The sequence below is a fragment of the Nicotiana tomentosiformis genome, chromosome 6 (genome assembly GCF_000390325.3).
Source record: "Nicotiana tomentosiformis chromosome 6, ASM39032v3, whole genome shotgun sequence".
Lineage (NCBI taxonomy): Eukaryota > Viridiplantae > Streptophyta > Magnoliopsida > Solanales > Solanaceae > Nicotiana > Nicotiana tomentosiformis.
The window spans coordinates 84,647,814-84,719,902 of NC_090817.1; the positions used below are offsets into that span (position 1 = coordinate 84,647,814).

The following is a 72,089-nucleotide window of genomic DNA, read 5'->3' on the forward strand; positions in this document are numbered from 1 at the left end:
CAAACACATGGAGTGTGGCTCTTGGTTCAAACTTGTCTTTGCGAGTCTTTAGTGTACGAGGGTAACACGAGCAACCAAAACTCTTAAGTTGTGAATATTTGGGCTTTTTGTTATACAGGAGTTCAAAAGGGATTTTGTTGAATAGTGGATGAGAGTCTCTTTATCAGATAGGTGGTTGTTAGAATGCACTCCCTCAGTACCTGATAGGTAGTTTGGACTGGTAAAGTAAGGCCCTTGCTGTTTCAAGTAGGTATTTGTGTTTTCTTTCCACCACACCATTTTGTTGTGGTGTGTATGGACAAATTTTCTGATGTACTATGCCTTTTTCTTGGAAGTATGTCATGGTTTCATTGTTGACAAATTCTAGACCATTATCAGATCTAATGGTCTTAACTGAGGTACCAAACTGATTTTCAATCATAGACAGAAAATCTTTAATGGCATGAAATGTGTTGCTTTTGCAGCTTAAGAGGTGAGTCCAGGTTGACCTACTAAAATCATCAACTATAGCGAGGAAGTTTCTGTAATTATCTTGTATGGGTATATGGTAGGGGCCCCATAGGTCTACATGGAGTAACTCAAGAATTTTGGTGGATGAAGTGGTCCTTTCAGGGAATGGTAACTTTGCTTGTCTTGCCATAGGGCAGATTGAACAAATAAAGGGTTGTTTAGGGGGAAAATTAGCTGGTATAGTAGATATTTTCCATATTTTTATAAAGGGTACATGACCTAGCCTATTGTGCCACAAGTAGTCAACATTATTTCCAGAAGATGCAGAACATATAAGAGAAGAATTCACAGTAAAAGGATCAATTTTATTGCATGAATGGATACTATTTACATTGCTCAATGGATAAGATGACTCATTTACAGTTGACGATGAATGAAAGGGATGAGCTTGATCCTTTTTCTTGCTAGCATTGTTATCAGGAATGAGGCAAACTAGAAATTGAAGTAGTGGGTGGACTCAACTCTGAACAATTGTGACACTTTGAATAAAGAAAATACAACTCACTCCTTGCCTTACCAATCTCAAGAGGCCTCTTCATTGAAGTGGCCTGCATTAGACAAAGATATTTGTTGAAATTAACCATGCAATCAAGATGCACTATTAATGAGTGGATTAAAATAAGATTGTATTTAAAGCTAGGTACATACAGGACTCTAACCATAGTTAGTCTATGACTAAGAAAGACATCACCAATTTCTGTCACTTTTACCCTATATCCATTAGGTAAGGTGACAAGGAAGGGATAAGGTAGGGTTCTAATATTAGTGAGAACAGACTTTCTATAGGTCATATGGTTTGAAGCTGCACTGTCTAAAATCCATAGGTCAACAATTGAATTTGAACATTTACATGTGGTTGTTACAGCTATCTCTTTATAAGTAGAGCAACTGAAGATTTTGGTCGTGGTTCCTGCCATCAGCATCTCCGCTGTTGCAAGCTTGCATCTCTTCACACTGACCATGGACATTTGCAGCAGATCCTGTATTTCTTTCCTTTGTAAATTTAAAGTCTTATGAAAATACATGTAGCCTAAGCACTTTTCCTTGGTATGCTCAGGCTTTTTGCAGTAGTTACAATACAATTTAGATCTATTGGGGGGGGGGGAAAGTAGGTTTATATGATTTCTGTCCTGCAGTGTTGCCTTGTGGAGTATAATTAATTTTCAATTTATTGTTTCCTAGTCCATTCACATTCAAAGAAGTGGATTCCATGACTAGGTGATTACTTGGCCTAACTTCTCTATGTTTCTCCTCCTGAATGAGGATGGAAAAGGCATGTGCAATGCTAGGGAGGGGATTCATCATTAGAATGCTTCCCCTAATGACTATGTAGACTTTATTGAGTCCTATTAGAAATTGAATTAACCTTCGATCTTGCTCTGCCTTGTGCATATTTGCTTTGGCACCACAGGTGCATTGACAATCACATTGTGCATGTGCATTCAAAGTATTGAGCTCCTCCCAGAGCTTCTTTATTTTTGTGTAGTATCTAGTTATATCTAGGGTTATTTGATTTAGGTCATTCATTTCCTTTTGCAATTGGTAAAGTTTTTCCCCATTTGTTTGATCGTATCTTTCCTCAAGCTCTTTCCATAACTCCTTTGCATCATTCACATATTGTAGACTGTCAGCCAAATTCTTTGAGAGTGAGTTCATAATCCACGATGTCATCATATCATCGCATCGTGCCCATTGATCATAGGTCGCTTCTCCAGCATTTGGTTTCTTACACTTTTCTGTAATGAATCTGACTTTATTTTTCATGGAGAGAGCTCTAAGAATGCCTCTCCTCCAGGATCTATGGACGGTGCTGTCAAATACCACTGGTACCAGTACAGTCCCAGCACTTTCCGATGGTGTATATATAGCAGGTTGGTCGAATCCAAAATTATGGTGGTATCCTTAGTATCCTTGTCTCCAGCCATGAATTGAAGAAGAAAATATCAGAAATTTGAGTTAGTTGACGATTGAGAGTATGCGAACCAGTGATTCCCAAACGAAACGAAATTATGAATTGAGAACTTCCGATTTGTGATTTCAAATCAGGTGAAAACAACAAAGAAAAGAAGAGAAGACAAACTGGATGTAGATCGGAAATTATGAGCTGAGCTCTGATACCATGTCGAAGTTGAAGATTAGAATCATCGAAGTATCTCCATTTATGAACCAAGTCAACAATTGAATTTGAATATTTACATGTGGTTGTTTCAGCTATCTCTTTATAAGTAGAGCAACTGAAGATTTTGGTTGTGGTTCCTGCCATCAGCATCTCCACTGTTGCAAGCTTGCATCTCTTCACACTGACCATGGACATTTGCAGCAGATCCTGTATTTCTTTCCTTTATAAACTTAAAGTCTTGTGAAAATACATGTAGCCTAAGCACTTTTCCTTGATATGCCCCAATTTTTTGCAGTAGTTACAATACAATTTAGATCTATTAGGGGAAACAGTAGGTTTATACGATTTCTATCCTGTAGTGTTGCCTTGTGGAGTATAATTGGTTCTAAATTTGTGGTTTCCTGGTCCATTCACATTCAAAGAAGTGGATTCCATGACTAGACAATTTCTTGGCCTAACTTCTCTATGTTTCTCCTCCTCAATGAGAATGGAAAAGGCATGTGCAATGCTAGGCAGGGGATTCATCATTAGAATGCTTCCCCTAACGACTGTATAGACTTCATTGAATCCCATTAGAAATTGAATTAACCTTCGATCTTGCTCTGCCTTGTGCATATTTGCTTTGGCACCACAGGTGCATTGACAACCACATTGTGCGTGTGCATTCAAGGTATTGAGCTCCTCCCAGAGCTTCTTTATTTTTGTGTAGTATCCAGTTATATCTAGGGTTACTTGATTTAGGTCATTGATTTCCTTTTGTAATTGGTAAAGTTTTTCCCCATTCGTTAGATCGTACCTGTCCTCAAGCTCTTGCCATAACTCCTTTGCATCATTCACGTATTGTAGACTGTCAGCCAAATCCTTTAAGAGTGAGTTCAGAATCCACGATGTCACCATATCATCGCATCGTGCCCATTGATCGTAGGTCGCTTCTCTAGCATTAGGTTTCTTATACTTTCCTGTAATGAATCTGACTTTGTTTTTCATGGAGAGAGCTCTGAGAATGCTACTCCTCCAGGATCTATGGCTGGTGCCGTTAAATGCTACCGGTACCAGCACAGTCCCAGTACTTTCCGATGGGTGCATGTATAGTGGGTTCGTCGAATCCAAAATTGTGGTGGTATCCTGAGTATCCTTGTCTCTAGCCATGAATTGAAGTAGAAAATGTCAGAAATTTGAGTTAATTAACGATTGAGAGTGTGCGAACCAATGATTCCCAGACAAAATTATGAACTGAGAAGTTTCGATTTGCAATTTCAAATCATGTGAAAACAACGAAGAAAAGAAGAGAAGACGAACTGGATGGAGATCGGAAATTATGAACTGAGCTCTGATACCATGTCGAAGTTGAAGATCAGAATCATCGAAGTATCTCCATTGATGAACCAATTTGAGCTTGTGAGAGAAGGTTCTAGACGAAAGAAGAATTGGAAAAATGAAATCTGTGTTATTTTCACTTCTGTAAAGTGTATATATACACGTGTGTAAGTGTGTAAGAGAAAAATAAAAAAAATATCTTAATTACAAAACGGCCACTCTAACTAATTCAACTACATTGACCAATATTGACTAATCAACTTCGCAACTAAGTCTACACAACTGATATACACATAAATATTACATCAACCATTCTCAATAAGACCTAACATCTCTCAAAATTAATACCGATTTAGGGGGGAAAAGCACAATGAATGTAAACAATGTGTGTAGGCAATACCAGCAAATTGAATAACTTAGATTGAGACTTAGTTGTTTACAGCTAGGTTTGGTTTTGCCATAAGTTTTTTAGTTTAGTAAGAGACTCTGTATTAAAGTTGTCTAACGGGATATGACGATTTAGTTGGACGGGACGCGACATGACTATTCCTTAACGGGATAAGGGGTTCCGGGACGCTACCGGGTCGAGATTAGCGGGACGAACCCCTCGTCCCGTTCCATTCCACTATCTAAGGAGATGGGACATGTCGAGGGCCCTTAGTGGGATTCTTTTATTTGTTAAATTTTTATTAATTAAATATTTAAGAACTAAAAATTATTTTAAAAAACTATGAAGTAACTAAGTACGACAATTTTTAAAAAAATTCAAGGCTAAAGTCCTTTAGTTTATTCAATAGAAATTTCATACAAAAATACAAGCACCTAAAGAAGAGCACCTAATATATACAGCCATCTTGTAGGAAGGGTTCTATTTGAACTAGGTCTCTAAATAGCTAATAACAAATTATCATACTAATATCAAGTGTCAATGCCAATTCGAAAGGAATTGTTAAGGAATCGTCCCGTTAGACAACCTTAGTATAGCGTAAGTGAGATTTGAAGACCATCTAGATTTAGAGAATCTTTGATTTAGTCAAATTGTATTGTATTGGAATAAAATGGCCCCTAATAGACCGGAATGGATTAGAAGAGTCAGTAATCAACCTAACAGTTTGCGATATAAGCATGGTTGATTGATTGAGAGATAGTCTTTATCAAGTTGAATATAAATTATGTCCACCTCATTGAATTGTTTTACTCCTGCTAGTCCTATAACATTTCATTATGAAGTGGAAACTCTTATTTCCCTTTTTAGAACTAGAAGTAATGCAATTTCTGCACCAATTCAGCCAAAATTCTCAACTTCCACCACATTGTCATGTAGCAGGTTGGATGAATTAATGAATATAGAGTATCCTGAATTTTCTGTTTATTTTTATTTTCACGTTCTCACTTTCTACAGTCTCCATATCTAACATTATTACTGTCCTTTTTGTGAAATAAATGTGAACCGCGCATGTCATCTAGTTAATGGAACAGAAAATAAAATAATACTCCCTCCGTTCTAATTTATGTGAACCTGTTTGACTGGGCACGGAGTTTAAGAAAAAATAAAGACTTTTGAAACTTGTGGTCCTAAACAAGTCAAAAAGGGTCCAGAGTATTTGTGTGGTTAAAAAACTTCTCACTAAGGGTAGAATTGGAAGTTTAAGCTAAATTATTTCCAAATTTAGAAATGGCTCATTTTTTTTGGAACGGGCTAAAAAGGAAATAGATTCACATAAACTAGAACGGAGGGAGTAATTGTTATATATTTTTGTCAGTTCATATTGGAGTTGAAAGAGTTGACCAAATTTGACTTTTGAGTATTTGACCTCGGATCGGAGTTTTGATGGTTCCGGTAGGTCCGGATGGATGTTCTAGAAGGTTTTGGCACCATTTGGCGGAAGTTGGCAATTTAAATGTTTGAAATTTTCCTAAGTTTGACCATGGTTTGACTTTAAGGCTATCAGAATCATATTTTGGTTTCAGGACTTGAAATAGGTCTGTTTCGTCATTTGAAACTTGCCTGCAAATTTTGATGTCATTTGGAGTTGATTTGATGTGGTTCGGACGCTTGGTTGCAATTCTAGAGGTTCTAGAAGTTCATTGTGATTTTCATGTGTTTTGGTGTTCGATTCATGATTCTAGATGTTATTTTGGTGTTTTGATCGCGCGAGCGAGTTCGTGTTATATATTTAGACTTGTGTGGATGTTTGATTTGGAGCCCCGACGGCTTGGATGAGTTTCGGATTGGTTTCCGGATTTATGTTGTCAAAACAATATGTGCTGGTACTTGTGTCATCGTATTTACGATGAAAAGGTCGCAAATGCGACCATCGCATTTGCGTACACCTAGTCGCTTTTGCGATTCTGTGTTGCTAGGGAAGAGTTCACATTTGCAACGAATTTCCTCGCTTTTGCGAGAGTTTTGTTGTCCGCTTTTGCGATGGCAGTTGTCTTCATTTGCGATGATTTTGGTCGCAAATGCGACTTTAGCTGAGAGTCCTAGGGTTCGCTTTTACGATGAAATTCTCGCTTTTGCGGGTTCGTATTTGTGAACCTAGTGTCGCAAATGCGACATCTGAGGCAGGTATTAATACTTGCATTTTGGGACTTGGTTTCATTTTATCATCTTTTGAGCCCTAGACTCGGTGGGAAGCGATTTTGTGGAGAGATTTTCATACCAAACTATTGGGTAAGTGATTTTAATCAATTTTCAATTATATTTCATGATTATATATTAGATTTAACATCAAATTCATGGGAATCTAAGAGGAAATTAGGGGATTTTTGTCAAAGTTTTGAAAAATAAATTTGATATTTGAGAGGCAAAATGGACTCGGATTTAAAAACAAAACACATATATGAACTCGTGAGGATATGAGTAGTCAAGGCCTACCCTTGGACCTGGATTTTGACCGGACGGGCCCGGGATTAACTTTTGTTGACATTTTAAAAATTGTATAAAGATCATAGCTTTATTAATTAAAATAATTTTCTCGTGCATTGTTTGATGTATTTAAGTCGTATTTGGCTAGATTGAGACAAGCGAAGGTGAATTTGCAAAGAAAAAGCTAATTTCAGTATAGATTTAGCCAAATTGAGGCAAGTGTCTTGACTAACTTTGTGTGGGGAAAACTACCTCTTAGGTTTTGGATTGATGGTACTATTTGAATTATGTGAAAGGAGTGTACACGAGGTGACGAGTGTGTACACGGGCTTATATGTGTTATTTGACCGGCTTAGACTATTAGGCTACTTTCATGCATTTAATTGAAGTTATCGTTTCATATTACATATTTTGTTGTTAGGCTTGCCCTTATGTGTTTTACTTGAAGTTGTTAATACATGTTCTATTTTTCATTTGCCAAGTGCACCCTTATATGCTTTTAATTGTTAATTGCTATTACTTGTTGAATACATGCCTTGCCTGTCACATGCCTTCATTATTAATTGATTCTCGGAAATTGTGTCTTAGTTTATGGATTATCATTTCTTGCTATTTGATTTTTTGAGTTACCGTGTAACTTCATCATCCGTTGTGACTCCTCTATGTGTAGCTACGTTATTGCGTTGATTTTGTGATGTGTCATAGTTGGTTGTAGTTTGTTTGTTTCATACATATTGCTTGGGGAGCGGGTTCCACACCGCAACGGTACTAATAATGATAATATGGTGGAATAAGGGAGGATTATGATACTGAAAAATTCTTAAATTAAAATTTAACAAGCGCAAAACACACACTTACATTATGCTCGCTAGTCAAAGATAGTATAGTATAATATCATATCTACATGGATTGGAGTTAAACAATATTTTCATAATTTCTAGCGTGATTACTATCCAGGAGAATCAACAATTGAGATTTATATGATTAATAACTAAAATTAACTAAGAATCTAAATCTATTGACTAATGACTATCGCAACAAAGGTAAGCAAGGAAGTTATCAATTGGAGAAAATAGGGGTTGATAGGATATGTGCAAGATAATTGTTTGGACTCTAACCCTAGATAATTCACTCCTAATATTCAAGTGAGTCTCTCGAATTTACTCAATTATTAGTTCAAACGTTCAGCAGAAACTCCTCTCTCGATTAAGTTTTCACCTCACAAGATGAACCAATTTTAAGCACGTGAAGTTATGCAAGAATGCGTAGTAGATTGGTCTTTAGGAGAACCTCTCTAGATTATCCTCCTAACTAGGTTTAATCAATGATTCAACTAGCCTCTTTCGATTATTAATAATAATTAATGAACTTAACCAACAATATAATGCAAAGATATCACAAGTTATGTCTATCTCGATTACATGAACTAGTGAATATAGATGCAACACTTAAATCATCCAAAAACGCTTCAATACATAAAACTAGAGTTATAATCCACAAATAAATATCAATACACCAAATCCATCAAACCCCAATGGGAACTACTCCATAGATATGGAGCAATTCATCACAAATATGTTTAAAGAAAAGGAAAATATAAAACGATCCAAACTCGGGTCTTGAGTGAGGATTGAATGATGAACTCCTTGTGCTTTTGCTTCTCCAACTCCTCCTTAGCCTCCTTATTTCTCCAATATGTCAAAAGTACAGAAAATAATGTTTTCTATGTATTTATACCAAGTAGGGTCGGGCCCAGACGAAATCATCTTCTCCTAGCCAAAATAAGAAAATTACTCTATAAATATTGCACAGGCGCGCCGCTTGGGGCGACGCGCTATGTGGGGCATTAGTGGAGAAATCCAGAGAGTTGATTTCTGACAGATAACAGGAAAATAGGCAGCCACAGCGCCCCACACGCCGCGACAGTGGGCTTTTGTCAGAGTACAGAATTTTCCTCGCTTTTTGACATCCAAATGTGATTTTCATCCCCCGAACTCGATCCTGGCTTAATCCCTTGGGCTTTTACTCAAACTTCAAAGCTCCAAATAGCTCGAATTCATTCCAGAACATCTACATAGCTCGAAATCACTCCTACAAGGCATAAAATACACAATAAGTACAAAACACCATCAATTAAAGCTCAAACATGAATAAAGTGCAGTGAATTAGAGTGCAATAAACGACTAAAATACGAGATTATAGCCTACCATTAACACCCCACACTTAAACAATTGCTCGTGCTCGAGCAATCAAACTACATTTCATATAGACACAACCTTTTTTAAACAACTCTCATAACTCATCACACCAAGAATATTTAGCACAGATTAAGTACACTACTGTAACATCCTAGCCTCAATATTTGACTCAAATGCACCACGCAATATTTATAACCCGCTCATTTACTCTAACACAAAGGTCAACCATATTACTTTTCCTTCATGAATCAAGTGCCCTAACACAACAATAGAGAGTAGTTCCACACACAATAAAATTTAAGAACAATTAGGAACTCAAGATAGAAAGAATTTGCTCACTCTCAGAAACAACATTGATATGCCACAAAAGATGCACCATAGGCTGGCCCGTAGTGTACTACTCTACTAATTAAGCTCATTCAGTCAAGGATCAAATAGGAATCTAACTGGTTGTAATGTAGGCTGCGGGACGGGTAGGATACATTTAGATATAAGAGTGACTACACCTCCCTAAGCACTTTAATACATACATTTCATTGTTCAAAACCCCACACTTATGTCAAACCAAAACTCCACCTTCACATCAATATACATTAACTCCGTACTTCTTTAAGCACAATTACATTAAGAGTCACCACTATCAAAGAATATATTGCACAACAATACACCTAATTATTTTCTCTTCTCTTTTTTCAATTCAAGTGGCTCTTACTTTTTCTTTTCAAAACAGTGCACCTTTCTCCTTATTTCATTAGTTCCATTCAAAAGCCAACCCAATCACCCCACACTTCAACTTTTGCAAAGTTCATAACAAATTCAAGTGCTCATGAGAGGTAAAAGTTCAAATAGATGGTCAATTCGAACAAATGGGTAAGGCTTGTAATGTGGTTGCCAAAGAAACAGGATTATAGGCTCAAAAGGGTTAACTAAGGTACATAACAATTAGGTGGGTAAAAGCTTATAACTGGCTCAACAAAGAAATGCCTATATCACTTCCAAGACTGAACAAAACTACTATTTCGCTTTGCAAACACATGGGGCAAGTTCTAGGCATCATATGCAATGCACAGAATACACAAAACCTAACACACACATGGCACATAACTCACTCAAGATCGGAATCATTAACACACTCTAGTCGAAGCAGTTAATCAAAGTTAAGATCATACAATTTAAGGTACTTATACGAGAGTCAAAAACTAAGCTTAAGCGTCACAACTAAAACGCTTACTATCCTCAAGGCATAATACAATTAAGAGTTACTGCTTTCAATTCAAATCATAGCACAAGGTTTCCTACTCCTAAAAAATAAAAACTAACTACACCCTGTTCAAATAAAACCCTTGGAAAAGAACCGCGGCACAAAAAAAAATCAAGGGGTAATTATTGCACTACCTAACAAAAGAAAATCTTTTTGTCTTTTTCTTTCGACTTTAATCCCTCAAGAAACCTGTCGAATAATATACATCATTGGGAAAAATTTAAAAAATCAATTTCTTTCTACTACAACTATTAAAACTAACACACACACACATATATATATATATATATATATATATATATATATATATATATATATATATATATATATATATGCAACATATAATTATCCCACACCCCACACTTCAAGTTGTGGCATGTCCCCATGATACACAATTAAAAGGCATAAGGTAAAGGAAACTTACCTGAATATCTAGTTGGGATCTGAGTAGAAATCGGGATCCATTTCTCGCCTTCGAACTAATGCGCACATCCATGCATACATCTTCTTATCCACCATCTTGGGGTGCACCCCACACTTATCTTTCTCACTCGCCACAGCCTTCTCTTTTGAACCCTTCACTTTTCACTCAACACTTGCAGCTGGCTTCTCCTTTTTCACCCTCGTTTCTACATTCATCTCGAAAGTTACAGTCTCCTCACCCACTCTAAGCATGAACTTTCTCTCGTGTATATCTAATATTGCTCTACCCGTTGCTAAGAATGGTTTTCCTAAGTTGAGGGGGACCTCCTTGTTCTCCTCCATATTCACCACTATAAAAGCTACAGGAAATACGAACTTATCTACCCGAACTAAGACATCTTCCACTATCCCCTCGGGTATCTGAGTCGTTTGGTCTTCCAGCTGCAAAGATATTGGCACTGACCTTATCTCTCCAATCTCCTTCTCCGATTTCCTGTAAATAGATAGAGGCATTAAATTAATTGAGGCACCAGAATCACATAAAGATTTATCAAAATTAATAGAGCCTAAAGAGCAAGGTATAGTAAAACTCCCTAGATCTCCTAACTTTTGTGGAAGTTTGTTTCGCAATATAGCACTGCAATGCTCTGTGAGATTGACCACTGAGGTCTCTTCTATCTTCATTTTCTTTGTCAGGACCTCCTTCAAGAATTTGGCATAAGCTGGCATTTGGGAGAGCACTTCTGTGAATGAAAAATTTACATTAACCTGTTTCAACATATCCAGAAATCTCTCAAATTGCTTGTCCAGCTTTTCTCTATATAACTTTTGAGGAAAAGGTAGAGCAGGAATATGCTCGTTCTCATTATATTCATCCCTTCTCGATTTTTCTTCCTTCTTCTTCTTCTTCTTCTTCTTCTCAGCTTTCATTGGGCCTTTCTTCTTCTTGTCATCATCACTTTTTAGCTGCTCCCCACTTTCTTTTGCAATTATCACATCTTTTTTGATTGGGGTGGGATCTTTCAACACTTGCCCACTTCTCAAGGTCACAGCATTCACCGTTTCTTTGGGATTCTTTTCTATGTCAGCGGAACTCTCTCAGATAATATTGTTGCAATTTGTCCCACTTGTCTCTCAAAGTTTTGAAAACAAGTGCCCAATTCTTTGATAGCTGCCCCGTGAGCGTCAAACCTCTCATATGTCTTCATAATGAAGGCCTTCATTAGATCTTCTAGACCAGGCCGATTGGACATTTGAGTTTGAAACTATTGCCTCTACTAATTTTGAAAGACTGGAGCTCTTTGTCCCTGAGGTCTAGAGTTATTTTGTTGCCACGCATTTCCAGTACCTTCGGATGAACTCCATGAAAAACCGGGGTGCCTCTGACCCATTGTATTATAATTTCCCAGAGCATTCACTTCCTCAGTTGAGGCTTGACACTCATGAGTAGAATGTCATCATACACATATATCACAAGCTGCATGAGGCTCACTTTGTATTGTAGCTAAGGTCAGCTTTCGTATTTCTTTAGCCATTGCATGAAGTTGTACCCGCACATATGTGTTAGCATCAACCTGGTAAACACATGTCGATCTTTTTCTTTCAACACTCTCAGAAGGCCAATGATTTGCATCTTCAAATAACTCATCAAGAATTGTGACTATCTCCTCTGGAGTCTTCTTCATCAAAGGGCCTCCAGCTGTATTGCTCAATGTTCTATGTGAGGCCAGTGTCAATCTATCCCAAAAGTCCTGGAGTTACATCCAGAGTTCAAATGCGTTGTGTTGACACTTTCTTACTATTTCTTTAAACCTCTCCCAAGCTTCAAACATAGTCTCAATATCTTTCTGGCATAAGTTATGGATTTCTCTTCTAAACTTGCCCGTCTTAACTGATGAGAATATTTATCAAGAAATTTTTTAGTCATCTCATCCCATGTTCGACAACGGCTCCAGTTGATGGCAGGCTATAATCTCGTATTTTAGTCGCTTATTGCACTCTAATTCGCTGAACTTTATTCATGTTTGAACTTTAATTGATGGTGTTTTGTACTTATTATATGTTTTATGCCTTGTAGGAGTGATTCCGAGCAATGTAGATGTTATGGAATGAATTCAAGCTATTTAGAGCTTTGAAGTCAGAGTAAAAGCCCAAGGGATTAAGACGGGATCGCGTTCGAGGATCGAAAACCACATCCTGAATATAAAAAAGCTAGAAATATGTTGTACTCTCAGAAATGCCCATTAGGGCGGCGCGTGGGGTGGCACAGCTGCCCATTTTCTTGTTGTTTGTCAGAAATCAACTCTCTAGATTTTTTCACTAATGCCCCGTCTGGCGTGTCGCCCCATGTGGCGCGCCTGTGCAATTGTTGCAGAGTAATTTTCCTATTTCGGCCTAGGAGAGGGTGATTTCGTTTGGGATCGACCCTATGTGGTATAAATACATGGAAAAACGTTATTTTCTTGACTTTTGACATATTGGAGACCTAAGGAGGCTAAGGAGGAGTTGGATAAGGAAAAGCACAAGGAGTTCATCTTTCAATCCTCATTCAAGACCCGAGTTTGGATCGTTTTATGTTTTCCTTTACTTTAAACATATTTATGATGAATTTCTCCATATCTATGGAGTAGTTCCCATTAGGATTTGATGGATTTGGTGTATTGATATCTGTTTGTGGATTATAACTCTAGTTTTATGTATTGAAGAGTTTTTGAATGATTTAATTATTGCATCTATATTCACTAGTTCATGTAATAGAGATAGGCATAACTTGTGATATCTTTGCATTATATTGTTGGTTGAGTTCATTAATTCTTCTTAGTAATCGAAAGAGGCTAGTTGAATGATTGATTAAACCTAGTTAGGAGGATTATCGAGAGAGGTTCTCTTAAATACCAATCCACTACGCATTCTTGCATATCTTCACGTGCTTAAATTGGTTCATCCTGTGAGGTTAAAACTTAACCGAGAGAGGAGTTTTTGTTGAACGTTTGAACTAATAATTGAGTGAATTTGAGAGACTCACTTGAACATTAGTAGTGAATTATCTAGAGTTTGAGCCCAAACAATTATCTTGAACCTATCCTATCAACCTCTATTTTCTCCCATTCATAACTTCCTTGCTTACCTTTATTGTGATAGTCATTAGTCAATAGATTTAGATTCTTAGTTAATTTTAGTTATTAATCATATAAATCTCAATTGTTGATTATCCTGGATAGCAATCAAGCTATAAACTACGAAAATACTGTTTAACTCCAATCCCTATGGATTCGTTATTATACTATACTAAATTTGACTAGCGAGCATAATTTAAGTGTGTGTTTTGCGCTCATCATTTTTTTGTACCGTTGGCAGGGATTGGCAATCAATAGTGTTTGAAATAGTTTGTAGTTATAATTCAGGAATTTTTCTTTTTATTTTATTTTATTTTTTCCTATTTACGGTTGGTGTTCTTTGATTGTGCGCAAGTTACAGGTTCAGAGTGGTGCATGACTTGAACTTCTACGAAAGAAGTGCTACATACGAGCCAGAAATTGAAAAACAACTGCGACAACTGAAGAAGGAAAGAAATCTCACCGAGACATCAGAAAAGGTTTGGCAATCATCAACCAAAGAACTTATGGTTTGGAAACGGTGAAGATAATGTGGATTTGGCTGTGAGAGAAGCAGTGCAACGAAAAGAACGAGCTGCAAGGGATGCTGAGGAAGCAGCTATTAGAGATGCGCAGAACATCTATGAAGAAGAGAGGGGTATCAGACTTAATCAACATCAACCCTTGCATGAGAGACCACTTGGTGATTATGCTAGACCGGTCTACAATCAAGGTTTATCAAGTGTTAGACCACCTCCAAATGCAGCAAACAATTTCGAGTTGAATCAAGGGTTGCTCCAAACCCTTCAAAATTGTTGTGTCATCAGAGGGACGATGAACAAAGATCCAAACACATATCTAATGGACTTCGAGGTGATTATGAACACCTTTCGATACAATGGTGTGTCACAGGATACAATTTACTTAAGGGCATTCCCCTTCACACTCAAAGATGATGCAAAGCAGTGGCTTCGAAGCTTACCTAATGGATCGATTCGAATAAGGGATGAGATGACTAGAAAATTTCTTGATAAATATTTCTCATAAGCTAAGACGGGCAAGTTTAGAAGAGAAATCCATAAATTCTTCCTGAAAGATACTGAGATTGTGTTTGAAGCTTAGGAGTGGTTTAAGGAAATAGTCATAAAGTGTCAACACATCGAAATTGAACTCTGGATGCAACTGCAGGACTTTTGGGATGGATTGACACCGGCCTCACGTAGAACATTGAGCAATGCAGCTGGAGGCCCTTTGATGAAGAAGAACCCATAGGAGATAGTCACAATTTTTGATGAGTTATCTGAAGATGCAAATCCATGGCCTTCTGAGAGTGCTGAAAGAAGAAGATTGACAGGTGTTCACCAGGTTGATGCTAGCACATCGATTCAGGTACAACTTGACACTATGGCTATAGAAATACGGAAGCAGACCTTAGATACAATACAAAGTGAGCCTCATGCAGCTTGTGATATATGTGGAAGAGGAGATCCTAGTCATGAGTGTCAAGTCTCAACTGAGAAAGTGAATATTGTGGGAAATTATAATGCAATGGGTCAGAGTCACACCGGTTTTTCATGGAGTTCACTTGGAGGGACTGCAAATGCGTGGAAACAAAATAACTCTACACCTTAGGGAAAAAGAGCTCCAGTCTTCCAAAATTAGCAAAGGCAGCAGTTTCAGCCTCAACAGTCCAATCAGCCTGGTCTAGAAGATCTAATGAAGGCCTTCATTATCAAGACAGATGAGAGGTTGGATGCTCACGGGGCAGCTTCAAAAGAATTGGGCATTGGTTTTCGAAACATTGAGAGACAAATGGGACAGATTGCAACAATATTATCTGAGAGAGTCTCAGTTAATTTGCCCGCTGATATTGAAAAGAATCCCAAAGAAACGGTGAATGTTATGACCTTGAGAAGTGGGCAAGTGTTGAAAGATCCCACCCCAATCCAAAAAGATGTGATAATTGCAAAAGAAAGTGAGGAGCAACTGAAAAGTAATGATGACAAGAAGAATAAAGGCCGAATGAAAACTGAGAAGAAGAAGAAGAATAAGAAGGAAATAAATCGAGAAGGGATGAATTTACTGAGAGCGAGCATATGCCTTCTCTACCTTTTCCTGAAAATCTATATAAAGAAAAGCTGGACAAGCAAATGGAGAGATTTCTGGATATGCTGAAACAGGTTAATGTAAATTTTCCATTCACGGAAGTGCTCTCCCAAATGCTAGCTTATGCCAATTTCTTGAAGGAGGTCCTGACAAAGAAAATGAAGATAGAAGAGACCTCAGTGGTCAATCTCACAGAGCATTGCAGTGCTATATTGCGAAACAAACTTCCACAAAAGTTAGGAGATCTAGGGAGTTTTACTATACCTTGCTTTTTAGGCTCTATTAATTTTGATAAATCTTTATGTGATTCTAGTGCCTCAATTAATTTAATGCCTCTATCTATTTACAGGAAATCGGAGAAGGAGATTGGAGAGATAAGGTCAGTGCCAATATCTTTGCAGCTGGAAGACCAAACGACTCAGATACCCGAGGGGATAGTGGAAGATGTCTTAGTTCGGGTAGATAAGATCGTATTTCCTGTAGATTTTATAGTGGTGAATATGGAGGAGAACAAGGAGGTCCCCCTCAACTTAGGAAAACCATTCTTAGCAACGGGTAGAGCAATAATAGATATACACGAGAGAAAGTTCATGCTTAGAGTGGGTGAGGAGATTGTAACTTTCGAGATGAATGTAGAAACGAGGGTGAAAAAGGAGAAGCCAACTGCAAGTGTTGAGTGGAAAGTGAAGGGCTCAAAAGAGAAGGTTGTGGCGAGTGTGAAATATAAGTGTGGGGTGCACCCCAAAAAGGCGGAGAAGAAGTTGTCTGCATGGATGTGTGCATTAGTTCGAAGGCGGGGAATGGATCTTGACTTCAACTAGATGTTCAGGCAAGTTTCCTTTACCTTATGTTTTTAAATTGTATTATGGGGACATGCCACAACTTAAAGTGTGAGGTGGGGGATAATTGTATGTTGTTTGTATATATGTTAGTTTTGTTAGTTGTAGTTGTTGGAAAATTGAAAAAAACATAAAAATTAAAATTTTCGATTTTTCCCGACGATGGATATCATTCGACGGGTTTCTTGAGGGATTAAAGTCGAAAGAAAAAGACAAAAGAATTTTCTTTTGGTAGGTAGTGTAATAATTACCCCTTGGTTTTTCTTTGTATCGCGGTTCTTTTCCAAGTGTTTTATTTGAACTGGGTGTAGTTAGTTTTTATTTTTTTAGGAGTAGGAAACCTTGTGCTATGATTTGAATTGAAAGCAGTATCTCTTAATTGTATTATGCCTTGAGGATAGTAAGTGCTTTAGCTGGGGCACATAGCCTCCGTTTTTTACTCTCGTATAAGTACCTTAAGTTGTATGATCTTAACTTTGCTTAACTGTTATGACTAGAGTGTCTTGATGATTCTGATCTTGAGTTAGTTATGTGCCATCTGTATGAGAGGTTTTATGTATTCTGTGCATTGCATTTGATGTCTAGAACTTTCCCCGTGTGTTTGGAAAGCGAAATAGTAGTTTTGTTCAGTCTTGGAAGTAATATAGGCATTTCTCCATTGAGCCAGTTATATGCTTTTACCCACCGAATTGTTATATATCTTAGTTAACCCCGTTGAGCTTGTAAGCCTGTTTCTTTCGCAACCGCATTACAAACCTTATCCATTTGTTTGAATTGACCATCTATTTGAACTTTTACCTCTCGGGAGCACTTGAATTTGTTATGACCTTCGCAAAAGTTGAAGTGTGGGGTGATTGGATTGGCTTTTGAATGGAACTAATGAAATAAGGATAAAGGTACACTATTTTGAAAAGAAAAAGTAAGAGCCACTTGAATTGAAAAGAAAAAGAGAAAATAATTAAGTGTCTTGTTGTGCAAAATATTCTTTGATAGTGGTGACTCTTGATGTGATTGTGCTTAAAGAAGTAGGGAGTTAATGTATATTGATGTGAAGGTGGAGTTTTGGTTTGACATAAGTGTGGGGTTTTGAATAATGAAATGTATGTATTAAAGTGCTTAGGGAGGTATAGTCAATCTTATATCTAAATGTATCCTACCCGTCCCATAACCTACATTACAACCAGTTAGATTCCTACTTGATCCTTGACTGAATGAGCTCAATTAGTAGAGTAGTACACTACCGGCAAGCCTATGGTGCATCTTTTGTGGCATATGAATGTTGTTTCTGAGAGTGAGCGAATTCTTTCTATCTTGAGTTCCTAATTGTTCTTAAATTTTATTGTGTGTGGAAATACTCTCTATTGTTGTGTGAGGGCACTTGATTTATGAAGGAAAAGTAATGTCGTTGACCTCCGTGTTAGAGTAAGTGAGCGGGTTATAAATATTGTATGGTACTTTTGAGTCAAATCTTGAGGCTGGGATGTTACGGTATTGTTCTTAATCTGTTTTAATATTCTTGGCATGATGAGTTATGAGAGTTGTTTAAAAAAACTCGTGCCTATATGAAGGGTAGTTTAATTGCTCGAGGACGAGCAACGGTTTAAGTATGGGGTGTTGATGGTAGGCTATAATTTCGTATTTTAGTCGCTTATTGCACTCTAATTCACTGCACTTTATTCATGTTTGAGCTTTAATTGGTGGTGTTTTGTACTTATTGTGTGTTTTATGGCTTGTAGGAGTGATTCCGAGCTATGTAGATATTACGGGATGAATTTGAGCTATTTGGAGCTTTAAGTCTGAGGAAAAGCCCAAGGTATTAAGCCGGGATCGCGTTTGGGGATCGATAACCACAACTGGATATCAAAAGGCGAGGAAAATTTCGTACTCTAAGAAAAGCCAATTTCCGCGGCGCATCGGGGGCCACAACTGCCCATTTTCCTGCTGTCTGTCAGAAATCAACTCTCTGGATTTCCCCCACTAATTCTCCGCATGGCGCGTCGCCCCATGTGGCACGCCTTTGCAAATTCTACATAGTAATTTTCCTATTTCGGCTAGAAGAAGGTGATTTCGTCTGGGCCTGACCCTACTTGGTATAAATACATGGGAAAATATTATTTTCTGGACTTTTGACATATTGGAGACCTAAGGAGGCTAAGGAGGAGTTGTAGAAGCAAAAGCACAAGGAGTTCATCATTCAATCCTCACTCAAGACACGAGTTTGGATCGTTTTATGTTTTCCTTTACTTTAAACATATTTGTGATGAATTGCTCCATATCTATGGAGTAGTTCCCATTAGGTTTTGATGGATTTGGTGTATTGATATTTGTTTGTGGATTATAACTCTAGTTTTATGTATTGATGCATTTTTGATGATTTAATTGTTGCATCTATATTCACTAGTTCATGTAATCGAGAGAGGCATAACATGTGATATCCTTGCATTATATTGTTGGTTGAGTTCATTAATTCTTCTTAGTAATCGAAAGAGGCTAGTTGAATTATTGATTTAACCTAGTTAGGAGGATAATCGAGAGAGGTTCTCCTAAAGACCAATCCACTACACATTCTTGCATATCTTCACGTGCTTAAATTGGTTCATCTTATGAGGTTAAAACTTAATTGAAAGAGGAGTTTTTGCTGAACGTTTGAACTAATAATTGAGTGAATTCGAGAGACTCACTTCAACATTAGGAGTGCATTATCTAGAGTTTATAGCCATACAATTATCTTGCACCTATCCTATCAACCCTTATTTTCTCCCATTCATAACTCCCTTGCTTACCTTTTTTGCGATAGTCATTAGTCACTAGATTTAGATTCTTAGTTAATATTAGTTATTAATCATATAAATCTGAATTGTTGATTCTCCTAGATAACAATCAAGTTAGAAACTATGAAAATATTGTTTAACTCCAATCCATGTGGATACGATATTATACTATACTATTTTTGTCTAGCGAATATAATTTAAGTGTGTGTTTTGCGCTCGTCATATTTTGGCACCGTTGCCGGGGATTGGCAATCAATAGTGTTTGAAATAATTTCTAGTGTTAATTCTAGAATTTTTCTTTTTATTTTATTTTATTTTTTTCTTTTTACGGTTGGTGTTCTTTGACTGTACGCAGGTTACAGGTTCAGAGTAGTACATGACTAGAACTTCTGCGAAGGAAGTGCTACCATACGAGCCAGAAATTGAAAAACAACTGCGACAGCTGAAGAAGGAAAGAAATCTCACCGAGATATCAGAAAAGGTTGGGCAATCCTCAACCAAAGAATTTATGGCTGGTAACGGTGAAGATAATAGCGATTGGGCTGCGAGAGAAGTAGCCCAACGAAGAGAACGAGCTGCACGGGATGCTGAGGAAGTAGTTATTAGAGATGAGCAGAACATCTATGAAGAAGAGAGGGGTCTCAGACTTAATCAACACCAACCCTTGTCTGGGACACCACTTGGAGTTTATGCTAGACCGGTCTACAATCAAGGTTTATCAAGTGTTAGACCACCTCCAATTGCAGCAAACAATTTCGAGTTGTAGCAACGGTTGCTCCAAACCCTTCAAAATTGTTGTGTCTTCAGAGGGAAGATGAACGAAGATCCAAACATATATCGAATGAACTTCGAGGAGATTATGAACACCTTTCAATACAATGGTGTGTCACAAGATGCATTTTACTTAAGGGCATTCCCCTTCACACTCAAAGATGATGCAAAGCAGTGGCTTCGAAGCATACCTAGTGGATCGATTCGAACATGGGATGAGATGACTAGAAAATTTCTTGATAAATATGTAACGACCTGACCGGTCAATTTTTTATTTTTAGATTCCTGTTCCCCTCAATAAGACTCTCTGTATGTTCTTTTACTATTTTATGACCTGCGGGGACGGTTGATTCGGGTTTTGAAGGGTTCGGGTTGAAATCGGAACACTTGGTTCCTTAGTTTGGCTTTTAAAAGACTAAGTTTGACTTTGGTCAATATTTTGAGTAAATGACCTCAGAACCGAGATTTGACAGTTCAAATAGGTTCGTATGATGATTTTGGACTTGGACTTGGTTTGGGGAGCGATTCTTAGTTTTGGTATTATTTTTCGTGTTCCGAGGGTTCGATCAAGTCCGTCTCATGTTTACGAACTTATTGGTATGTTTGGACGAGGCCTCGGGGGCCTCGAGTGCAATCCGGACGATGCACTGATTGAATTAGGATAAAAGGGTTGCTGGTGCACCAGTTCTGGTGTTCCCGCACCTGCGAGCTTTTGGCCGCAGATGTGGGATTTTGGCCGCAGAAGTGGCTTTGGTATAACTGGCCAGTGGTCCGCAGAAGTGGCTTTGGTATAACTGGCCAGTGGTCTGCAGAAGTAGAGAAGCACGCACAGAAGCATCCTTGCTTCTGCGATGGATCGCCCACATGTGCGAAGGGGCCGCAAATGCGCTTCACCGTCAGCAGAAGCGGGGTCCCATCTGCAAAAGAAGCCAGCGCTGGGCCTGAGGAATTCCGTAGAAGCGGACCAAGTTCCGCAAAAAGGGGTACTGTAGATGCCGCCAAGGGACCGCAGATGCGAAAGTCTTCCTGGGCAGAACTTCATTTAGGTCGGGACTCAAACATTTTAGGCTCATTTATTGCATTCCTTGGGCGATTTTTGGAGCTCTTAGAGAGGGGTTTTCACTAGCTATTTGAGATAAGTAATTTCTATCTAATGTAAGTTAAATACATAGATTATGGGTAGATTTTAACATGTAAATTTGTGAAAATTTTTGGGTTTAGATGAAACCTAGGTTTTTATAAAAATGGAATTTAACCATAAAAATGATTATGGAATGGGATGAAAATTATATATTTGAGTTCGTAAGGTTATGGGTAACGATTTTCTTCGAAAATTTCCGGAATTCGGGAATGTGGGCCCGAGAGTGAATTTTAGTAATCTTCCAATTTGGGTTGGGTAATTACTCAATTAGTTAAATTATGAACTTTTGAACATGTATTTATTAAATTATACAACATTTGACTAGTTTTGGGTCGTTTGGCTTCGAGTTGAGGATTTAAAGCATATTTGTCGATCGGAAGTGAGCTTGAGAACGAGGTAAGTCTCTTGCCTAACCTTGTAAGAGGGAATTCATCCCCTTAGGTATATTTGTTGTGAATTACTTGTATGGGGAGCTACGTACGCACTAGGTGATGAGAGTCCATGCGTAGCTAAATTCCATGTGGTGTCCAGGTAATCTTAGATTTACATCATACTTTGTTTGCACTGTTATGTTGATTATGCATATTAATTATTTTAAATAGGGTTGAGATTAAGGATTTTTAGATTTAAAGTCTCCAATTTAGACTTCTCTTGTTTGGGAAGAATTAAAGAATTTTATAATAACTCTGAGAAATTTATGTTCACTCGTTTCGCAAGAATTTCTGCGATCGAGGTAAATTTCCTCTACTCTCATGGGAGCGGGCCGTTTTCCTCAGCAGGTTAATAGATGCATCTATGGTTTGTGTAATTCGACCCTCGGTAGTGCACATGGTATATTTTCTGGATCGGACGGTATGAGCTCGGCATAAATCGTGCGTGATAATACCCGGAGCCCAATTATATTCGATATTATTTTATGGCTTGAGCGGTTATAATTACTTAATGACATAAATCGATTTGGAATTTATTATTATTGGAAGAAAGAATTGTTATTCATTGTTTGTTACTAAGTTGTATTTATTATTTATATGATCTATGCTTATTTAGAACATAAGTATTTTACTATTGGCCCATACTAATAAGTATTGTTATTCATATAGTCGACCTCGCATCACTACTTTTTCGAGGTTAGACTGGATACTTACTAGGTACATGTTGTTTATGTACTCACGCTACACTTTTGTACTAATCGTGCAGGTTCTGAGGCAGGTGCATCTAGTGGTTATCCCGGCGCACACCCCTGATACTTCGAGACTTCGTGGTGAGCTGCTTTCCGAGTCCATCCTGCAGCACTTGGAGTTTCTCTTTTGCTTTTATTTTTTGTCTATTCTATTCGGACAATAGTTTAGTATTTTGTATATTCTACTAGTAGCTCATACACTTTTGACACCGGGTCTTGGAAAATTTGCTAGTAGACACTTGATGATTTTTGAATAATTATTTCACCACACTTGTTCTTATAATTATTTACACTTTATTTTATTAAATTTCTCACCTCTTACTTATTTAACAATTAAGAGTCAACTATTTCTAAAATGTTAAAAGAATTAGATGCATGGCTAGTTCACTGTTGGCTTGCCTAGCGGCGACGTTGGGTGCCATCACGGCATGTAGGGAAATTAAGTCGTGACAACATGGTATCAGAGCACTAGGTTCACGTAGGTCTCACAAGTTATGAGAAGGCCTAATAGAGTCTTGCGGATCTGTGCGGTGACGTCTGTACTTATCTTCGAAAGGCTATATGGTGTTAGGAAACTACTCTTTTCTTCATCTCCTATCATGCAGATGATGTTGTGCTAAGTATCATTTTCTTATTCTCTCACATATGGTGAGAACGCGTGTGGCAGATGTATCCGATCATGGAGGATCTGCTCCCCCTGTTGCTAGAGGCCGAGGCAGAGGCCGGGGGAGGGCTCCATGTCGTGGTAGAGGACGAAGGCATCCTAGAGTTGTTCCAGTCATGCCACCAGTGGATCCCAAAGAGGATCCTATTATTGAGGAGAAGGGTGAGGTACCTGCAGCAGAGCCAGTCCCGATGGATTTCATGTCCGCACCGGGATTCTAGGAGGTCATGGGTCGTATGCTGTGGTTCATGGATTCTATGACTCAGGCTGGTTTATTTCCAATAGACCCAGCTACATCTCAGGCGGGAGGGGAGCACATACCCCTACCGCTCAGGCTCCAGGGTATGCACCCGACGTGTATCAGACCCTGGGCGCACTACCTGTGGGAGGAGCTCAGCCAGTTGCAGCAGCTATACCTGAGCACATACCAGCGGCGGCTGGCGATCTGTAGAGGCTATTGGACAGATGGACCATGCTACATCCTTCTGTCTTTGGAGGTGAGCGACATGAGGACCCCCCCTCCCCAAGACTTTATTGATCGGTGCAGGGACAGACTGCACAACATGAGGATATTGGAGTCCTACGGGGTGGATTTTACCACCTTTCAGCTGGAGGGCAGGGCCCGTAGATGGTGGAAGTCTTATCTTCTCGGCAGACCAGCAGGTTCTCCTCTCATGACCTGGGACCAACTCACACACATCTTCTTGGATAGATATATTCCACCCTCTCAAGGGAAGAGTTGCGATTACAGTTCGAGCAGTTCCTACAGGGCCAGATGTTGGTGACCGACTGTGAGCTGAGATTCTCTGAGTTTTCTCGCCATGCACTTATGTTACTTCCAACCGAAGCAGATAGAGTGTGGAGGTTTGTTGCAGGTTTGCACTCTGGTAGCCAGGCCACTATGGCCCGAGAGGTTGAGATGGGGACTTCTTAGAGTTATTTATGGAGATAACTCGGAGGATCAAGGGTGTCCGTCAGCGGAGTCGAGAGCAAGTGACGAGGGATAAGCGGTTTCGATATTTTGGAGAGTTTAGTGGTGCCCCGGCTGGGGGTAGGGGTCAGTCTAGCAGGCCAACATATCTAGCATCGCCGCCTCCTCAGGGTGCTCCAGTGCGGCCCTACTTCAGTGTCATGCCAGAGAGTTCCTACCGGCCACCAGCTATTCAGGGTTCCTCCAGTGGGTATTCAGGTCGTCAGGGTCAGACTCCAGGTCAGCATTCCTCCATTCCGAGGGGTTATTATGAGTGCGGGGATCCTGGCCACATGAAGAGGTTTTGTCCCAAACTTTGGGGCAAGGCAGTATAGCACTGTCATCAGCCTATGATTACAGTACCAGTTGTCCGGCCGCCCAGAGGCAGAGGACGGGTGGGTAGAGGACGTCCTAGGGGTGGAGGTCAGACAGGCGGAGGCCAGTCAGGTGGAGCTCCAGCTAGATTCTATGCTTTTCCAGCCAAATCAGATGTAGTGGCCTCAGATGCTGTGATGACAAGTATTATTTTTGTCTGCAGTAGGGATGCTTCAGTACTATTTAAACCAAGGTCAACGTATTGGTATGTTTCATCTCTGTTGCTCATTTTCTACGTATTACTCATGAGTCCTTGGGTACTCCTATTTATGTGTCCACTCTAGTGGGCGATTCTGTTATTGTGGATCGGATCTACCGGTACTGCATTATTACTTTCTGTGGTTATGAGACCCGAGCAGATCTTCTGTTTCTTGATATGACTAACTTTGAGGTCATCCTGGGCATGGATTGGTTATCCCCATATCACGCCATCCTTGATTGCCATGCTAAGACTGTTACCTTGGCTATGCCATAGCTTCATAGATTGGAGTGGAAAGGTTCGTTTGTCAGCGCATCTATCCGGGTTATCTCTTTTCTGAAGGCTCGACACATGATCGAGAAGGATTGTTTGGATTATCTAGCATATGTTTGGGATACTACTATAGAGACTCTGGCGATTGATTCAGTGCCCGTCGTTCGGGAGTTCTCCAATGTGTTTCCTTCTGATCTTCCAGGCATGCCACCAGATCGTGATATTGATTTCTGTATTTATTTGGCTCTAGGCACCCAACCTATCTCTATTCCACCATACCGCATGGCTCCGAGAGAGTTAAAAAAATTGAAAGAAGAGCTCGAGGAGTTGCTAGCAAAAGGGTTCGTCAGACCAAGTGTATCACCTTGGGGTGCACCAGTGTTATTTGTGAAGAAGAAAGTCAGGACCATGCGGATGTGTATTGATTACCACCAGTTGAACAAAGTTACTATTAATAACAAGTACCCATTGACGCGTATTGATAGCTTGTTTGACTAGTTGCATTATACCAGGGTGTTCTCTAAGATCGACTTGAGATCGGGGTACCATCAGTTTAAGATTCAGGATTTGGATGTTCCGAAGACTGCTTTCCGGACTAGATATGGCCATTATGAGTTTCTAGTGATATCATTTGGCTTGACTAACGCCCCGGCGGCATTTATGGATTTGATGAACCGGGTGTTCAGGCCATATATTGATTTGTTTGTCATTGTCTTCATTGATGGCATTTTGATCTACTCGCGTAGCATGGAGGAGCACGAGCAGCATCTGAGAGTGGTGCTTCAGGCCTTGCGGGAAAAGAAGATATATGCTAAGTTCTCCAAGTGTGAGTTCTGGTTAGAATCTGTGGCATTCTTGGGACATATTGTATCAAGAGAGGGTATTACGGTAGATCCCAAGAAGATCGAGGCAGTTCAGAGTTGGCCTTATCCTACCACAGCGACCGAGATCAGGTGCTTCTTGGGGTTAGCAGGTTATTATCATCGGTTTGTGGATGGCTTCTTATCTATTGCGGCACCTCTGACTAGATAGACTCAGAAGGGTGCTTCATTCCGATGGTCCGATGATTATGAGGCGAGCTTCTAGAAGCTCAAGATCGCATTGACTTCAGTACCAGTGTTAGTGTTGCCTTCCAGTTCAGGGATATATACTGTGTATTACGACGCTTTACGCGTTGGCCTGGGTTGTGTATTGATACAGGATGGGCGAGTTATTGCATATACTTTACGTCAGCTGAAGCCCCACGAGAAGAGTTACCCTGTACACGATTTGGAGCTGGTCATGATTGTTCATGCTCTCAAGATACGGAGGCACTATCTTTATGGGGTGTCCTGTGAGGTTTACACCGATCATTATAGCTTACAGCATTTATTCAAACAGAGGGATCTCAATTTGCGATAGCACAGGTGGATTGAGTTACTAAAGGATTACGATATTACCATCCTTTATCATCCGGGCAAGGCTAATGTAGTTGTGGATGCCTTGAGCAGAAAGGCGGAGAGTATGGGTAGTTTGGTATTCATTTCAGCAGAGGAGAGGACATTAGCATTGTACAATCAGTCCTTAGCTAACAGACTTGTGAGGTTGGATATTTCCGAGCCTAGTAGAGTTCTTCCATGCGTTGTCGCCCAGTCTTCACTATACGAGAAGATCAAGGCTCGCCAGTTTGATGATCCGCACTTGTTGGTCCTTAGAGAGGCGGTACTGCAGGGTGGTGCCAAGGAGGTTACTATCAGTGAGGATGGTGTTCTGTGACTCTAGGGTCACCTTTGTGTTCCTAATGTTGATGGCTTGAGGGAGAAGATCCTAGAGGAGGTACATAGTTCTCGGTATTCTATTCATCCGGGTGCTACGAAGATGTATCGCGACCTAAGGTAGCATTATTGGTGGCGGCGAGTGAAGAATAATATAGTTGAGTATGTAGTGACGTGCCTAAATTGCCTATGAGCATTAGATGCCAAGTGGCCTACTCCAGCAGATAACTATACCTGAGTGGAAAAGGGAGCGTATTACTATGGACTTCGTAGTTCGGTTGCCGTGGACCTTGCAAAAGTTTGATGCAGTTTGGGTCATTGTCGACAGGTTGACCAAGTCGGCACACTTCATTCCAGTGGTGACCACGTGTTCTTCAGAGAGGTTGGCCCAGATTTATATTCAGGAGATTTTTCGGTTGCATGGTGTACCTAATTCCATCATATCATATAGAGGCCCTCCGTTTACTTTGCATTTTGGGAGGGCAGTATAGAGTGAGTTGGGGACTCGATTAGAGCTCAAGACAGCGTTTCATCCGCAGACCGACGGACAGCCAGAGCGGACAATTCAGATTTTAGAGGATATGCTTAGAGCATGTGTGATTGACTTCGGAGGGCAGTGGGATCGATTCTTGCCTTTGACCAAATTTTCTTACTACAACGGTTATCAGTCCAGCATCGAGATGGCTGCATTTGAGGCTTTATATGGTCGGCGATGTCGTTCGCCCATCGGATGGTTTGAGCCTAGCGAGGCTAAGTTATATGGTACTGATTTGGTAAAGGATGCCTTGGAAAAGATAAAGTTAATTCAGGAGCGATTTCGCACAGCATAGTCCAGACAGAAGAGTTACGCGGATCAGAAGGCGCGTGATTTGTCATTTATGGTAGGCGAGAAGGTTCTCTTGAAGGTCTCGTCGATGAAGGGAATCATGAGTTTTGAGAAGAAGGGCAAGTTGAGCCCAAGGTTTATAGGCCCATTTGAGGTGTTGAGACGAGTTGGGAAAGTTACTTATGAGCTTTCTTTGCCTCCCAGTCTATCGAGAGTTCATTTTAGTTTCCACGTGTCTATGCTCCAGAGGTATCATGCCGACAGGTCGCATGTGTTAGACTTCAGCACAGTTCAGTTAGATAAGATCATGGGTTATGAGGAGGAGCCAGTTGCCATTGTTGATAGACAGGTTCACCAGTTGAGGTCCAAGAAGATTTTTGCGGTAAAGGTTCAGTGGAGGGGCCAACCAGTCGAGGAGGCGACTTGGGAGGCCGAGAAGGACATACGGAGCAGATATCCATACCTGTTCAGCACTCCACGTATGATTCTAGACCCGTTCGAGGATGAACGTTTGTTTAAGAAGTGGATAATGTAACAAACCGACCGGTCGTTTTGATTTCTAGATCCCCGTTCCCCTAAATAAGACTCCCCGTATGTGCTTTTATTATTTTATGACCTGCGGAGATGGTTGATTCGGGTTTGGAAGGGTTGGGGTTGAAATCGGAACACTTGGTTCCTTAGTTTGGCTTTTAAAAGGCTAAGTTTGACTTTGGTCAACATTTGAGTAAATGACCTCGGAACCGATATTTGACGGTTCCAATAGGTTCGTATGATAATTTTGGACTTGGGCGTATGTTCGAATCGGGTTTTGGATGACCCGGGAGTGTTTCGGCGCTTAATGTTGAAAGTTGGTTTATTGAAGGTTTAAAAGTTCTTTAAATTTAGTTTGGAGTAGGTTTTGGTGTTATCGAGGTCTGTTTGGTATTCCGAGCCTGGGAATAGTTCTGTATGATGATTTAAGACTTGCACGCAAAATTTGCTGTCATTCCGAGTAGTTTAGGTATAGTTCAGCGCGTTTGGAGCAAGTTGGAAGAACTTGAAGTTCATAAGTTGATTCGAATTGGTTTGGGGTACGATTCTTAGTTTTGGTGTTGTTTTTCGAGTTCCGAGGGATCGAGCAAGTCCGTCTCATATTTACGAACTTGTTGGTATGTTTGGACGAGGCCTCGGGGGCCTCAGGTGCAATCCGGATGATGCAAGGATTGAATTAGGACAAAAGGGCTGCCAGTGCACCAGTTCTAGTGTGCTCGCACCTGCGAGCTTTTGGCCGCAGGTGCGAGCCCGCAAATGCGGGATTTTGCCGCAGAAGAGGCTTTAGGGCAACTGGCCAGTGGTTAGCAGAAGCGGAGAATCACACGCAAATGTTGCCTCGCTTCTGTGATGGATCACCCGCAGGTGTGCAGAGGCCGCAAATGCGCTTCACCGTCTTCAGAAGCGGGGTCCCGTCTGCAGAAGCGGCCAGCGCTGGGCCTGTGGAATTTCGCAGAAGCGGACCAAGTTCCACAGATGCGAAAGTTCTGTTGGGCAGAACCTTCATTTAAGTCAGGACTCAAACATTTTGGGTTCATTTATTGCATTCCTTGGGCGATTTTTGGAGCTCTTAGAGAGGGGTTTCCACTAGCTATTTGAGGTAACTAATTTCTATCTAACGTAAGTTAAATATATAGATTATGGGTAGATTTTAACATGTAAATTTGTGAAAACTTTTGGGTTTAGATGAAAAACATAGGTTTTGATAAAAATAGAATTTAACCACGAAAATGATTATGGAATGGGATGAAAATTATATATTTGAGTTCGTAAGGTTATGGGTAATGATTTTCTTCGAAAATTTTCGGAATCCAAGCACTTGGGCCCGGGGTGAATTTTATGAATCTTCCAATTTGGGTTGGGTAATTACTCAATTAGTTAAATTATGAACTTTTGAACATGTATTGATTAAATTATACAACATTTGACTAGTTTTGGGTCGTTTAGCAAGCATATTTGTGGATCGGAAGTGAGCTTGAGAACGAGGTAAGTCTCTTGCCTAACCTTGTAAGAGGGAATTCATCCCCTTAGGTGTATTTGTTGTGAATTACTTGTGTGGGGAGCTACGTACGCACTAGGTGACGAGAGTCTGTGCGTAGCTAAATCCATGCGGTGTCCAGGTAGTCTTAGATTTACATCATGCCGTCTTAAATAGAGTTGAGATCAAGGATTTTTAGATTTAAAGTCTCCAGTTTAGACTTCTCATGTTTGGGAAGAATTGAAGAATTTTATAATAACTCTGAGAAATTTATGTTCACTCACGTCGCAAGTATTTCCACGAGCGAGTTAAATTTCCTCTACTCTCATAGGAGCGGGCCATTCGCCTCGGCAGGTTAATATATACATCTATGGTTCGTGTCGTTCGACCCTCGACAGTGCACACAGTATATGTTCTGGATCGGGCCGTACGACCTCGAAGCCTAATTATATTCGATATTATTCTATGGCTTGAGCGGTTATAATTACTTAATGACAGAAATCGATTTGGAATTTATTATTAGTGGAAAAATTGTTATTCACTGTTTGTTACTAAGTTGTATTTATTATTTATATGATCTATGCTTATTTAGAACTTCGGTATTTTATTGTTAGCCCATAGTAAGTGTCGATGTCGACCCCTCGTCCCTACTTCTTCGAGGTTAGACTGGATACTTACTGAGTACATGTTGTTTATGTACTCACGCTAGACTTCTGTACTAATCGTGCAGGTTCTGAGGCAGGTGCATCTGGTGGTTATCCCGATGCACACCCCTGATACTTTGAGACTTCGTGGTGAGCTGTTTTCCGAGTCCATCCTGCAACACTGGAGTTTCTCTTTTGCTTTTATTTTCTGTCTATTCCATTCGGACAGTAGTTTAGTATTTTGTATATTCTACAAGTAGCTCATACACTTGTGACACCAGGTCTTGAAAAATTTGCTAGTACACACTTGATGATTTTTGAGCAATTATTTCACCACACTTGTTCTTATAATTGTTTACACTTTATTTTATTAAATTTCTCACCTCTTACTTATTTAACAATTAAGAGTCAACTATTTCTAAAATGTTAAAAGAATTAGATGTATGGCTAGATCACTATTGGCTTTCCTAGCGGCGACGTTGGGCGCCATCACGACCTGTAGGGAAATTAGGTCGTGACAACATGATATCAGAGCACTAGGTTCACGTAGGTCTCACAAGTTATGAGAAGGCCTAATAGATTCTTGCGGATCTGTGCGGTGACGTCTATACTTATCTTCGAGAGGCTATATGGTGTTAGGAAACTACTCTTTTCTTCATCTCCTATCATGCAGATGATATTGTGCTAAGTATCATTCTCTTATTCTCTCACAGATGGTGAGAACGCGTGCGGCAGATATACCCGATCATGGAGGATCTACTCCCCTATTGCTAGAGGTCGAGGCAGAGGCCGGGGGAGGGGTCCATGTCGTGGTAGAGGACGAGGGTTTCCTAGAGTTATTCCGGTCATGCCACCAGTGGATCCAGCAGAGGATCCTATTATTGAGGAGCAGGGCGAGGTGCCTGTAGCAGAGCCAGCCCCGATGGATTTCATGTCTGCACCGATATTCATGGGTTGTATGTTACGGTTCATAAATTCTATGACTTTGGCTGGTTTATTTCTAGCAGACCCAGCCACATCTCAGGCGGGAGGGGGAGCACAGACCCCTACCGCTCAGGCTCCAGGGCATGCAGCTGCCGTGTATCAGGTACAAGGAGCTCCAGTCTTCCAAAATCAGTAGAGGCAGCAATTGCAGCCTCAATAGTCCAATCAGCCTTGTCTAGAAGATCTAATGAAGGCCTTCATTATCAAGACAGATGAAAGGTTAGACGCTCACGGGGAAGCTATCAAAGAATTGGGCACTGGTTTTCGAAACTTGGAGATACAAGTGGGACAGATTACAACAATATTATCTGAGAGAGTCCCAGGTTCTCTGTCCGTTGACACTAAAATGAATCCCAAAGAAACAGTGAATGTTGTGACCTTGAGAAGTGGGCAAGTGTTGAAAGATCCCACCCCAATCCAAAAAGATGTGACTATTACAAAAGAAAGTGGGGAGCAGCTGAAAAGTGATGATGACAAGAAGAAAAAAGGCCCAATAAAACTGAGAAGAAGAAGAAGAAGGAAGAAAAATCGAGAAGGGATGAATCTAATGAGAGGGAGCATATGCCTACTCTACCTTTTCCTCAAAAGCTATATAGAGAAAAGTTGGACAAGCAATTTGAGAGATTTCTGGATTTGCTGAAACAGGTTAATGAAAATTTGCCATTCACAGAAGTGCTCTCCCAAATGCCAGCTTATGCCAAATTCTTGAAGGCAATCCTGACAAAAAAAAAGAAAGATATAAGAGACCTCAGTGGTCAAGCTCACAGAGAATTACGTGCTATATTGCAAAACAAACTCCCACAAAAGTGTGGAGATCCAAGGAGTTTTACTATACTTTTTCTTTAGGCTCTATTAATTTTGATAAATCTTTATGTGATTCTGGTGCCTCAATTAACTTAATGCCTCTATCTATTTATAGGAAACCATAGAAGGAGATTGGAGAGATATGGTCAGTGCCAATATCTTTGCAGCTAGCAGACCAAATGACCCTGATACTCGAGGGAATAGTGGAAGATGTCTTAGTTTGAGTAAATAAGTTCATATTTCCTGTAGATTTTATAGTGGTGAATATGGAGGAGAACAAGGAGGTCCCCATCATCTTAGGAAGACCATTCTTAGCAATGGGTAGAGCAATATTAGATATACACGAGAGAAAGCTCATGCTTAGAGTGGGTGAGGAGACTGTTACTTTCAAGATGAATGTAGAAACGGAGGTGAAAAGGGAGAAGCCAGCTGCAAGTGTTGAGTGGAAAGTGAAAGGCTCAAAAGAGAAGGTTGCGGCGAGTGAGAAAGATAAGTGTGGGGTGCACCCCAAGAAGGCGGAGAATAAGCTGTCTGCATGGATGTGCACATTAGTTCGAAGGCGAGGAATAGATCCCGAGTTCGACTCAGATCCCGACTAGATATTCAGGGAAGTTTCCTTTACCTTATACTTTTTAATTGTATGCCATGGGGATATGTCACAACTTGAAGTGTGGGGTGTGGGATAATTGTATGTTGTATGTATATGTGTTAGTTTTGTTTGTTGTAGTAGAAAGAAATTGAAAAAATTTCGATTTTCCCGACGATGGATATCACCGACAGGTTTCTTGAGGGATTAAAGTCGAAAGAAAAAATACAAAAAAAATTTCTTTTGTTAGGTAGTGTAATAATTACCCCTTAGTTTTTCTTTGTGTCGTGGTTCTTTTTCAAGGATTTTGTTTGAACTGGGTGTAATTAGTTTTTACTTTTATTAGGAGTAGGAGACATTGTGCTATGATTTGAATTGAAAGCAATATCTCTTAATTGTATATGCCTTGAGGATAGTAAGCGTTTTAGTTGTGATGCTTAGGCTCAGTTTTTGGCTCTCGTATAAGTACCTTAAATTGTATGATCTTAACTTTGATTAACTGCTTTGACTAGAGTGTCTTAATGATTCCGATCTTGAGTGAGTTATGTGCCATGTGTGTGTTAGGTTTTGTGTATTCTGTGCATTGCATTTGATGTCTAGAACTTGCCCCGTGTGTTTGCAAAGCGAAATAGTAGTTTTGTTCAGTCTTGGAAGTGATATAAGCATTTCTTTGTTGAGCCAGTTATAAGCTTTTACCCACCTAATTGTTATGTATCTTAGTTAACCCTTTTGAGCTTGTAATCCTGTTTCTTTGGCAACCACATTACAAGCCTTACCCATTTATTCGAATTGACCTTCTATTTAAACTTTTACCTCTCGTGAGCACTTGAATTTGTTATGAACTTTGAAAAAGTTGAAGTGTGGGGTGATTGGGTTGTCTTTTAAATTGAACTAATGAAATAAGAAGAAAGGTGCACTGTTTTGAAAAGAAAAGGTAAGAGTCACTTGAATTGAAAAAAAAAACATTAAGTGTATTATTGTGCAATATATTCTTTGATAGTGGTGACTCTTGATGTAATTGTGTTTAAAGAAGTAGGGAGTTAATGTATATTGATGTGAAGGTGGAGTTTTGGTTTGACATAAGTGTGGGGTTTTGAATAATGAAATATATGTATTAAAGTGCTTAGGGAGGTGTAGTCACTCTTATATCTAAATGTATCCCACTTGATCCTTGACTGAATGAGCTCAATTAGTAGAGTAGTACACTACGGGAAAGCCGATGGTACATCTTTTGTGGCCTATGAATGTTATTTTTGAGAGTGAGTGAATTCTTTCTATCTTGAGTTCCTAATTGTCCTTAAACTTTATTGTGTGTGGAACTACTCTCTATTGTTGTGTGAGGGCACTTGATTCATGAAGGAAAAGTAATGTTGTTGACCTCTGTGTTAGAATAAATGAGCGGGTTATAAATATTGCGTGGTGCTTTTGAGTCAAATCTTGAAGCTAGGATGTTACGGTATTGTACTTAATATGTTTTAAATATTCTTGGTGTGATGAGTTATGAGAGTTGTTTAAAAATGTTATGTCTATATGAAGTGTAGTATGATTGCTCGAGGAAGAGCAATGGTTTAAGTGTGGTGTGTTGATGGTAGGCTATAATCTCGTATTTTTGTCGCTTATTGCATTCTAACTCATTGCACTTTATTCATGTTTGATCTTTATTTGATGGTGTTGTGTACTTATTGTGTATTTTATGGCTTGTAGGAGTGATTCCAAGCTATGTAGATATTATGGAATAAATTTGAGCTATTTGGAGCTTTGAAGTATGAGTAAAAGCCCAAGGGATTAAGCCGGGATCACGTTCGGGGGTCGAAAACTACAACTAGATATCAAAAGGCGAGGAAAATTTCGTACTCTGAGAAAAGCCCACTACCGCGGTGCGTGGGGCGCCGCAGTTGCCCATTTTCCTGCTGTCTGTCAAAAATCAAATCTTTGGACTTTCCCAATAATTCCCCGCGTGGTGCGTCCCCCCATGTGGCGCGCCTGTGCAATTGTTATAGAGTAATTTTCCTATTTCGGCCTAGGAGAAGGTGATTTCGTCTGGGGTCGACCCTACGTGGTATAAATACATGAAAAAATGTTATTTTCTTGACTTTTGACATATTGGAGACCTAAGGAGGCTAAGTAGGAGTTGGATAAGGAAAAGCACAAGGAGTTCATCTTTCAATCCTCATTCAAGACCCGAGTTTGGATCGTTTTATGTTTTCCTTTACTTTAAACATATTTGTGATGAATTGCTCCATATCTATGGAGTAGTTCCCATTAGGGTTGGATGGATTTGGTGTTTGATATTTGTTTGTGGATTATAACTCTAGTTTTATGTATTCAAGCATTTTGGATAATTTAATTATCGCATCTATATTCACTAGTTCATGTAATCGAGAGAGGCATAACTTGTGATATCTTTGCATTATAATGTTGGTCGAGTTTATTAATTCTTCTTAGTAATCGAAAGAGGCTAGTTGAACATTGATTAAACCTAGTTAGGACGATAATCGAGAGAGGTTCTCCTAAAGACCAAGCCACTATGCATTCTTGCATATTTTCACGTGCTTAAATAGGTTCATCTTGTAAGGTTACAACTTAATCGAGAGAGGAGTTTTTGTTGAACGTTTGAACTAATAATTGAGTGAGTTCAAGAGACTCACTTGAACATTAGGAGTGAATTATCTAGAGTTAGAGCCCAAACAATTATCTTGCACCTATCCTATCAACCCTTATTTTCTCCCATTGATAACTTCCTTGCTTACCTTTGTTGCGATAGTCATTAGTCAATAGATTTAGATTCTTAGTTAATTTTAGTTATTAATCATATAAATCTCAATTGTTGATTCTCCTGGATAGCAATCAAGCTAGAAACTACGAAAATAATATTTAATTCCAATCCTTATGGATACGATATTATATTATATTATCTTTGACTAGCGAGCATAATTTAAGTGTGGGTTCCGAGCATAATTGAAATGACAAGAAATGACAATCCATAAACTAAGACACAATTTCTGAGAATCAATTAACAATGAAGGCATGTGACAGGCAAGGCATGTATTCAACAAGTAATTGCAATAAACAATTAAAAGCATATAAGGGTGCACGGCAAATGAAAAATAGAACATAGACTAACAACTTCAAGTAAAGTACGTAAGGGCAAACCTAACAACAAAAGATGTAATATGAAACAATAACTTCAATTAAATGCATGGAAGTAGCATAATAGTCTAAGCCGGTCAAATACCACATATAAGCCCGTGTACACACTCGGCATCTCGTGTACACGCATTTTACATAATTCAAATAGTACCATCAATCCAAAACCTAAGGGGTAATTTTTCCCACACAAAGTTAGACAAGACACTTACCTCAATTTGGCCAAATCAATACTCAAATTAGCTTTTTCTTCATAAATTCACCTCTGCTCGGCTCAATCTAGCCAAATATGACTTAAATACATCAAACAATGCAAGAGAAAATAATTTCAATTATGCTCGGAACACACACTTAAATTATGCTCGCTAGTCAAAGATAGTATAATATAATATCGTATCCACGGGGATTGGAGTTAAACAGTATTTTCGTAGTTTCTATCTTGATTGTTATCCAAGAAAATCAACACTTGAGATATATACGATTAATAACTAAAATTAACTAAGAATCTAAATCTATTGACTAATGACTATCGTAACAAAGGTAAGCAAGGAAGTTATCTATGGGAGAAAATAAGTGTTGATAAGATAGGTGCAAGATAATTGTTTGGGCTCTAACTCTAGATAATTCACTCCTAATGTTCAAGTGAGTCTCTCGAACTCACTCAATTATTAGTTCAAACGTTCAACAAAAACTCCTCTCTCGATTAAGTTGTAACCTTACAAGATGAACCTATTTAAGCACGTGAAGATATGCAAGAATGCGTAGTGGCTTGGTCTTTAGGAGAACCTCTCTCGATTATCGTCCTAACTAGGTTTAATCAATGTTCAACTAGCCTCTTTCGATTACTAAGAAGAATTAATAAACTCGACCAATATTATAATGCAAAGATATCACAAGTTATGCCTCTCTCGATTACATGAACTAGTGAATATTGATGCAACAATTAAATCATCCAAAAATACTTCAATACATAAAACTAGAATTATAATTCACAAAAAAAATATTAATACACCAAATCCATCAAACCCTAATGGAAACTACTCTATAGATATGGAGCAATTCATCACAAATATGTTTAAAGTAAAGAAAAATATAAAACGATCCAAACTCGGGTCTTGAGTGAGGATTGAATGATGAACTCCTTGTGCTTTTGCTTCTCCAACTCCTCCTTAGCCTCCTTAGGTCTCCAATATGTCAAAAGTTCAGAAAATAATATTTTTCTATGTATTTATACCAAGTAGGATTGGGCCTAGACGAAATCACCTTTTCCTAGTCGAAATAGGAAAATTACTCTGTAAATATTGCACACGCGCGCCGCATGGGGCGACACGCCATGCGGGGCATTAGTGGAAAAATCTAGAGAGTTGATTTCTGACAGACAACAGAAAAATGGGCAGCCGCGGTTCCCCAAGCACCGCGTCAGTGGGCTTTTCTCAGAGTACGGAATTTTCCTCGCTTTTTGATATCCAGATGTGGTTTTCGACCCCCCGAACGCGATCCCGGCTTAATCCCTTGGACTTTTACTCACACTTCAAAGCTCCAAATAGTTCGAATTCATTATGTAACATCTACATAGCTCGGAATCACTCATACAAGGCATAAAACACACAATAAGTACAAAATATCATCAATTAAAGCCCAAACATGAATACAGTGCAGTGAATTAGAGTGCAATAAGAGACTAAAATATAAGGTTATAGCCTACAATCACTTGGGGAGCGGGTTACACGCCGCAACGGTACTAATAATGATAATATGGTGGAATAAGGGAGGATTATGATATTGATTAATGATGATATGGTTGGATCGGGTTACGCGCCGCAACGATTTGTGTATGCATTAATTATTTTTGAAAATGATGATATGGTGGAATAAGGGAGGATTATGATATTGATAAATGATGATACAGTGTGATCGGGTTGCGCACCGCAACGGATTGTATATGTGATACTTGATATTGATTAATGATAATATGGTGGAATAAGGGAGGCCGATTATGATATTGATAAATGATGATACAGTGGGATCGGGTTGCGCGCCGCAACCGATTGTGTGTATTGTACTTGTTGTTGTTGTTGTGTCGTGTGTGAGTAATGGATCCTACGTGAACCATTGTATTACTTCAATGTATCAATCTGTGCTTCCGTGGTTACTTGGTAAATTTATTTTTAAGATGAATTTACTACGCAGAGTCATTATCTCATACCTTATTGAGTTGTTGATAACATAACGGTTTTACCTCGGGTAATGCTTGTTGTGTTTCGTGCATTAGGAACGATTTGATTGATTGAGTTGCCATCGGTTCTCCTTACTTGAATTCATCTATATTTCATTTGTATTCTAACTATGTTGTTGTTTTATTACCTGGTTGCTACTTGTTTCCATTTGTGCTTCTATTATTTCACTGTTGATTGTAAATTTGTGATCTTTCTGTTGTTGGTCTTACATTGAAGTTCTTTCCATTGTTAGCTTTATATTATATCCTGCACAGGTTTACATGTCTGGTAGGTGTCTTGACCTGGCCTCGTCACTACTCTACCGAGGTTAGACTTGATACTTACCGGGTACCGCTGTGGTGTACTCATGCTACGCTTCTGCACATTTTTTTGCAGATCCAGGTACTTCTGATCTAGTTGGTTTTGAGACTTATATTTGCGCGGCTGGAGACTTCAAGGCATGCCTACTCGATGTTCGCAGGCCCCGAAGTCACCCTCTGTTGTGTATTATTTTCATTGTTTACTATTATTCCGGGACAGTGATGTACTAGTTATTTCCAGTTATTCTTAGAAAAACTTATGACGTGTACTATCGATTTTGGGGTTATGTAAATGATGTTGGTGCAGCTATGTTGTTACATATATTATTTAATGTATTGCAGCACTCACTACAAGAAAGTTACGATATGGTGACATTTTTTAAACGTCATTTTAAATCACATAAATGTCACAAAATGAATTGCCGACATTTATTTGACACTTCGAATCAAATGTCGTAAATTTTAAAGTCGGGAATTTTCCGACATTTACATTAATGTAGGCAAATAAATAGTGACATTTATTTACGACTCTTACAAATGTCACAAATTTTGAGTTTTAACTTATTCTAGTTGCGACATACAAAAAAAAACGGCGGCAAATCATACCCATCCTTGCTACACATACATAAAAACGTCGGGAAATTACCTCCAATTAATCAATAGCTTTTTTTCTTCATTTTAGATGCTAAAAAAAATAATAAATTCTAATCTTATACCATAATCATTCATATAATTTTGATCCCACAAGTCATACACCAGAAAAGAATTTTGTATAAAAACAAAAGAGTCACTTACATACTTTATTTTTAAAAATCTCATAACACCATTAAATAATGTTTCTCAAGCAATACAACATTTTCTCCTAATGCAGCTTTAGAAAAAGCTGAGAATGCTAGCAATTAAAAACTCCAATGCAGACTACAAGAACACTGATCACATTGTTGGTCACTTGGCGAGCCTTCATACAAAGCGGCAACTGGAATCTCTATAGCCATACCCTTTTCACAACGGGAAATTTCTCTTTTTGATTCTAATTTTTGCATATCAACTTCTGATGAAAATGAGAAAGAGACCCCTGACAGCAAACTAAAGATAAAGGCGCAAATTAGAAATAAAAAACATAAGGATAAAAAAGGTTAGCAGGCTACCTCTAAAGAAATTATATCGCAAATGGTATCACATGCAATGTTACAATTTGTGTAGCTTAAGAGCTTCCATCATAAACGCAAAAAGGAAAAAAATGAGTGAGAAACTTACTAATCGAAAAAGAGGGGAGGGGGAGGGGGAGGGGGGGAATGAAGTTCAAGTTTTCCAGAATAAGCGAGCCACAAATGTGTACCTATTCCATAAAGTTAGAACATGGCAAGTTAAAGATGCTTGAACACATATTTGTTTAGTAAAAATAAATGCAACAAGAAGGAAAAATTCTCTTTGTCAAGTTCTGCATGTACACCAAACATTTTTTGATTCTATAGTACTGATGATGGTTATTGAATAACTGGAAATTTAGCTGTCAAGTCAGAGGAGTGTTTGTAGCATGTTTTAGAATTTTCATTTTCAAAAATACATTTCAGAGCTTGTATGATATTCAGCTAATATGCATCATACATTGATAACTTTTCACAAGTGAACCACAAGAATTTTGTTAATCTCATTGAATTGTGAAGGTAATAAACCTTTGACATGGATGAGAACTTCGAGTATGCTCCTAAGGGAACTCTTTTTGAGCATCTGCACGGTAATGTTGTTAGTAGTGCATTTTAGTGTTAATCATTCAGGATAGTACTGTCTTGAGTAATGAGTGATGCAAACTAGATTTCACCTATCCTAATTGAAAGAAGATGATCCTTTTGACTGGCCTGCGCGGATGAGAATGATCATCGGAATAAGTTATTCTACCAGACTAAACGATTGTTCTAATATATAAGAATATAATGCAATCTTACCTACCAATATATGGTAAATGCTTTTTGGTGTGAGAGCAAGTTTAAGATTTGAATTAAATTTCGAGAAGCCCCCTACTGTTCCAACCATACCTGAGACTTAGGTAACTAATGCTTCAGAAACATAAATATTGAAACGACTTGCTTCATATATTACCAAATTAACTATGAATCTCAATCTCCTACTAATTTAGTATGACAAACTATTTTCACATTGCTTATGTATTTAAAAAAAAAAAAAAAGAGGAAAAGAAGCATTCATATCTGAAACCAGAGTTACCTCATGTTTAGCAAGAACCTGACAACATTGATTATCTTTTACATTGGAACTGACCTACAACAAAGCAATCAAGCATGTGAATTTCTTTGGGAGGAAAAACTTAATAATATTCAGCACTCATGGAAAACGAAAGGAAATTGACCTAATTCCTTATTCAAAAACAAAATTAAGTTGGATTTAAAAGCAAAAAATAAATTAAGAAACAAACTTTAACTTCCATTGAGCACTCCAAACTAGTATCTTGCAGAGACATGAAAGTGCTTAATAAAAGTATCCAAAAGATTTCAAGAAATTAAAGTACCAATTTTGCAGGAAAAGAACCTTAAAATCGTAAGCATAAGGCATTAGAGGCGGAGAAGAAGCTAACGAGTGGAAACGCACCAGCAGAGGACGAATCGCCAGCGAGAAAGTCACATTAACACACTGAAGAACTCGATTAAAAATCTTAAAATTTATAGTTATTACCCTAGTTGAAAAGAAAAAAAACAAAGGGGAAATCAAGCAGTGAATTTAACAATCGAAATATAGACTCACAGTTAAAGGGATTCCACGAACTTGTCCTACTGGGGTTCCATCCAACTGATAATGGTGGTAGGGTTTTCCGGCTTCTTTGCTTGGGTCGACGGGCGACGGCAGGGGACAAAGTAAAGGATGGGGGAAAATTCTAATGGGAATTTTTAGGTTTATTAATTTAATATATGATTTGCCAAATGAAAATAAATGTGGAGAAATTACCACGTTTGGCACTAATTACCGACTTATAATATGATATTAAAGTTAAAAGTCACAATATTCTAGATATTCTTTACTAAATGTCACGTTTTTTATGACGTATATTAAAAAATGTCGGAAAAGTATGCGACATTTATTATAAAATATCATTAAATAAATGTCGTCCTATCCTTTTTTTAAGTGAGTTAAGTTAATTAAATTTTATTAATAATATGTGTAAGTCCTATTTATTCTTAAAGAATATATACCAGTGGTAAATTGGAGTATGGCACTAAGGACGCTCGCAATTCCAGTGCAAATGAGAGAGTTGTCATCAGCAACGAAGGAGTTTGAATTTAACTACTACGAAATGATAAACCATATTAACTTCCAGATTCTATTATCAGAGGGGAGGTTAATTTCTATTCACGTTCCAATTCCTGCTCTATTCCTAATAAATGAATATAATGTTAGTCTGATTGATGAAGAAATACAGTCAACAATATACATCTGCTTCCAACATATTCTCAAATTTGTTTTAGTGTAACAGAAAATCGCTTGCAAATCACATTTACCAAATCTCTAGTCAAAGCAGAGCACATGTTGCCTTTATACTCATGAGTTTTGTGGCTCTCTTTTGCTTTTCGTCCTTTTTTTAAAGGTTAGGGAATCTGTTGACATTATCTTTTCAATAATTTGGCGCAGTCCTTTCCTCTGTCAGCATTTCTCACGTGCAAAAACTTTAAGTTTGAGAATTTGATTTTCGAAAAGTGACCGAATTGTTGGAATATCGTCTAAGCCTCAATAAAGCAAGAGAGTTAGAGTAAGTTGACGGCGTAAAATTAGTTATGATGAATCCTTAAAATATACTTAGAATTCATAATAAAAATTTTGAAAATCGAATTTAGTTTTCAGTAAAGATGTTGAAAATATGATTCTACAAATGTAATTCGAAATGGAACTTTAGAAAAATAAATTAGTTTTCGTTAAGGGAAATGTGTTTTTCTTAAAATAATCTTATTAAAGTTGAATCTTTTCAAAAATAAGAACTGAAATTCTATTCTACTATTTCGCAAAACTACAACTTAAATTTTAGTATATTAATTCCACCCCCTTACGAGAATATTATAATATCGTACCAGTAAATGAAAAGATAGTAATGGACCAGAAAAAAGTAATAGTGGAAGAATATAAATAACAATTTACATTTAGAAAAAAGAATAACATAAACGAAAGGTATTGCACAAAAAGAATATTTGAACATTATAAAGCGGAGTAAAATATAATTAACTTAAAACCAATGATGAGAGAAGTTTCGGATGAAAGTGATCATAATATTAGAGTTAATGCACTGTTGATAATCGAAATGATTAGATTTTTCCTTTGATACCAAATGAAAACAAAGTTTTGGCTGTTTTAGTTTCGAAAATAATCTGATTTTGGTTTCAAATAGTTAAATTCTATTTTTAAAAGCAAACACATAATATCCAATTTTTTCAAAATTTTAATTTTCAAATCAACGTGCAAAATGTATTTACGTACATGTGAACAGATTTTGATATTTGTGTTTTTCATAAGTAATCTCAGTTGTAGAATGAGTCAACAGTAACACAAGTAGGAAATGGATGGCGTATTTAATTTAATGAACTTAATTATGTGGCTTTATCTAGATTTGCGTCATACAAATGTTCACGTTTTACTTTCTCTTCTTGTCCCTCCTATTTTATTGTGTTTTGGTCAACTTGGTATGCTAAATCTCGATTTGAATAGCAAGCTAATTAGGTTAATTAAGATGAAAGACTTCTTCACGTGAGTCAATTTAAAGTTGATGATCATTTATTGTCGTTCACAACTCTTCTTCCGTTTTGTTTGTTCATTATTAAAAAAAATTAGGTATGGGGATGGGGGAATTATCTTTATTAAAATAGAGGAAAATGTTTAAGTTAACATCTTGGAGATTGATGTAGTACCACGTGTATTTCGTTCGATAATAATACATATTAGGATAGTACTTAAGGAGGCACAGATCCACTTAATATGCCAGCTATGGAAGGAAAACAAGAATTGAGGCACGACGATTACGAACAAGAGAAAATATTAGATTGACTTATATATTTGCACTGTATCTTTCTTTCTTCTTTATATTTTTTCTATTTTGCCTTCATACAAAATAATAAAATTATAACATTCAAATTAATCACGAAAGAAAGCATACATTAGATGTGTAAAATGCGATGAACTCAAGTTTGTGCGTCTTTTTTTTTCCTTTTTTTTTGTCCTTTTATTAAAGGTAAGCAACATTGTATACGATCGAAACTGATTTCGGCCTTCGTACGTCTGATCAAGATGAGAACATAATGGACCGAAAAAAGTCTTCATAATATCGAGATGGGATCCGAAGAAGGCACAAACGAGCTTCAAATTTCAGGTACAGGTCAAAGACCGAGCTCGAAGTCATTATCGAGCTCGGATCCGAATCGAACTATGATGAGATGTGATGGAATCGAGCTTAAGGGTCAGAGGCCAACCAATACCGAGCCCAAGTCATTACCGGACCCCGAGTCAGCATCGACCTCAAACCCGCATCGAGCTCTAAAACTGAAAACTGACCAATATCGATTCCGATCAAGATCGAGCTCATAGACAAGAGCTGTTGCAGTCGCACTAAAGGAGAGAATCTCGGTGGGAATTAGGGAAAAACTAATTTATCATGGGTTCCCCACTATGTATTTTTAATTATATTTAAAGTAGGATCCCCCATTATGACCAAGTTTGGCATACATTGTAACTGAGATATCATACACTCACATATTGAAGAGTTATCCTTTTTTAGCTTCATAAATTGATTTATTTTGCTTAATCCATAAATCATCTTCTTTCCAACTTTGCTTATTTTTCATTCTCTACAGTCAACACTCGATATTTCTATTCATTCTTACGATTTGTGTCAAGTTATACCACATATCCTTAGAACTACGTACAAATTTAACTCTATCCATTTTCAGGTAAACAATCATATCGACCCATTCACGAGCATAGGCGCCTATATAGTTGCATAAAAACTGCACCTTACAAACATTTGGTTCGTCAAATTTTTTAATCGCCATGTCATTAGACTAGTTGACTTTGCATACTCATCTATTTGACCTCCATTCAACTCTCTTTTGGGGGGAGAAAAGAGAAAGAGAACTAAGAAACCTATTGTTATATGTTCATTTGCCTTAAAATGTGACCAAGATATATATAGAGTTTAATTGCTTGTTTACTTAAGATTTCATAGGAAAAACAAATGATACAGGTCCAATTCGCCTGTCCATTTAATATTATGAAGTCTGGCAAGTATTAATGATCATCTGATCAGTAAATTCAATTATTAATTACGTCAGTATTAATTAGACTGCAAATAACCAATATTTAAGAAGATGCATGAATCATGATCAAATCGTGGTCATTAATTTACTATTTGTGTTTTCCCGTAATTTATCTAACTTGTTGAACGAGTCTACGATAAGATAACTAGGAAGTAGTATAACATTGTTGACGAACTTAGTTAGTTATCCGACTTTTCTAGCTTTGCGACATACAGATGTGCACGTGTTTCTTCCTCTTCTTTTTTCTCTAGCACTCCTCCTATTTCCTTTGGGTTTTAGACTTTTAGTCAACTTGGGATGCCAACTTAGTACTTACCAATATCTCGATTTGGATTGCAAGCTAAAATTAGGCTAATTAAGATAAAGAAATTCTTCGTGTGAGTAAATTAATTTAAAGCTGATGAGTTATGGGTCGTTTACAATTTCTCTTTCTTCTTTGTTCTTTTGGGGGCAGGGGGCATTTAGACGGCAAATTAGTAAATTTGACGGAAAGAAGATGATCAAGTTATAGTCATTAACGTATGCAGATTGATATGGAATAGATTAATCGCCGAAGACAAACGCAATTATAGTAGTTGTTAGTAATTTTTGCGTTCTTTATAACTAATCATAGTCGTAGCACGAGTCACCAAATTGCATAAGTCGGAAGAAAGAGCCGTTGTTAATGAACTTAATTATGTGGCTTTATATATATATATATATATATATATATATATATATATATATATATATATATATATATATATTCCTTCTGTTCCAGTTTACGTGAACTTATTTTTTTTTTAGTCCGTTTCAAAAAGAATGGCCCTTTTCTAAATTTGGTAATATTTTAGCTTAAACTTACAATTGTATCCTTAATGAGAAGATTTTATAACCACACAAATACCATGTGCCCCTTTTTGACTTGTTTAGGACCATAAATTTTAAAAAAAATTATTTTTTTCTTAAACTCTGTGTCCAGTCAAAGTTTACATAAATTGGAACGGATCGAGTATATAGCTTTGCATCATATAAATATCCACGTGTTTGTTCCTCTTCTTGCTCCTATTGGGCTTTAGTCAACTTGGGCACGCCAAGATCTCAATTTGGATTTATTAGGTTATTTAAGATCATAGATTTCTTCACGCCAGTCAATCTGAAGTTGATGAGTTGTGGGCCGTTTACAGTTTCTCTTTCCTCTTTAATTATTTTATTTTAACTTTTGTGGGGGTGGTTCGAGGAATACTTTTCTAGTTTCTAGTAAGGAGGAGGAATATTTAAGTGGCATTTCGGAGATTGATGTAATACCTCATATTTTTTCTTTTTGATAATAGAGAGCTGGTAATGCAAGGTATGATATTCGATAAATAATAGGTCTGCACGTTTTCCTTCTCTACTTAAAATATGTATTCCCTCCGTTTCAATTTACGTTGAACTCATTTGACTGGACACAAAATTTAAAAAGTAAAAGAAATTTTTTGAATTTGTGATATAAAATGAGGCACATATATTTTGTGTGGTTATAAATCATTGCATAAAAGTAAATTATTTCCAAATAAAAAAAAAGGTCATTCTTTTTTGTACGGACTAAAAAGGAAATAGGTTCATATAAATTAAAACGGAGGGAGTATTAGGCTTCTGCTTGTGTTAGAATTCAAACTTATAGTACTTGTCTAATCCAGACTATCAGTAATGCGTCCTTATTAGGGGTTGTTTAACCAAAAAATAAAATCTTTAGTCAAAGCTTATTTTTAGAATAACTCGGGTTACTGATAACCAACTAATTCTTTACTTCCTCAGTAATTCACTTAAAAGGAAATAAAGTTGATAAAAAGTAACTAAAAAGAAAAAATAATCGATTGCACTGAATAAGCAAGAGAAAGTGAATATATTTCGATAGTACTTAGAACGTGTCTTTACAGATGAGATTCTCCCCCGTTATATAGGAGTTTACAAATATAACGTTTTCTCTTATTTATGGTGGAATCATTATGAGCTTTAATGGCATTAATTATCTGTTATGATTGGTAATCGTAACTGTCTATGAAGATTTTGTAACGATTCTGATTCCCCTTCTTCATTAATTGTAGGTCCGTGAATCTTCCCTCTTTCCAGTCTTGATTCATTCTGCTCGTGCCTCTTCAACAATTGTTTTAGGTTCGAACGTTGATTCTCCATTATCTCGTGGGTGTTTGCCTCGTACCTCTTGCGCTTCATACATCTTTTAAATGAAATATGTCAGTTGTCATTTCCTTATTGTTCCATGTATCATGCTCTGTCAGTTAAATATAATTCCACGTGTATCATTTATTTACCACCAATACAGATAGTCCCCCCACTTACTGAATATTCTATAATTGAATATTCGGTAAGTGATATGTATTTATGGCGGGAATTCTTTGCCGCCGTTTCCCAAGCATCATTGTGCTTTATTAAGAATTAACGTGTTATATGCCACTTCCATTAAATGCATATGCCACGTGGCTTTTGATGATTGGTTCTGTGGCTTCTCAGCGTTTTTTAGGACTTTTCATACTTCTTAGGTTTTATGAAACCTTCATTCTACAATGTTCTTCTTCTTCATTCTTCATTCTTCCTTCTTTTTTCGACGCATATTCCTATGTTAATTCCTTATACAACCATGTCATCATCAACTCCTAACCCTCGCAAAGTCATAATTGTTGATAAACTTTCTCCTTCATCTGCTCATGTGAGAAGTAGAAGAGGAGGCAGACTTCGTAGTTTAGGTTCGCCTAGGGCTTCTTTAGCCCCTAGATCTTCTTCTAGAAATAGAAAATCGAGTGAATTTATATGTGAACCAACGGTTGATGAAATTATTCCACAAGAACTTTCTTTCTCATCTGATCGAGAAACCATAAGAAATCAAGTTTCTTCTTTAGCTTCTCACGATCGTGCCGATCTTTATCCTACTCAAATTACCACTGGTTTAATTTCTCTTGTTCGAAGAGACTGTAATTGAAAACCTGACTTTCCCGTTTTAGTTCCTGATCCAAACCAAAGAATAACCTCATATCAGGCTGGTTATTCCTTTATTTATACATATCCTTTCACTTTAGGATTTAGACCACTCATTGACCCAGCAATCAATGAATTCTGGCGCTTCTTTAATGTACGCCTGGGACAAATTGGTCATATTGTTTGGAAGGTTGTTGCATGCCTTCGTTACCTATCTAACTTGGCTTTCCTGCCTTTCATCTTTCATCATTTGCTTCATCTTTATTCCCTCAAATTATTTCATGAATGGGTGTTTTCACTTGTGGCTAGAAGCAAGAGGGTATTGGTTAGTCCCGAGAATGATAGAGACTGTGGCTGGTATGCTCGCTTTGTAGCTGCTCCCATAAGTGCTTTGGTGGGTGAAGAGAATATGCCCTTTCCAGAAAAGTGGAATTTTGCACGTAAGTGTTTTTCCTTTACCTTTTCTTTTCTTTCTTGAAACAAGAAACTTTTAATTTCGTGTCTACTTTTTCAGCAACCGTGAAAGTTTTTGAGGAGATTCCTAACTTCCGTGCTTGGGTAGAAAAGTTATTGTCAGTTGCACCTATGGAGAGAAAGTCTTGGAAGTACCTTTTTCAAAGGTTTGGTTGGAAAGTCAAAACACACGGTACCTTTTCTGTTCAATTTCTTGTTTTCTCTTGTGTTGGCTTAGGAGCTTCTTACCAAACTTTTCTCTTTTGTTAGGATTTCCTATTCGTCGTGTCAGTCCCGCGTCTATTTCTTCTACAAGACTTTCTGTATCTCTTGCTCAAGAGAGAATTTTGAGCTCTTCATCGACAAGAAAAGTTGATGGTTCCCGTGGCTCTGAGGGTGAAGAAGAACAGGAAGAGAGTTCTTTAGTGAGCAGGCCTCGGGTTAGGAGGTGCGTTATTTCCGATGATGAAGCTACCCCTCCTCCAAGTTCAATCCCTTCGAGACTTTTAGATAAGCCCGAAAGTGCTACATTAGTGATTTCCGATGAAGAGATGAATATTCCTCCTTGTGATTCTGCTGATCAGTTGTTTACCCATGGTTTTGATAATGAAGCCTTTGGTCCCGTTTCTGAAGAGTTGCCTCTAGCCTCTCTTCCAGTGTCAGTCCCCGTTCATTCTCAAGTTCCCCTACCTGAAGTTGCTGCTACTGCTCCCACCGTGACTGCTTCCACCTTCTCTACTATTCCAATTACTACTACTTCTCATGCAGAAGTTGGACCTTCTAGTAGCAATAAAGCGATGAAGAAGATTATCATTGAGGTTCCTGAGAGTAAGAACTTGCTGAAAATATCTGGTCAAGTTGATGTATGGTTGAAACCTTTGCTTGGTCCAGTAGAGAAGGCAAAATTGGAGAGTCACGGCTCATTGACTTGGATGAATGATATTGTTCATTCATCTCTGAAGGTTCGAGCTTTAACTTTACTTCTTTTTTTTTCCTTGTTGTTTTCTTTTATTTAACCACAACTCCCTTCCTTTCTTTTGTAGATCAATTTGATAGGCACGGAGCTTATGAAAAGGATTGTTCATACCGAGCAACAAGTCATTGATTACCGTACCGAAGCTGATAACTGGAATGAGCAATTTGAGGGTCTTCAACTGGAGAAGGAAGTTTTGGCTGAAGAGAGGAATGCCTTAGAGCAACAAGCGAAGATGGTTGCGGCTGAGTTAGCAATTGAAAAGGCATCTCCAAGTCAAGTTGACAAAGAAAAGGATATCCTTGAGTCTTCATTCATTGAGCAGCTTTCGAAAGCCACTGAAGAGATAAGGGGTCTGAAGGAACTTCTTAACCAGAAAGAGACTTATGCCGGAGAGTTAGTGCAATCACTTACACAAACTTAAGAAGATCTCTGTGCCTCTTCTCATAAGATCAAGTTCTTGGAGAGTTCTCTTGCCCCTTTGAAGACTGTATTCTATGCTTCCAAAGTTGAGAAAGAAGAGTTGAATGCTGAGATTGATCAGTGGGAGAAAGATTATGAAGCTCTTGAAGATAAGCTGACACTCGATGTGAGTTGGGCTTTTTTGAATACCTGCCTCAAAACTTTGATGGAGGCTAGCCAGGAAGGCTTCGACCTAAATGCTGAGATCACCAAAGCTAAAGAAACGATTGAAAAAACCCAACAAAGTCAAAGTTTTTTCTCACCTGAGGTTGATGTTCCCGAAGGTGATGATCCTATTCCTAGTGAAGTTAGTGTTAAAGCCCCTACTCCCCAAGTTGAATCTTCTCCCGTTGCTGATGATGCCACTTTGGATGCTGCCCCTTAGTGCTTTTCATAACTTAGTTTTATTTGAAACTTTTTGATGGGAAGTTTTTTTTCTTTTTGGAATGGATGTTAGTTTTTACCCCTATCTTGTTTTGTGGTTTGATAATAAACAAGTACCTTAGTTTTGGCCAAGTTTAGTATATAAATCTTTACTTATTTTGATGTTGAGTTTTTGTTTTACTCTTTGGCTTTTAAACCTACATTTACAATACTTTAAAATTTCGTGATTTTGATAGACACGAATTTTTATAAAAGAAGTCCCTTTTATAAACGACACTAATGAAGAAGACGTCTCAACTTCATATTGGTGTAAATATATGAAAGTACTAGAAAAAGGAATACTTTGAGGAAGTTTCATGAATAATTTAAGGAAGTTTCATGCTTTGAACTTTCAAATTTTATATAACACTTTTTATGTATACAAATAAATTTTTGTACAACATCAACAATTCTTTCATAATTGTTTTCTTTGTAACAGGTTTCAAAATTTCGAGTCTATTTAGTAACCCGTGACTAATTATTGCTCTTAACCTATAAACTTGTAGGAACTTGAAATGTATCTTCTGTCCATCTTGTATCTTTCTCGCGAGTTTATACCTTATCAGGGCTACTTGAAAGGTTTTTGACTTAGGCTTATTTTTGGCTCTTGATTAGCTCCTGACTTTTGAATTTTGGGCTGATCCAGGCTTGAATTCTGACTTTTAGTCTTCTTTGCCTTTATATATACAGTCCCCTAAGTGTTAGAGTTTTGAAGTATGAAATCTCGAGCACTTGATTGTTCCTTCCATTTGGTCTATTTCCTGAAAAGGAAAATACATACGGGACTCGGAGGTATACATTTAGATGATGACTGCTTAACCCTTTTTATTTCCATCAGAAAGGTTGTAACCTAGACCGAAAATAATTCTGTATTCCGTGTGTCTTTCGGGTCTAATGTCATCATTTGGTATGGGCTAGCTTTTTGCCTATCATCTAAAATTGTTAGTATAATTTAAAAGAACAAAATAAAATCACAGTTGAGCGATACCTGACCGTGGGTACTTCCTTTTCCTAGAAGTAATACTTCTTTAAATGAACAACACTCCAATTTGACAGTAGTACCTTGCCTTCCATGATTTCCAACTTATAAGCCCATTTTCCAGCAATGCTTCGAATCTTGTAAGGATCTTCCCAATTTGGACTCAACTTCCCTACACCAGTTGCTTTTGTTTTTTAAAAAACCTTTTTGAGAACGAAGTCCCCAATCTTGAAGTATCTGAGATGAGCTTTCCTGTTGTAGTATCGCTCAATAATTTGCTTTTGAGCTGCCATTCTTATTAGAGCTGCTTCTCTCTTTTCCTCGAGTAAATCTAAATTCGTTCTCAGCTCTTCACTATTTGATTCTTCAGTTGCTTGTGTAAATCCGTACTTGGATCACCTATTTTAACTGGAATTAATGCATCGGCACCATAAACAAGTGAAAATGGAGTCTCTCCCGTGCTTGTCTTTGCTGTCGTTTGATAAGCCCATAATATTCCTGGTAGCACCTCAGGCCACTTGCCTTTTGATTCCTCTAATCTCTTCTTCAAATTATTAATAATAACCTTATTTTTTGATTCAGCTTGTCCATTGGCCACAGGGTGATAAGGTGAGGAAGTTATTCGTTTAATCTGCCAACTCTGAAAAAATTATGTGACTTTCGTGCTTATGAACTGTGGGCCATTATCACATACGATTTCTCTTGGCACTCCAAATCGGCATATAATGTTTCGCCAAATAAAGTCCAAGACTTCCTTCTCTCGTACCTGTTTGAAGGCTCCTGCCTCTACCCATTTGGAAAAATAATCTGTTAATACTAAAAAACCGTACCTTTCCTTTAGCTTGTGGCAATGGTCCCACGATATCCATCTCCTACTTCATGAATAGTGATAGGGAAATAACCGTATGTAATAGCTCTGCTGGGCGATGCATGTTATTGCCATATCGTTGGCATTTATCACACTTTGCCACAAAACTTTCTGCATCTTCTTCCATTTTTGGCCAGTAGTATCCTGCTCTAATTAAAGTCTTTACCAAGGATCTTCCTCCTGTGTGATTTCCACAATGTCCCTCGTGTACTTCTCTTATCACATATTCTGTCTGAGCAGGTCCGAGGCATCTTGCTAAAGGTCATCCGAACATTTTTCGATATGAATTTCCTCTAATTAAGCAGTAACAGGCAGCTTTTTGTCAAAGTAACTGAGACTCTTTCTTGTCTTCAGGTAAGGTTCCATACTGCAGAAAATTAACAAATTCGTTTCTCTAGTCCCAAGTAAAGTTATTGAAATTTACCTCATTTTTATCTTGGTCGAGTGCTGAATGAAACAAATGTATTACGATAGCATTTTCTGCATTTGTTATTTCTGCAACTGACGCGAGATTCGCTAGTGCATTTGCTTTCGCATGTTCTTCCCTGGGTATTTGCACAATTTTCCATGTCTAAATTGTCTTATCAATTCTCGTGCCTTTTCCAAATATTGCTGCATTCGTGTCTCTCTAGCTATAAAAGTCCCCTGTATCTGGCTAACTACCAGCTGGGAATCACTTTTAATTGATTTGCTCTATAGCCAATTCTCGTGCCAGTCCCAAACCTGCAATCACAGCCTCGTACTCTGCTTCATTATTAGTAATGGGATAGCATTTTATTGCTTGTCTTATACTTTCTCCCGAAGGTGGGATTAAAACAATACCTAAACCTGCTCCTTTAACATTCGAGGAGACATCAGTAAATAGAGTCCATGTACCTGGATTAGATCCGGTGAATATATGTAGTTCCTTTTCTGTTTCAGGAACTATTTTTGTGCTAAAATCCACTACAAAATCTGCTAAAATTTGTGATTTTATTGCAGTTCTAAGTTGGTACATAATATCATATTCATTGAGTTTTAAGGCCCATTTAGCTAATCTTCTTGACAATTCTTGTTTATGTAGTATATTCCTTAGAGGATAAGCAGCTATTACAGAGATAGGATGACATTGAAAATAAGGTCTCAACTTTCTAGATGCCATAACTAATGCTAAAGCAAGTTTTTCTGAGTGAGGACATTGAGTCTCAGCATCTAACAAAGATTTACTAACATAATAAATTGGAGATTGTTTACCTTTATCTTCTCGTACTAAAAACGCATTTACCGCTATTTCTGATATTGCGAGATAGACGAGTAGCCTCTCTCCATCCTTTGGTTTAGCTAGCAGGGGTGGATTTGACAAATATGCTTTAAAAATTTTAAGGGCTTATTGACATTCATCAGTCCACTCAAACTGATTTTGCTTTTTCAATACTGAAAAGAATTTAAAACTTTTCTCCGAAGATTTGAAAATAAATCTTCCCAAAGGTGATATTCTCCCTGTCAACCCTTGTACCTCTTTTTTGCTCGTGAGTATATCTGAAATTTCTTCAATGACTTTGATCTGCGCAGGGTTCACTTCAATACCTCTGTTAGATATAAGAAAACCTAAAAACTTACCTGAAGCCACGCCGAAGGCACATTTTTCTGGATTTAATTTCATATTATATTTGCGAAGAATTCCGAAGGTACTTGAAAGATGTTGAAAGTGATCTCCTGCTCGGGCAGATTTGACTAGCATATCATCGATATAGACTTCCATAGTCTTTCCCAGGTGTTCTTGAAATATTTTGGTCACCAATCTTTGATACGTGGCCCCAGCGTTTTTCAACTAAAATGCATAACTTTGTAACAATAAATCTCCCTGTCTCTAATAAATGAAGCTTTTTCCTCATCTATGGGATCCATATTTATTTGATTATAACCTGAATACGCATCTAAAAAACTCAACAGCTCATGACCTGCGGTAGTATCAATCAATTGATCTATATGTGGTAAAGGGAATGAATCTTTTGGGAAAGCTTTATTTAAATTAGTATAATCTACGCAAACCCGCCATTCTCCATTCTTTTTTGGAACTATCACAGTATTAGCTAACCAGTTTGGGTATTTTACCTCCCGTATTGAACCAATTTTTAAAAGTTTTTGTACCTCATCCTGAATTATTTGATTTTTGAAAGGGTCTTGCTTCCTCTTCTTTTGCTTGACAGGTAGGTACGAGGGATCTTCATTCAGTTTGAGGGTCATCTCCTCCGTAGGTATACCTGTCATATCTGAATGCGACCAGACAAAATAATCTGCGGTAGCTTTTAAAAATTCAACTAACTTACCTCTCATTTCTGGGCTCAGCTTCGCTCCAATATAAACTTTTTAGTCTAGCCATTGCTCGAATAGTACAACAGCTTCGAGTTCCTCAATTGTTGTTTTGATGTTTTCATTCTCCTCTGGTTCTTGAATGACATCAGGTTTGAAATCTACATCTATTTGCCTTTAGCCACTCTCAGCTGAGATCTGATTTACCACATCTTCGATGGGATTCTTGTTCGTATCTTCATTCATCGTGCGTGAATCTACCACTGAATTGATATTTTTAGAAACCTGTTGATCTCCGTGGATTTGCCAAATTCCCCATTGTGAAGGAAACTTAATGACTTGATGTAACGTAGATGGTACAACATCTATGTCATGAATCCATGGCCTCCCATGAATCACATTATAAGCCATGTCCGTGTCTATTACTTAGAATTTTGTATCCTTGATAACTCCTTCTACAAATGTGGTAAGCACTATCTCCCCTTTTGTAATAACGATTGAATTATCGAACCCAGATAAGGATCGTGCTTTTGGTACTATCTTGTCGCCCATTTGCATTTCATTCACCACTCTTAGAAGAATAATATTCACGGAGCTACCTAGATCAATCAAAACTCGTTTTACATTAGTATCATGTATAAGTAAAGATATTATCAGTGCATCATTGTGAGGGATTATCAAGCCATCTGCATCATCAAATGTTATACTATCTTCTTCCAAAACTTGGCGAACTTGCTTCCCGTGGGTCACAGTGAATTTTGACGTCTTTTTCGTAGCTGTGTATGTTACACCATTTACTTCTTCCCCTCCGCTTATCACATTAACTGTTCATTTTGGAGACGGAGGTTTTGGAGGTTCTTGTCTATTTTTCATATAATATTGCTTGCCTTTCTCGCTAAACAAGTCGCTTAAATAACCTTGCTTTAGCAAATGCTCTACTTCACCTTGTAATAATCTGCAATCCGCTGTTTTATGGCCATGGTCATTATGAAACTCGCACCAGAAATCTGGACTTCTTCTGCCTGGGTTTGATCTCATTTCCTTTGTCCATCGCACCTTATCTCCCATACTCCTTAAAATAGCTACCAACTCAGATGTGCTAATATTGAAACTGTAATCACCAATCCTTGCATTCGTGTTGGTATCTCTATCACATGCATCTCGTTCTTTTCTGAACCTGGATGATGATCCCGCATCTCTGTTCCTCGATCTAGGGTCAGACCATACATTTTCTGGTTTGGACTATGAGTTCCGCTCCACGGGTCCCATCTAAGGCTTGTACCTATTTTTGCCGGACCTTTTTTCAGACTCTGACCGTCTTGATTTTGTTCTTTCATCAACCCTTGACCGTGCGACGATGTCTTCTTCAATCTGCAGCTTGGTGTTGTACCTATTATATACATCGTTCCAAGTTGTAGTAGAGAATTCTCGTAAACTTTCCTTGAGTCTTCTCGTGGCTTCTGAGATCTTTTTATTCAAATTACTTGCGAACGCCATGGCTGCCCAATTATCAAGTACTTGTGGAAGCATCATTTTTTCACGTTGAAATCTATCCACAAATTCCCTGAGTAACTCAGTATCTCCTTGTTTTACCTTAAAGATATCTTCCATCCTTTGTTCAACTTTTTGAGCTCCCGAATGTACTTTTATGAATAAATCTGCAAGCTCAGCAAAAGAATCAATAGAATTTTCAGGTAAAAGAGAATACCATGTTAATGCCCTTTCGTGAGTGTTTCTCCAACTTTTTTGACCAAAACTGACTCAATTTCGTATTTGGTCAAATCATTGCCTTTTACGCCTGTTGTCAATGCAGTTACATGATCTCGTGGGTCAGTTGTTCCATCATATTTTGGGATGTCAGGCATTTTGAACTTCTTAGGAATGTGCAGTGGGGTCGCACTCGGCTTGCAAGGTTGTTGTGAATATATATCGATATCCACTCCCTTAATCACAGGTGGTACGCCAGGTATTTGTTCTATGCGGTCGTTTTGCTCTTTCATCTGTTTCTGTAAAGTTAGTACCAAATTTTGTAAATCAAAATTATTTGGTATACCTGACCTCCCATCACGTGATTCATTGGGAGTTCCCCCGCTTCCTGAATTGGCAAGCCCCGAGCGTGGATTTTCTATAGTTGCCGTATTATTTGGGGGAGGCGTTGGTGGTGCAGTTGGCAATCCCCTAACAAAAGCTTGGAGAGCATTGTTCACATGTTCAGCAATCAATTATTTTATAGCATCTTGCTCGACAGTCTGCTCGTGTGATGACCCAAAAGGTCATCTTATATTTTAGAACTCGAATATGCGATCTTAAGCCTTAAAACCTTATTTTTACCCTCCTCGATTTGCGTGTACATTCCGGGCAGGTTTTCGGAAAGCTTTTATGTTGAAAATTGATGAAAATAAGAATTTATACCTTAAAAGTTGATTTTAGTTGACTTCGGTCAATATGTTTGATAAACGAGTCCGGATCCGTGCTTTGGTAGTCCCGGTAGGTCTGTATCGAATTATGGGACTTGGGCGTATGCCCGGAATAGAATTCGGAAGTCCCTAGCTTGAATTATGAATTTTTTATGAAAATTAAATGTTTGGAAATTATTTGTTTTTAAGAATTGATTGATATTTGGCATTGTTAGTATCGGGTCCGTATTTTAGTTCTGAAGCCCGGTACAGGTTCATTATGATATTTAAGACTTATTTGTGAAATTGGGTGAGAAACAGAGTTGATTTGATGTGATTCGGACGTCCAGTTGAGAAAATAAAAATTTTAAAGTGTTCTTGAAAATTTCATTTGATTTGGTACTAAATTCATAGTTCTAAGTGTTATTTTGGCGAATTGATCGCGTGAGCAGGTCCATATGATATTTTTAGACTTATGTGCATGTTTGGTTTGGAGCCCCGAGGGCTCGGGTGAGTTTTGGATAGGCTACGGGGTGATTTGCACTTAGAAAATCTGAGATTTTTGCTGCAGCAGCTGTTCTGGTGTGCCCTTCTTCGCGTTCGCGTAGGTAGTGTCGCGAACGCGAAAGGGAAAATGGGGCAGGGAAATTTTCTTCTTCGCGAAAGCGAAGCGTTGGGAGTGGTACCCTTCGCGAACGCGATCTGTCTCACGCGAACGCGATAGTTTAAGGGACCTGGGGGAGGGGGGGGGGGCTCATGTTCTTCTACGCGAACGCGTCCATGGAGTCATGAATGCGAAGGCTTGGGGGTGGGAGCTGCCTTACGCGAACGCGTAGAAAGACTCGCGAACGCGAAGGCCTTAGGTCGCTGTGCATCGCGAACGCGACAGGCCTCTCGCGAACGCGATGAAAGCCTGTCCAGTGACTTGAAACAGACTCCAAACACGGGTTTAAGCCATTTCTTCAACATTTTTCAAGAACCAAACGGGTAGAGGCGATTTTCAAGAGTCATTTTCTTCCCCAAATTGTTGGTAAGTGATTCTAAACCATTTTCTTTCAATTACCCATTACATTTCTTGAATTTTCAACCTAAAATCTAGAGTTTTCATGGTAGAATTAGGGGTTAGGGTACAAAACTAGGAATTTCGAGAATTTGGGAATTTAGACCTCAATTTGGGATCGGATTCCAAAATTAATTATATATTCGGGGTCGGGGATGAATGGGTAAATAGATTTTAGTTCGAACTTCGAGTTTTGACCAAGCGGGTCCGGGGGTTGATTTTTTGACTTTTTGGAGGAAAATTTGGGAAATTTAACTTATGCAATACAATTGATTCCTTTAGCAATATTTGATATTATTGAGTCATTTTTTAATAGATACGAGTGGTTTGGAGGTGAATTCCAAAGTAAAAGCTGTGATTGAAAATTAAGTGGCCTTCGGAGCGAGGTAAGTGTTGTGTCTAACTTTGGCTTGAGGGAATAGGTATTGTGTGATTATTTGCTACATGTTTTGTTGTTGAATACGATGTATAGTTGAAGTGACGAGTATCTATACGTTGTGGTCGAGTCATAGCATGCGAGTGAAATTCCATATCTTGAAAATTTGTAGTCTTAAATCTTGTTATCCATGCTTATTGTTGTTGTTGAAATGTTGGGAGACTTGTATCCGGTTCCACCAAGGTCGATAAAATTATGAATATTGATTCGAGGTTGATATGTTAAATTGTGAAAGTAATCATTGATGAAATATTGATTTCTTGCGAAACTTCGCTCTATCTGTTGTTATTGATTCTCTGAATTGTAAGGAAGAGTGTAAAGCACGAAGGGTGATTTCGTGCATGATTTATTTATATTGTGAGGAAGAGTGTAAAGAACGAAGGGTGATGCCATGCATAATTTATTTATATTGTGAGGAAGAGTGTAAAGCACGAAGGGTGATGCCGTGCATGAATTATTTATATTGTGAGGAAGAGAGTAAAAGCACGAAGGGTGATGCCGTGCAGTCTTATTTGTTACTTGGTGAGGTTGAGAGTAAAAACACGAAGGGTGATGCCGTGCCGTTTTCCTTGCTGTCTTAATTGCTCAATTCGTTTAAGGATTTTCGGTTTAATTCTGTCTTTTCATTATTCTCACTCGTTATGTTGTATTCCCCCACTGTATGTTCCCCTCCCATTATTTCTGCGTTATTTCTTTATTTACTATTGTTGCCACTAGCATGATTATACTGTTCAGGTTATATGTGGGTGTCTTGTCCTAGCCTCGTCACTACTTCGTCGAGGTTAGGCTCGACACTTACCAATACATGGGGTCGGTTGTACTGATACTGCACTCTGCACTTTCTGTGCAGATTTTGATACCGGCTCGGGTTGATGGAGATTTTTGCTATTAGTCCACTGTCCGGAAACTCAAGGTAGATCTGTCGGCGTTCACAGATCTTGAAGTCCCCGTCTATCTTTTATGTTCTACTGTTTCTTTCATTCAGACTATTGTATTTCTTTGAGACTATTACTTGTAGTAAATTCTAGAATGCTCGTGAATTGTGACTCCAGATCCGGGTGGTAGTAATTAATATAGTTTTTACGATACTCCGCACTTATTATATTTCATCTTAGTTAATTATTGTTAATTACTGAATGGAAATAAGGAATTGGTTTAATGATTCTCTAACATTGTCTTTCCTAGCAAGTGGAATGTTAGGCGCCATCACGGTCCCGTCGATGGGAAATTTTGGGTCGTGACAGTTGGTATCAGAGCACTAGGTTGCCTAGGTCTCACGATTCACGAGCAAGCTTAGTAGAGTCTGGAGGATCGGTACGGAGACGTCTGTGCTTATCTTCTAGAGGCTATGAAGTTTAGGAACAAGTTTCACTTCCTTTCTTCTCTGTCGTGCGATTTTGGTTTCTCAATACTGATTGAACTCTTCTACTCTTATTCTCTCGCAGATGGCGAGAACACGTACCGCTTCATCAGCTGAGCAGCAGCCAGAGCCTCCAGTGGCATCTCCTACGTGGGGCAGAGGTCGAGGCCGAGGCCGTGCCAGAGGCCGAGGCAGGGGCAGGGCTCAGCCTAGAGCCCGAGCAGCAGCCCCAGCAGTGGAGCCTCAGATAGAGCTTGACGAGGAGGTTCCAGCCCAGACTGTTCCTGTCGGACCAGCTCAGGTTCCGGAGGGGTTCATTGCTACCCCAGTACTTCAGGACGCTTTGGTCCGTTTGGTGGGCCTTATGGAGAGTGTGGCCCAGACTGGCGCATTTCCCATGGCACCAGCAGTCTCTCAGACTGGAGGAGGAGCCCAGACACCTACCACTCCCACTCCAGAGCAGATAGCTCCCCAGTATCAGGCTCCAACAACACAGCCAGTCGGATTAGTTCAGCTGGTTATTGCGGCACAAGTCGGAGATGGGCCAGCTATGTCTTCTGAGGCCTTATGGAGATTAGACAGGTTTATCAAGCTATTTCCTGTTCACTTCAGTGGTGCTCCTTCAGAGGATCCCCAGGAGTATCTTGACAGTTGTCACGAGGTTTTACGGAACATGGGTATAGTGGAGACCAATGAGGTCGATTTTGCTGCATTTCAAATGACTGGTTCCGCCAAGAAATGGTGGAGAGATTACTTGTTGACCAGACCAGCCGGATCGCCTGCTCTTACTTGGGACCAGTTCTCTCAGCTCTTCATGGAGAAGTTTCTGCATATCACATTGAGAGAGGAGCGTCGCCGTCAGTTTGAGCGTCTCCAGCAGGGTAATATGACTGTTACTCAGTATGAGACCCGTTTTGTGGATTTGTCCCGTCATGCTATTCTACTGCTTCCCACCGAGAGAGATAGGGTGAGGAGGTTTATTGATGGATTTGCTCAGCCTATCAGATTGCAGATGGCTAAGGAGACTGGGAGTGAGATTTCTTTTCAGGCGGCTGCTAATGTCGCCAGACGAGTCGAACTGGTTCTTACTTAGGGAGGTCAGGGGTTTGACAAGAGACCTCATCATTCTGGTGAGTTCAGCGGTGCCTCACCTAGAGGTAGGAGTACTTTTGGTAGAGGCCATCCTCCCAGGCCGTTTCATTCAACGCTCCAGGCATCCCACGGTGCCTCAGGTAGTCGTGGCCCTCAGATGCATTATTCCGACCAGCTAGCCTACAGTGCACCACCAGCTCCTATTAGTGCACCTCCACTCCAAAGTCATCAGGGTGGTTATTCAGGTCGACGGGTTCAGTTTCAGGGTCTGCAGTCACAGCAGCCGAAGTTATGTTATACTTGTGGTGATCCGAGGCACATTGCTAGATTTTTCCCTCGAGCAACGGGCAGCTCACAACATCAGAGTTCTCGTGCCATGGTTCCGGCACCAGTTGCTGCACCACCTGCTCAGCCAGCCATAGGCAGGGGTCAGGCAGCCAGAGGTAGAGGCCAGACTGTTAGAGGTGGAGATCAGGCCGTTAGAGGTGGAGACCAGCCAGCTAGAGGTCATCCCAGGGACGTAGTTCAGGGTGGTGGGGCCTAGCCCCAGTGTTATGCTTTCCCAGCCAGGCCTGAGGTTGAGTCATCTTTCCCAGCCAGGCCTGTTCGTGCATCTTTAGTAATTGTTTTAGGTTCGAACGTTGGTTCTCCATTATCTCGTGGGTGTTTGCCTCGAAGCTTTTGCGCTTCATACATCTTTTAAATGAAATATGCCAGTTGTCATTTCCTCGGTGTTTCACGTATCATGCTCTGTTAGCTAAATATAATTTCACGTGTATCATTTATTTACCACCAATATATAGGTGTCAATGGATATTTAAAAACTGACTAAACCGATCGAACCGTACCGCACTGAACTAATTTTTAGGTTTTTTTTAAAAAACCCGTAGGTTTTTATATAAATCTATAACCATACCTGTACCGACCCGGAATTCTCACCGTCGGGACCGTGATGGCGCCTAACATTCCACTTGCTAGGTAAGTTGACGTTAGAGAATTTTTAAGCTAATCCTTATTCAATTCGGTAAATAACAGCAAGGAAGTTAAAATGAAATACAGCACGGAATAATATAAAATTTTTATTAATTACTACCACCCGAATTTGGAGTCACAATTCACGAACTTCTAGGATTTACTACAAGTTAAATTCTGAAAGAAATACAACTGTTTGAACGAAAAATAACAGTAAAAAAACAGAGAAGATAGACGGGGACTTCAAGGTCTGCGAATGCCAACAGATCAACCTTGAGTCTCCGATGAACCAGTCCGAGGTTCTACGCCTCTCAATCAGCTGGGACCAGTACCAAAATCTGCACAGGAAGTGCAGAGTGCAGTATCAGTATAACCGATCCCATGTACTAGTAAGTGTCGAGCCTAACCTCAACGAAGTAGTGATGAGGCTATGACAAGACACCTACATAACAAACTTATACAATTTAACAGTATATGTACAAATAACAGCAGAATGGTTACTTGAACAACCAATATACTATGAACCAATAAGGACAAGTAAACACAGTAAAGGAAAAATGCACGGCATCACCCTTCGTGCTTTTACTCTCATAACATGACACAGAATCACCCTTCGTGCATTAACACTCACAATATGGCACGATATTACCCTTCGTGCATTAACACTCACAATATGGTATGGCATCACCCTTCGTGTATTAACACTCACAATATGACACAGCTTCACCCTTCGTGCATTAACACTCATAATATGGCACGACATCACCCTTCGTGCATTAACACTCTCCCTTACCATAATGCAATAAACAAATAACAACAGGGGGATAGAATAACAAGTACAAGCCTTACTTCAATATTTGGTTCCACAATATCAACCTCAATTTCAGAGTCAATACTCAATTATCACCAAAAGATCCGTAAACATGATAAGAACGATCAATTTAACAACACTAGTCTAAATACATAGCAATTAGGCATGGGAACACAAGTAGAGTATGTAACAATTAAGACAAGGAAAGAGACAATATGAGAAAAATGGGAGAAACAGGAAAAATAAATAAATTGGCGGCACATAAATACTCGCCACCTCACATATACGCCGCTCACATGAATTTCACATAGCAAATAGTCTGAGGATTCATAATTCCCTCAAGCCAAGGTTAACCACGACACTTACCTCGCTCCAATGGCCACTCAATTACCGCTTTTCCTCTAGAATCCACCTCCAAACCACTCGTATCTATCCACAAATAACTTAATAATATCAAATATTGCTAAAGAAATCGATTACAATGCATAAATTTAGATTCCCCAAACTTTCTCCCAAAAAGTCAAAAATCGACCCCGGGCCCGCTTGGTCAAAACTAATCAAATGAAATTTTCAAAAAAACTTTAAAACTTCTATTTTCACAACCGAACGTCCGAATCATGTAAATCAACTCCGTTTCTCACCAAATTCGACAGACAAGTCATAAATATTTTAATAAACCTGTACCGGGCTCCAGAACTAAAATATGGACCCGGTATCAACAAGACCAAATATCAGTCAATTCTTAAAATCCTCAAACTTTCAAACTTTTAATTTTTTACCAAAATTCCATATCTCGAGCTAGGGATCTCGGAATTCGATTCCGGGCATACGCTCGAGTCCCAAATTACGATACGGACCTACCGGGACCGTCAAAATATGGATCCGTATCCGTTTACTAAAAATATTGACCGAAGTCAACTCAAATAAAGTTTTTAGGCAAAAATTCTTATTTTTCTCGGTTTTTAACATAAAAGCTTTCTGGGAAGACGCCCAGACTGTGCACGCAAATCGAGGAGGGTAAAAATGAGATTTTTAAGGTTTCAAAATGCAGAATCAGGTTCTAAAACATAAGATGACCTATCGGGTCATCATAGTACTGATAATTAGGGTAGGTTTTTTATTTTATAAAAATAAATCAAAAAAATACTGAACCGAACCGAATAAATTTTACATGTGAAAAATATATTTATATAGTAAGTTTAAAAATAATAAAGTATTAAATTTTATTTTGACCTTGAAATTATGAAAACGCTTATAAGTCAACGAGTAATTTAACTCAAAATATTAATTTCTAAATCCTATTATGCTACTTCTACTTAAACTAAGTTATTTCTAGCATCTTCATTAGCAAGACACAAAGTATTTTAGTGATTATGAGTAGCAAACTACAATGTATTGAATATGTTTCCTTTCATATAATCTACATTTATCTTTTTGAATATTTAATCTTCTATAGACTTTATTCTTGAGTTTCAGCTTGGTTAAAATCTTTCCACTCATGTGATTTATATTTTTTTTGTCTTTGCTTGATTTTTTTACGTTGCTGTAGCATAGTTGATGGATCTATACTCTGGTCATCTTTTATGTTTTTTTAATTCATCACTCTTTAAATAGTAAAAATGACTAGAGAGTTTTGTTAAGTATAAAAGAATATATGTTATTGCATTCTAGTTCTACTGATGACTTTTACATGATATTTAAAAAATACTGAAAATTAATTGAACCGTACCGATACCGAAGAGAAACCGACATGATTGGGACGGTTTCGAAAAGTCTAATTTTGATTATACATAATAGAATAACCGAAAAATTGATATGCTACAAATTTTATAAAATAAGCGGCCGAACCGAACCATTAAGACCCCTAGTCCTTATAACTAGACCAAAGCTCTTGAACGAAAACCTTTATGTTATTTTGTTCCATAGTAATACATATTAGTAGGATGGAAGTAGGCACAAGATCCACTTAAAATGCCAGTGATGGAGGCTAAGCAAGAATTATTAATAATAGAAAAGAAAAATATTGCCTTTCTGATACTTTCTCCTCATTAATGCTCGGTTTTTAAGAAAGAGTTAAGTCGTTTATTATACTACTACTCCCTCTGTTCATTTTTACTTGGTATGTTTTGACTTTTCACGCCCCTTAAAAAATAATAAATGAAGTGTAGAATTTACCATGATACCCATATTAATTGATACATATTTTATTTGATTTGAGAAAATGATTTGAAATGAGTAATAAATACTATGGATATAACAGGAAAAAAAAAATTGTCTTCTTTTGATATGCGTAAAGTGACAAGTAAAAATGAAAATCTATTTATAATATATATGTTAAGTAAAAGTGAACGGAGGAAGTATATTATACTGATCAAACTCTGTTTCCAACGTTGGAAACAACGATCTTTAACGTGATCATTTAAATCCTCTACGCCATTAGATGTTTTATCTCTTGAAGTATAGTGATATTCGTAAGTTTTATTACAATGAAAATGACTACAGGTCTTAATTAAGTAGAACCAAGAAAAAGCAGAGGCCAAACACTCTATGAATTGCCTTCTTTGCAACATGCATGCATGAATGAGCTTACAATATTTATTAACACCGACTTTAGAATTTTTTGATACTGGAAATTAAATCATTTGATTATTTATGTTTCACTTTTCTCATTATCCAATCAATTTTCTATATATGGACTCGAGTCAAAATTTACGTCCAAAACAATTCATTTCCATATCGTTGATAAAAGTTAGTGGACGGTGGAATTCAGCAAGCAGAAATAAGAAAATGTATGGACAATCGTGCATGATTCTTAATTCTGCTTGCTTAAGAATAATTTAACTTTAGTTTTGCCTTGTAATGTCATTTCAATTATGAATTGAATTTAACAATATAAATTTTTTTACACTGCCAATATAATTTAAGTGATTATAGCAAATTATTTACAGTATGTTTTATATTATTAAACTAAAATTACCATATACATATTATTATTAATTATCTCAAAATAATAGTGTAGAAAAACTGCCCACACTTTCAAGTTTCAATCTCTATCAAGTCCAAGCATGAGCAATAGGTTAGTTGACGGCAATATTGACCTACTTAGAAATGGTAAAGCCAAAAATTATTACGATCACTCCCATAAATTTGGAGCTATCCGCACTTGAGGGGGAAAAGTCTCACATTACAAGTCTATAATTATACGAATTGGAAGAATCCTATGTATGCGCAATAATGAGCCAATAACAAGAACTCTTGTTCAAGCTAAATGAGAAGTTATGATTTCTTAGAGGAAAGCTTTTCGTGGGAAAGTACATAATCATATAGTTATTTCTCTTACTTAATTGACATAATTAAAATAATCGTACTATTTTCAATATAGTAAAAAGTAATTTGACTTTAAAACCACGGTTCCAAGTTCTAAGCAATATTTTAAGTTAGTCTGCTCTTTCTTCAAGCTAATTAATGTTTAACAACATTTCGATGCGCTTACAAATTTAACTTTTAGCAAAATTGTCTTTCCGTTATTATGATCTTGCTAATGAAAAAAATGGTCAATCAATTTTTTTTTGGCTCTTTACAAATTTATTTTTAGTTTTACGATCATATCTTTTATTTTATACATGAAAGATTTATTTTTATACATAATAGGTCTATCTTTTACACACATAAATTTTTAAAAAATAATTTTTTTAAATTTAAAATTATAAAAAGACATAATATACAAATAAGACAAAAAAAAAAAAAAGATGGAACCAAATTAGCCTGTTTTAGGGCAATACTCTGACATCTATAAAAGTAGTAGTGTACAGTTGACAGGCAATGGTCGGTTCGAAATTTTTATTAGAGGAGTATTTACTTTTACGATAGCAGGTCATTTTCCTTTTGTTCAAGAGATTGAGACCTTAATAGTGAATGTGCACCCATTGGTAAAATGAATATAAAATCAAGGGTGAGAAAATCACCGTCTCATTTATGGTAAAATATATACTTCCCGTTTCAATTTATGTGAATTTATTTCTTTTTTAGTTTGTGTAAAAAATAATGAACAATTTTCTTATTTGAAAACAATTTACCTTTATGCAATGATTTATAGTCATACAAAATATACGTACCTCATTTTATACTATAAATTCAAAAGTCTTTTTTTTTTTAAATTTCGTACCCAATCAAATGAATTTAAATAAATTGAACAGGAGAAAGTAATACCATATTACCAATACCAATGGCTCTCAAATCAATTCAATGAGTTCTCTCTTTTGAGAACAACATACAGCTGGCGGAGATTTTCCATCCACTCAAATCTATGCATTCCCATATTCTGTTAAAAAGAGCATTCCACCAAAATTCCTTTTCATGCAATTATCAACCGCTCTCTCTCTCTCTCTCTCTAAATATCAACGTCAAACGAGTAACGACCTCGTCAGTCGTCAGCTAGCTTTGTAATCTTTCTCCAAATGGCAACTGAGGGTCACCATCCATTCAATAACAAAACTTTATTATTGTTACTACCTATGGGCATGGTCAATGATGGACAAGAAATCACTTTTAATTAATACTAGTACTTAGAAGGTTCAACTATATTGAATTAAATTTTTTACGGTAAAGGTATGTTTGGATGGCTACCTTGTAATTGAATGTAATTACATCGTTTTAACATGTTTATCTGACGAAATAATTAAATGGGGGTGTAATTATACTATGCAATTCTCACGGGAGAGCTGAGAATTGCTGATAATTTCATGGTGTAATTATTTTTTGAATCTCTTTTATTTTCTTTGTAATTTTATTCTTTTTAAAATAAATTAACTTTTAAAATTCATTTTTTACATTATTTAATTTTTATTTCCTTATTTCTCGTTTCCCAACCGTTAATTCACGTATTTTTACATAATTTCTCATATTTTATTTCTTTCTTTATTTTTTTTGTTTTTTTTATAATTAGCTAAGTTATTATTCTAATTTTTCTAAAAAATTATACCTCGTAATCTTAGAAAGAATAAGTTATCCACGAACTTGACATATAATGAGTGATGTCATTAAAGTTGAACTTTGTTATTGGATGGGTTATATGCAAGCTTAACTATGTTAAAATGATAGATTATTTTTTAATATTAAATAATATTTTTTATTTTCCAATATTTATTTTTTGTGATTCCATGTAGTTGCTCATATTTTTTTTTATTTTCTTCATTTAGCATAATTGTGCTATTATTCTAGTTTCTAAAATACTCCTCCTAATATACAAATAATGAAATATTAATAAACTTAGCATATAATGAGTGATATCATTAAAGTAGAATATCATTGTTGAATGAGGTTATAGACTTATATTTTTTTTTAATTATATTTACTTAAATTATATTGAAACTTATTTTAAGTTATGTTGTAATTTTACATCAGAGTATTATGTTAATATTTTTTTAGATTTTAAATTTATTTTATAATTTCACTTCCATTTTATTTGCTTTAGTATTATTCACTTAATAATTCAGATTGCACGCCATTCATTTTTCAGTAAGAATTAATAGTTAAATTTTTCGTAAAATATTTGAGTAATGTTATGGCATTATATTTATAAATATTAATCATATTATCAAGCATGCAGTCCATGATGTTCTTAGAAAATATGTACTTTTAGTTTTTATGATTGATTAAAGTTAAATATATATTAATTATTTTTATCATATTAGCTACAAATATATAATTAGTAATTAATATATTTTTAAGAAAAAATATATGTAACAACCCGACCGGCCGTTTTGAGAGTTGTAGCCTCATTCCCCCATTTACTGCTCAATTTTATGCGTTACAGTTGTTATGTGACTTGCCGGGATTATTAGTTTGGGTCCTGTGAGGTTTTAGGAATGTATTGGAACACTTAATTTCAAGGTTTAAATTTTAAGTTGAAATAGTGACCGGATGTCGACTTATGTGTAAACGACCCCGGAATTGAGTTTTGATGATTCCAATAGCTCTGTATGGTGGTTTTGGGTTTAAGAGCGTGTCCGAAAAATTATTTGAAAGTCCGTAGTGGAATTTGGCTTGAAATGGCGAAAGTTAAATTTTTGGAAAGTTTGACCGGGGAGTTGATTTTTTGATATCAGAGTCAGAATCCAGCTCTGAAAATTTTCATAGCTCCGTTATGTCATTTATGACTTGTGTGCAAAATTTAAGGTCAATCGGACGTAATTTGGTAGGTTTCGGCATCGAATGTATAAGTTGGAAATTCTTAAGTTCCTTAAGCTTGAAGTGGGGTATGATTCGTGGTTTTAGCATTGTTTTATGTGATTTGAGGGTTCAACTAAGCTCGTATGATATTTTTAGGACTTGTTGGTGTATTTGGTTTAGATCCTGAAGGCCTCCGGTGAGTTTCGGATGGTAAACGGATCAAAATTTGGACTTAAACATCTGCTAGAAAATTTTCTGCTGGAAATAGGCTGGAAATCGAGGCTGGAAATAGGTTAGAAATCGAGGGCAGAAAATCAAGGGCAAAGCATGGACAGAAACTTTAAGTTATAAAAAGGGGATTTTGTCCCATTTTCCATTTTTGACAAATTAAAAGTTGGGGAGAGGCGATTTTTGAGAGATTTTCAAGAAAAATATCGGGGTAAGTAATTCTAACTCGGATTTGGTCAATATACACGAATATATCATTATTTTTATTATTTAATTAGTGTTTTGAGATGGAAACTTCGGGAAGATTGTAGAAATTTCATAAAATGAATTTTTGAGATTTCAATGTCGATTCGGAGTCGGATTTGAGTGAAACCAGTATGATTGGACTCGTAATTGAATCAGTTATCGGATTTTATGAGTTTCGTCGGATTCCGAGACGTGAGCCCCACATGCGATTTTTTAGTTAAATTTCAGATTTTTTTGGAAACTTGTATTTTCTTATGGAATTTATTTCCATAATTGATATTGATTGAATCAAATTAATTATGATTTGATTCGAGCCGATCAGAGTCGGAAAATCGAGGAAAAAATATATTACTTGACTACTTGAGCATGATTTTGAGGTAAGTGACTTGTCTAACCTTGTGTGGGGGAAATCCCCCTTAGGATTAGTATTGATGTGAAAATGTTAATGTGTTGAAAGTCGTGTACATGAGGTGACGAGTGTGTACACGGGCTAAATGTGAAAGATTATGTCTTTAAATTGTGTAGAGCATTGTTACATATTAATTAAATTATTTTATTCTGTTATATTCATCATCCTTAATATATTTTCGTATCTTAAATTTGCCTGGCTTGTTCCTGCTAAGTGTGTTACCTCTTTAGTTGAAACTCTGTTTCTTTGTTCTGTGCATTATTTGAAAGATGAATTTCTTAAATTTAAATATTATTAAAAATGAAATATTTTACATTTAAAAATTTGATATTTAGACAAGGTGTTAAATTTGTGAAATATTTTTTTTGCCGAATATTTTGTGAGATTTTTGTACTCATTGTGATTGAGCCGTGAGCTCCTTATTGTGAAAAAAAATATTGTTGTTGATTTATTTTGGCATGAGCCGTGAGCTCTTTATTGTAAAAAAAAATTATTGCTGTTGATTTATTTTGGTAAGTTGAGATATTTGGGCATTTGGGGTGCAAATTGTGATATATTGTGATGTTGATACGCATGCGGTGGTATAATGTCTGGGTGTTGAAACGCAAGCGGTGAGATACGGGTGGCTTGATACGCGTGGCTAGAAGGGGAACTACTAGAAGTCATGCGGTGTGATAAGGGTGGCTAAAACGCGGGATGCTATTTCGGAAAAATTATTTTCTTTAAAATTTAATGTGAAGGCTCCTGCGGTGATATAAGAAAATGCGATATTGTAAATTTATTTATGATTTGGGACTACGAGGCGGTACCTCGGGAGTGCTCTTGTTGATATTTTTTTATGGCTACATTGCCTTTGGTTATTTTTGTTGTGTTTCCTTAAAGTTGTAAATTTTTGTTTTTCTTCCGCGAGGTGTTAATTGCCCTTATTATGTGTAGTTAAATTGTGACATATTACTTACTTGATTTATCCCCATTGTCATTATTGTTATTATATTGTTAAACTTTTCTCCCTGTCTTTTATTATTCCAATAGGGCCTGACATGACCTCGTCACTACTTTACCAAGGTTATGCTTGGCACATACTGGGTACCGTTGTGGTGTACTCATACTACGTTTTTGCACATATTTTTATGCAGATCTAGGTACATCTTATCAGACTAGACATCAGTGAATTATCCGTACGAGTAGACTTTGAGGTATATCTGTCAGCGTCCGCAGACTTCGGAGTCCCCTTCTATCTTATTATGTTGTCTTCCTTATTTCCTTTAGACTGTGATGTATAGAGACATTGAGAATAAATTATTAGAAGCTTGTGACTTATTTCTACTGGGTTTTGGGAGTTGAAATTGTTAAATTTGCAGTTCTTATTTATTCGATTGTTGATGATTAAATTTCTATTTATATTCCGGTATTCCGCATTGATAGGCTTACCTAGTCTTAGAGACTAGATACCATCACGACATCCTATAGAAGGAATTTGGGATCGTGACAATATCTATCTTAAATGTCAAATTTAATATTATTATAAAGGAATATATTTGTTAAATCTTAACTTTTAATTTTTGATAATTAACTTTATATTTAAAATTCAATCTAATTGTATAATGATACTTGTGCCACCAAACAGTAAATTTGTAATTAAACTGTAATTACATTATGACAAACAAATAAGTCATCGTAACTATAATATTATGTAATTACTACCCTAGTATTTACATCCATTCCAATTAATCCCCTATGTGTTAGTACTTTTTTTAGTGCTCTGCTTAACGCCAACCAAATTAACGGCATGCTTAAATTAACAAAATCTTTTTACCCACGGCGTTCTTTCGTCCCTCTTCGCCCATTTCCATGCTTCTTCCATCCGAGTCCCTTAGTCAACTGTTCTCAGCCTTCTATAAATTCTCTTCTTTTCCTCTCATATCACATCACAATCAAACCGCAATTTCTTCATTCCCTGTCTTACTCTCTCCCAGTCTCTGTCTTTCTTTCAAACGTTCGAAAGGTACATAACTCTTTTTTTAACACAACAACATAGCGTAAAGGAACTTCCATCTTAACTTGAATTACAGCTTCTTGAGTTTTCTGTAAGGCAGGATAAGCAAATGACTGGGTTTTTCTCTTCATCCAAACCTGCACATTCTTCTCATAACTCTTCCTCTCCATCCCCACCTCACACCTTCTGTGAAACTTTAATGGAGGATTCATTAAAGAACGCTGAGGCAATTATTAAAAGATGGGATCTTGATAATGGCTCCTCTAACAGCTCTTACTGCACAATATCAAATCTCTTTCGCGATAATCGAGCAGAGGCTAAGCAGTTTGTGGATGCTGTAATCGACTTACAGCATGCTATGCGATTGGTTATCAAGGAAAGTTCCAGCTCCCAACAGCTTGTTCGAGCTCAAAATCTCATGCAAATAGCCATTAAGAGACTTGAGAAAGAGTTCCGCACCATTTTGGCAGGGAATCGCTACTTCTTAGACTCTGAAAGTACTGCCTCAAGAGAATATTCCAACCGGTCCAGTACTGCTTCAGATGAAGATCAAGCTTCTGAAGATGATAATACTGTTGAGATACAAGCTCGTCTTTCCGAGGTTTCAATTACTGAGGAAGGTGAAAAGATTTCTGTAACAGCGGATCTGAGAGCAATTGCTGATTGTATGATTGAAGCTGGGTACGGAAAAGAGTGCGCCCAGATTTACCAACTTAATCGAAAATCAGTCATCGACGAGACATTGTATTGCCTGGGAATTGAAAATTTTAATATTTCGGTTATTCAGAAAATGGATTGGGATGTTCTTGAGAAGAAAATAAAAAGTTGG

General features: G+C 37.6%; 4 protein-coding genes, 1 long non-coding RNA gene and 1 other non-coding gene across 6 annotated transcripts in view; 2 read left to right on the plus strand and 4 right to left on the minus strand.

Moving 5' to 3' along the window:
• LOC138894334 (uncharacterized) overlaps positions 1 to 2,818 on the minus strand; it is a 4,402-nt gene extending 1,584 nt beyond the window's left edge. Inside the window, exons 1-6 of the mRNA XM_070179023.1 lie at positions 2,707 to 2,818; positions 1,737 to 2,333; positions 1,425 to 1,490; positions 1,170 to 1,321; positions 1,028 to 1,058; positions 201 to 942 (exon numbers count right to left, since the gene is read on the minus strand). Coding sequence (XP_070035124.1) covers positions 201 to 942; positions 1,028 to 1,058; positions 1,170 to 1,321; positions 1,425 to 1,490; positions 1,737 to 2,333; positions 2,707 to 2,818 — 1,700 coding nt within the window. The remainder of the gene's footprint in view (positions 1 to 200; positions 943 to 1,027; positions 1,059 to 1,169; positions 1,322 to 1,424; positions 1,491 to 1,736; positions 2,334 to 2,706) is intronic.
• Positions 2,819 to 2,977: 159 nt separating this feature from the next.
• LOC138894335 (uncharacterized) lies at positions 2,978 to 3,778 on the minus strand. Its single transcript, XM_070179024.1, has one exon. The coding sequence runs from the start codon at positions 3,776 to 3,778 to the stop codon at positions 2,978 to 2,980; it is 801 nt and encodes a 266-aa protein (XP_070035125.1).
• Positions 3,779 to 12,476: 8,698 nt separating this feature from the next.
• On the plus strand, positions 12,477 to 12,580 carry LOC117277645 (small nucleolar RNA R71). Its single transcript, XR_004507958.1, has one exon. It is a non-coding gene; the product is annotated as a small nucleolar RNA R71 (small nucleolar RNA).
• A 26,544-nt stretch (positions 12,581 to 39,124) lies between these two features.
• Positions 39,125 to 41,403, minus strand: LOC104099626 (uncharacterized). The gene is made up of 3 exons (XR_011408713.1): positions 41,131 to 41,403; positions 40,597 to 40,650; positions 39,125 to 39,459 (listed from the first exon to the last, which is right to left on the minus strand). It is a non-coding gene; the product is annotated as an uncharacterized lncRNA (long non-coding RNA).
• A 13,106-nt stretch (positions 41,404 to 54,509) lies between these two features.
• On the minus strand, positions 54,510 to 55,694 carry LOC117277633 (uncharacterized). The gene is made up of 3 exons (XM_033657027.2): positions 55,399 to 55,694; positions 55,001 to 55,293; positions 54,510 to 54,907 (listed from the first exon to the last, which is right to left on the minus strand). Exons 1-3 carry the CDS (start codon positions 55,692 to 55,694, stop codon positions 54,510 to 54,512), a joined length of 987 nt encoding a protein of 328 aa, XP_033512918.2.
• Positions 55,695 to 71,125: 15,431 nt separating this feature from the next.
• Positions 71,126 to 72,089, plus strand: part of LOC104099620 (exocyst complex component EXO70H1-like) — a 2,270-nt gene continuing 1,306 nt past the window's right edge. The window contains exon 1 of the mRNA XM_009606668.4: positions 71,126 to 72,089. This exon is cut by the window's right edge and continues 1,306 nt beyond it. Within this exon, the coding sequence (XP_009604963.1) occupies positions 71,370 to 72,089 (720 nt within the window). The 5' untranslated portion in view covers positions 71,126 to 71,369.

Bases quoted from the DNA above. Each gene is read 5' to 3' on its own strand.
- LOC138894335 (XM_070179024.1), bottom strand. From the start codon at position 3,778: ATGGCTAGAGACAAGGATACTCAGGATACCACCACAATTTTGGATTCG.
- LOC117277633 (XM_033657027.2), bottom strand. From the start codon at position 55,694: ATGGAAGATATCTTTAAGGTAAAACAAGGAGATACTGAGTTACTCAGG. The intron at 55,294-55,398 runs GTCAGAGTCTGA...GTCTGACCCTAG, and splicing joins GAAAGAACAAAATCAAGACG to ATCGAGGAACAGAGATGCGG. The intron at 54,908-55,000 runs GTTATTTAAGCG...CAAAATGAACAG, and splicing joins AGAGCATTTGCTAAAGCAAG to TTAATGTGATAAGCGGAGGG.